The sequence below is a fragment of the Glycine soja genome, chromosome 2 (genome assembly GCF_004193775.1).
Source record: "Glycine soja cultivar W05 chromosome 2, ASM419377v2, whole genome shotgun sequence".
Taxonomy (NCBI): Eukaryota; Viridiplantae; Streptophyta; class Magnoliopsida; order Fabales; family Fabaceae; genus Glycine; species Glycine soja.
Genome location: NC_041003.1, coordinates 33905922 through 33978010, shown reverse-complemented (window position 1 = coordinate 33978010; position 72089 = coordinate 33905922). Strand labels below are relative to the sequence as shown.

General features: G+C 34.7%; 1 non-coding gene and 2 pseudogenes across 1 annotated transcript; all 3 read left to right on the top strand.

Annotated features, from left to right (window-relative positions):
• Positions 1 to 15205: 15205 nt before the first annotated feature.
• Positions 15206 to 60830, top strand: LOC114375352 (annotated as a pseudogene).
• LOC114404276 lies at positions 25291 to 25397 on the top strand. Its single transcript, XR_003664888.1, has one exon. It is a non-coding gene; the product is annotated as a small nucleolar RNA R71 (small nucleolar RNA).
• Positions 60831 to 63418: 2588 nt separating the features above from the next.
• Positions 63419 to 65623, top strand: LOC114371531 (annotated as a pseudogene).
• Positions 65624 to 72089: the final 6466 nt, after the last annotated feature.

Genomic DNA, 72089 nt, shown 5'->3' with positions numbered 1-72089 from the left:
CTCCATACACTATGGAGCCCTAAATACAAGACCCAAAAATAATGAAACCTTAATTTAATATTTCCAAAGATAAGTGGGCTCATACTGAGCCCAAAATCTACCCAAAGGCTCATGAAAATCCTAGGGCCTTCTCCTGCATCTTTGACTCAATCTTCTTAGAGACTTTTATCCAATGCCCTTGGGGGGTAGGATTGCATCAAAATGCTAGACACTGCATTAATGAGAGGTTAAGCTTTATAGTTAAACTTTATGTGGTTGTGAGAAAACTTAACAATATATATAACTTTTAATGATTTTCATATCCCTTATGGGTGGTGCATGATTTATACACTTGATGAAATCACCTATATGAGTGTCAAGTGATGCTGCTTGTGTGAGATCGTGGCAAAATATCTAAAGTACTCATGAATATAGGGCACGCGTATTGCTTATTAGCACACAACAACGATAACAACAAGGATTGTGAGAGTGTAATGTGATGGGTAGGCCTCTAACATACGCCAAACATTTTTGGTTCATATAGCTTGTTACACCAACTACGTTGTGTGTTAGTCCTATTAGTCTAGGCTCGATTCATATAGTTTGCTACACCATGTCCCAACATTACATCTTAAATGAGAACCTATGAACTTCTTTATCCTTTTCAAAAATTTTAAAGCTTTTCAAATATGTGAACTATTAGAAAACAAACTATTAACATTAGTTTTTTGGGACTTTCAACATTGATTATGAAATGATGTTCAAAATACCATCGTTAAAAATATCAATTTTAATATCAATTATAAAAACTAATGCTGAATTTCACTATACAACATCGATTTTTCACAAAATCGATGTCGTATGGTAAGAAATATACAAAAAATGCAAAAACAACATCTTTTATCAAAACCGATGTAGAAAAAAAATACTTTCTCGGTTTTGCCAAAATTGATGTTGTATAATAGTTACAACATCGGCTTTTTCTAAAACCGATGTAAAAATTGCCTTTTCCACATCAGTTTTTCCTGTAACCAATGTTGTATAGTCACATTTTATATCGTTTATTACATAATTGATGTAGAATGACATTTTTTTTTTAAAAAATGGTCTATTCTCTTTATTGCCCTCCCTGTAATTTTAAAAGACACATTAGCTTAAACAAATTTTTTAATGCACTTCTATTAACAATTTTAATGCAAAATAATTATCTTTCACACAATTCTAGGACTATAACAACAACAAATTAATAATTGCAATAGATACGTTGTTGAATAGACAAAACATTGTTATTCTTCTGGTTGAAGCATAAAGATAGTGCATGCTATAAATAATATTCTTCAGGTTGACACAAATTTTCTTCTCAAAACATCTCTCTTTTCATTTTTCACGAAACCTAACAAGTGATGCAAATCTTCGTGAAATCTTTGAACTTTGAGAATGATCATTTACTTCGTAGCATACAATAACAAGTTTTAGGACACTTAATAATATGTTAAAAAAATTTCTTAAAGAAATACTCTAATGTCTTGATAGTTTTGCTACAACAAAAAATAAGAGGTGGGGGCACTATTGTCATTTCTTTTGCTCCCAAGAGTAATAATACAACATGCACCTACATTTCAAAAGAAAAATAAAAGGATCATCAAACCGGAAAAATGTGCAACCATTCTATAGAAGTTGTGCAAAATGGGCGGCTAAGCTCATCCTGGTATGACAATATTTTGTAGGTAATATTGATTGGAGTGATAGGCAACATAGGGTTAAGGGGATCTTGCAAACTTTTCTCATCCTTTTTTCTGATAAAATCTGCTTGCTAAATCAATTAGGATTAATGAAGCATAAAGTAAATATTACTATTCGAAATGTTCTTCCACGTGTATCATGGTATTTGAAAATTTATTAATTGGAGCAAGCTAGACTAATTTTGTTTTTAAGAGATTGGTTAAAATTAACAAAAGATGGAATTGAATTTCAAGAGCTACCGCTAATGGGAACACTAAGAGCTCTCCTACTCCCCTAAAAAATTGAAAGTATTTTTCTAGGATGAAATACTCTAACTCAAATTTCAGATATTTTTTTAATAAAAATTCATATTGTTATTTAAATGTTAAAATTTTGATCAAAATTCACAATGAAATTCTCCCTCTCCCTCCCTCCCCCCCTCTCTCTATACACACACACACATGACACAGTGGGATTTCACATGTCCTTACAATCAATCATGCAATTTGGTCGCAACCCACAAGCACAATTAAACTCAAAAGACCTAGCTAGACACTTTACACGCATACACACTAAACATTTAAACATTGAGAAAAAAAGTTATTTTTAACATAAAAACCAATTAAAATTTTTTAGAGATAGGGGGAGCAACATGAAGACTTAAGTTTAAGCTTGAAGAAGCACTAATAGAAAATAGGCTTTTAATATTGGTTATTAAGGACTTTCAACATCGGTTATTAACTGATGTTGAAACTACCAACGTTAAAAGTCTCAACATTAACAAAAACCAATGTTTTTGACTGAGAACATCGATTTTCATAAAAAATAGATGTTGTTTTTAATGACAACATTAGTTTTTAGACAATCGATTTTGTCAGTCAAAAAGATCGGTTTTTTGGAAAACTGATGTTGTCATTCAAAAACAACATCGATTTCTTGGAAAAGTGGTGTTGTTTTTTACTGACAACATCGATTTTTATAAAAAAACAACATGTTTTGTATTTTTTTAATATTCTGTATGATTTTTTAATTAGCCCATTTAATCTGTAAATTCAAAAGCAATACTAGACCAGATAGTTTTTCTTAACCAATTTAAATTTTGTCCACTATATATAATTGAATATTTACAATGAATTATAAGAAAAATGAAAGTTAATACATAAAATCATTTGTAACCTAATCTAAATTAGCATAATAACTACTCTACAATTTTAAAATTACTTAAATTCATAGTGTTTGATTTTTAACTTTCAAATAATATCTTGCCCACTGAATGCAAATTGCCTTCATTCTCTTTGGTTCTAATGGTATTTGATCAGTAAAATACTACATAATATAATAAAACACATAAGTTAATAAATGAGTATAAAGAATAACAATTATAAGAAATTGAATTAGTTTTGAAGTAAACCATTATCGTTTCCTATTTATCCTTGAAACCTCCTAGGACTATTGTTGACATCCAATGCATTACGTAGTACCCATACTCGGTGCTTCCTTTTTACTTATTACACTAAATTGAATGGGATATTTAGATATGTAAAGTTAAATAAAGCATAATAAAATTTAATTTTTAAGACATGAAACATTATTTAAATGACTTACTTTAACTACAATCCATCTAGTAGCAGCCTTGGATTTACTTCCTTGGCTGTCGTTGAATCCTTTCAAAGCACTGATTCAGAGAAACATGCATATGAATTATACAATAAAAATATTGAAGTCAAATTGCAATCATAAAGTAAATGTATAACAAAATATAATTGACCTTGTTAATAATTTCTTTCAAGTAGCTGTCGTGCCTATTGTGCAAGGAACAAAACTAGATGACAACATTGTCCTTAGGCAAAATAACAACCATTTGCCAATGTGCACTGCATTAGAGAACATTAAGTTATTATAAAGCATACATGATTTAAGTTGATCTGTTTAGTTTAACTTACCCATTCAAGTAGTGATGGAAGCTTGCTTGTGGAGCTTCTATGGAGGCTGGATCTTTGAGCTTCAATGAGGTCCTTCAATGGTGATTTTTCACCATGGAGATGCAGCGGAAGACAAAGGAGAAGAGGTGAGAGGAGGCGCCATCCATTAAGGAATAAGCCATGGAAAAAAGAGCTTCACCACCAAGATGAGCCTTGGATAAGAAGCTTGGAAGGATGCTTCAATGGAGGAAAAGAAAGAGGGAGAGAAAGAGAGAGGGGGGAGCACGAAATTGAAGGAAGAAAAAGGGAGAGAAGTTGAACTTTGAGTTGTGTCTCACAAGACTCTCATTCATCAAAGTTACAACAAGTGTTACACATGCTTCTATTTATAGACTAGGTAGCTTCCTTGAGAAGCTTTCTTGAGAAAACTTCCTTGAGAAGCTTCTTTGAGAAAACTTCCTTGAGAAGCTAGAGCTTAGCTACACACACCCCTCTCATAACTAAGCTCACCTCCTTGAGAAGCTTCCTTAAGAAGATTCGTAAAGAAGCTAGAGCTTAGCTACACATACCTCTCTAATAGCTAAGCTCACCTCCTTGAGATGAGAAGCTAGAGCTTAGCTACACACCCCCTATAATAGCTAAGCTCACCCCCATGACAAAAAACATGAAAATAAAAAAAAAAAGTCCTTATTACAAAGACAACTCAAAATGCCCCGAAATACAAGGCTAAAACCCTATACTACTAGAATGGCCAAAATACAAGGCCTTGACGAAGGAAAAACCTATTCTAATATTTACAAAGATAAGCAGGCTCATACTTAGCCCATGGGCTCGAAATCTACCATAAGGCTCATGAGAACCCTAGGGTCTTTCCTTGGATCTCTAGCCCAATCTACTTGGAGTCTTCTAACCAATGCCCTTGCGGGGTAGGATTGCATCAAGTAGGCTCCTAGGTACACATTTCTTTGTGAATTCTGCATCCATTTCTTAATATAATCATTTTATTCAAATTGCGATTTCCCAGATCTTTGTATAGATCGTGGCTCAAGGAATCCATACACATCGACATTCCCTGCTCGCATAATTGTCTCAGTCATATGCCTATTGTTGTTAAAGTATAGTAAATTATGCATGAATATAAAACAATAAGTTAGGTAATATATAATAATGTAAAGTGACTTACAAAATCCATAATTATATAATAGAGATACTCAGACATTGACCACCGTGAGCTATTTTAGAAAGATCTTCATGCTTTATGTACAATGGGAAGTTATCATTATACACCCCAAACACGCTAGCATCCCATGGCACCTGCAATGGCTTCAGAAAAAGCTGTGGAATGATCAATGTCATCAGCTACAACGAATTGATGTAGGATCCGACATATCTACATGTTTCGTCGGTCCCTCAACTACCTACTTATCCTACCCAGTTAATAAACATTAAGCGAATGACAGTCACAACTTGATTTGTAACAAATCATTTATTAATAATTATTAAAAAACAAAATGAAATACCTGCTATGAAAAAGGCTTCACAAGATGTGTTGGCTAAGCAAGAAAGGTATTTAAGTGCCTACCCCACTAACTGAACCTATTGAGTGAGTACAGGAACATAAGCATGATCATCTCGAACTTCCTCAACATCGACCTTCAATTGATCATTGCCCAAAGGAACATTGTGGATGATCGTCGATCCCTCATAAACTCTTCGAAGAGCAACGAGTCGGGGAGGACTGTCATCGACATACAACCCAAATTTGTCTGAGTCTCTCATTTCTGGGTCCTGCCTCGAGGGATCGACACAACTTTCCTTTGTACTGACACAAACATTAGAAGGACCAACCCTAGCCTCAGAAGGCAGTGTGAGTTCCTTTGATTGCATCTGCAAATGCATCTGGGACTTAATTGTTGAGTCACTTTTTGTGTAATCGACTCCTTCAGTTGGTCTCTAATCTTTTGTGTTAGTTATTCTAGGTCTTTAGCAGCCATGGATGAAGAGGTGCAGAAGCCCCTTGAAGCCAATCCAAAATAGTGTTTGATTGTCACACCGACTCCAGCAGCATGGGCACAACCAGGGTGCTTTGGTCACCCAATGGAAGCAGTCAATACATCCTGATGTCCATGGGCAAAAAAGCTTCCCTGTGAGGCCTGCTCCTCCAAGGAATCTTGTAGTCAACTGGAAAAACAATATTGGTTTACTCATAAAAAAATTGTTATAAAAATTGACCACTGACAAATGAAAGTGACTTACAATCGTGTCTGCAATTTCCTTTGCAACCTCAGATGTCATTTGGCTAGTTTTCTTCGTGTGGGTCATCTTTCACTTCACATGTCGTCTGATGGGTGATGGAGGATCAATGGCTGTATCAGTGATCCCTGATTGACTTGCTTCATCCAATCATTTCTTTTGCTTATGCTCCATCAAATTATTTTCTAGAAAATCATAGCCCCCACGAGACAACACGTGAGGGGTAGTGTTTTGTTTCTGAATGGCCTGTGCCTTCTTTCGAACATCTTGTGACAATAACACATAACAGTATGTTGACAATAATACGTAAATATGATGATTTAAAAATAATGAAAATCAACTAACCTGCCATGAAGGCTCTCTACGGCTTTGACAAAATTGGGTCCACTTCTCTTTGCTTATTCTGTACTTCTCGCAGACTTTGTCATCCTCGCCCTCCAGCCATGTGTCAAGGCCCATTTGGAGGTCAGATCTGAATTAAACTGACTCCACCGCTCTCTTATGGTCTTATGTATTTTTTCTTTGTCCTCAAATCGGATGATTCAGGAATATCAAATTCAATCTGCGATACAATAAATACATTTTGTAGTTAGTTAATTACAAATTAGGATTTTTAGTACAACATATTACAACAACATTCAACATTTAATTGAAATACATGAATATCCTCCCAGATCATATCCTTTTGAGCGACAAACACTTGTTTTCTATTATCATATGTAACATCCACCTTATCACGAGCGACAATCCCCAAATATGTTCTTAAGTTCTTTTTGTGGGGACCATCGGCTTTCCGAGTGACAGGATCAATATGAAACACTGGTCTCTCCACCTCAGCTAGTCTAGTAGCCAACGATCAGAGTCATGTTTCTTTTCTAGTCTTCTTTGACACAGACGATGAAGAAGGTGTTGCTGACTTAGGAGGAGGAGTAGGTGAGCTGGGTGGTGTAGCCATGTGCCTGTCAAAAAACAACAACATTAATTAAAAAACGTATGAAAACTATATTAAGTTGCGTAACTAAAATTAACAAACCAAGTAAATATAAAATAAATTACATTATACAATGTTAATTGATTTTCCTTCATCATGATCATTATGATTTGCTAGGACATTGTGAACTTCTTCTTCTCCATTGACGTTACTCGACATTTGTGTGGAGAAAGGAGTGAGACAAGTTTCAAGGGTTGAATCATCATCTTTAATATTAAAACCAATTGTTTTTCCGTGTAAAACCACTGACCATCTTTCATCACAAGGATGTTGAACATAAAATACATGTTTAGCTTAACCATGATGAAAAGCTTATTCTGATAAGCGAGCTTCTTCAGATATACCAAAGTAAATCCAAAATCATCGGTTCACACCCCGATATTGTTATCTACCCACTTACACTTGAAAACACAAACACTAAATTTTACATAATTAACCTCCCTGATTTCTTGAATGACTCCAAAGTAAGGCATGGAAGCTACACAGGGATTGTCATCATGTACAATAGCCAAGTGTTGAGATTCAGCCCTTAGACTTACACCACTATTTTGCATTGTGCCCTTTCGGTCTTGTGATTTCGTGTAAAATGAATACCTGTGGATAATGTATCCTTTTCAAGTTATAACATTTCTTTTAGGCCCATCTGCTAACTTCCTTAATGTTTCAAATGCATTATGGTCATCTAAGATTATATCTTTAAACCAATTTAGGAAAGTCTTGTTATGCTCTTTCAACACCCTATTCTTGGTCATTTTTGGGTTACTTTCCTTGACTAAAGCTTCATTACTGTTATTCAGTATATACAAATGAGCTTGTTGCAATTCTTCTAGAGTTGGAGTGATAACATGCAGTCCTCTTGAACCCTTACCTCCCACTCTCTCGTCATGGAGAGACTCCAGAACCCCAACAAGTTTTGCCTTTTCCATGTACTTAGAACAAAACTCAATAGCTTCTTCCGCAATATGCCTTTCAAGAATAGATGCTTCAAGACAGTGTAGATTCTTTGTATACCCTTTTAATATCTTCATGTATCACTTAACCGAGTACATCCACCGCAAATAAATAGGACAACAAAATTTAATTTCCCTCACCAAATGAACAATTAAGTGAACCATGATGTTGAAAAATGAAGGAGGAAAATACATCTCCAATTAACACAAGATAATAACAGCCTCATTTTCCAGCTCATCTAACTTGAGAGGATCAATGACTTTGCCGAATATGACATTGAAGAAAAAACACAGGTGACATGCTTGACTTTCTTAGGCAAAATGTCTCATATCGTCATAGCGAACAGTTGTTGCATCAAGACATGACAATCATGAGACTTTAAGCCAACTAACCTTAGATCCTTCAACTGCACAAGACTCTTAATATTTGAAGAGTGTCCCTGTGGCACTTTGACACGGTGCAAACACTAACAAAAACTTATCTTTTCCTTTCTGGACAAAGTATGACAAGCTGGAGACAAGTATATTTTCTTACCATCAGACCTTGGATGTAACTGGTTTCGTATACCCATCTCAACTAGATCTTGACAAGTATTCAAACCATCCTTTGTCTTGCCTTGAATGTTAAGAAGCATGATGAAAACACTATCACAGACATTTTTCTCAACATGCATAACATCAATACAATATCTAACATCTAGATCAGACCAGTATGGAAGATCAAACAATATCAACCTCTTATTCCATATAGAAGTTTTACTTTTTTTTCCTTCTTTTGGGTCTTTCTAAAAATAGTATTGATGTCGTCAACCCGCTCAAGAACCTGTTGAGCAATTAACGATATTGGCACGCTATCATGCTCTTGACTTCCACTAAAAGCTTTTTTCAATCGCTAGTAAGGGTGATAAGCTTTCAGAAAGCGTCGATGCCGAGTGTATACTATTTTGCTTCCATGTTTCAGTTGTACATAGCTTTTGTCTTCTTCACAGATAGGGCATGCATGATGACCCTTAACATTGTATCCACTCAGATTCCCGTATGCTGAAAAGTTGTTAATGGCACAAAATAGAATTGCCCACAACTTGAATGTTTCATTTTGATACCCATCGAACACAATAACCCCCTTACCCCACAACTTTGTCAAGTCTTCAATCAAGGGACTGAGATAAACATCAATGTCATTTCCTGGTTGTCTTGGGCCCGATATCATCATAGACAACATCATGTATTTTTGGTTCATGCACAACCAAGGAAGCGAGTTGTGAATTACTAGCAAAACAGGCCATAAACTGTGTTGAGTGCTTAAACTTCCATACAGATTCATTCCATCACTAGCAAGTCCAAGCCTAAGATTTCTTGCCTCTTTTCCGAATTCTGGATATAGACTATTAATGTTCTTCCACTAAGAAGAATCAACCGGATGGCAAAGCATTCCATCGCAATTTCTCCTATCTGCATGCCATGTAAAGTCTTTTGCGTCATCTGCATCGTAAATTCACTGGGGTACCTTTCTTAGTGCTTTCATCGTTGCAACACCTAGGGCAGTTGTGTATTTCTTCAAACTCATTTTTGTACAATATGCAATCAGTAGGCCATGCATGAATCTTCTAGTACTCCATACCCATTGAACATAGTATCTTCTTCGCCAGATAGTAACTTTTTGGCAAAGTTTTTTCTTTTGGAAGCATATTCTACACCACCTGAAGAAGTGAGGTGAAGGTTTTGTCACTCCACCCATATCTGGCCTTGACATTAACTAGACTTAACACTGCTAACAACAACGTCAGAGACTTCTTGCACCCCATATGTAAAGCCTTCTTTGAATCTCTTTGCAATGTATCATACATAGGGACATGTGCTTGGTGAAAAGATTTTTGTCCAAGATCACAAATCCTTTTCTCTAAGCGATCTCCTATTTGTACATCAACCGGTTCAGATTGGGACTCTCTCTGCATGTCTGTCAATTCACCATGCCGTATAATTCTTCTTAATGCCATCATATAATAGATGTTCTTATATGTCGTTGAGTAGTTGTCGTCTCCCGTTCAAATAGTTTATACAAGGACAAAATTATTTTCCATCCTCATGCGGTTGACATCTTTCGGAAGCGAATTTCAAGAATTGTTCCCCGTCTTCCTCATACACAGGGCTCATGCGACTTGTGTTCATCCAACTTCGATCCATCTAATTGATAACTCTATGATACTCACAAAGTTTTTCGATGCATGAAAATCTCACTTTTTCATTAAAGGTGTGGCTCTATCCCATTCGGGAAGACATGCTTTTATAGTACATTCGTATGTCAAGGTTAAGTCTCTTTTCTTAAATTTGAAAAAATTTTGGTAGCATTTCGCACTGATCTCCACGTACACGACATGAAAGCGATGATATTAATTCCACGAAAATCAAGTATGCATCCAGAGAACAAAGAGAAATGCATTGTATCGAAATATGACTCTTCCCAAATTGTCCAAACGGATAATTCAAGATTCAATACAATGATTAATGCAAACTGTCCTCAAGAATCATTATATTTAATCTCAAACGGGAATCTAAGGTTTACTCATGATGAACAATAATTATATACATGTGATAATGACAAAATTCATTACTAACATAAAACAAGGTAAAAAAGGAGTCAAGAAAAAAAAGCCTAACAAAAGTAAGAAAGACATTTGTACCTGTGATAATGGTCACTAAAAGTCTCTAACAATGAATATCGTGATCACGATGCGAACAACAAAAGTAAAAGTGCCTACAAAATTAAATAAGTAGTTAGCCTTAAGTCTACTTGACTTTACTTTAGGCACTTTATTATCTTATGTCTAATGGGAATGATCATATTAATAGACTATATTTCATTTGATTCTATCTTAGTATTCAAGTCTCTAAATTATTGGGCATAAGCATCTAAATCTAATGATCAAATATTTTACCAAGTTCATTTGGCAAACAACATTCTGTTTTGAATCCTGACAAATATAGGCCTAGGAAGCATGCATAAGCTACGTTATGATCACAAATATTCCAGATTACACCAACAGTTATAGACAACATGTTTTTCAAAATCACAAGTCATAACAACCTTCACAAAGGTCTACAACAGTAAAAGCACAGGTCAAACATGGAGTAGCAACCCAATAGGGAAATAGTAGTAGAAACTCGACTCTCTTGTCTCCAAACAAAGATTGCTTACAATGGTTAATTCAAGGATTGTGATATTATAGGAGTTAAGATGATACACAATTATTGATGATAGTTGATGAGCCAAAGTAGACACTTAGAAGACAAACTTTATTGAAGTTGTTATAATAATTTTAAATAGAGACAATTAGCTTGCTTCATACACATTCTACTTTTAGGCTTTTATATAGGAGGTTGTCTTAGCATTACATTTCTTTTCATCATTTTTTTAAATTAAATGAATATAAAACAAACCATAAAAAACCCAGGTCAAAATGCCTTGCCTATTTTACTGACCATTATTCTTAAACACAATAACAAAAGTAACTCTAAAAACTCAACTTTTACCATGTTTAAGGTATGGCACAAATAAAATAAAGAGATAGAATGTAGTAAATAGAAGACTAACTCACAAGTCTATAAGCAAGGTCTGTAGGCCCCAATCTTTGGCAAATGCTCACACAATGCTTCATGGTCACCTGCAAATCATCATGGATAAACAACATTTACGACAATGTAGAATATATATTTCATGTTCAACTAATTTCAACAGTAATTCCAAACTATTTTTGACAATAAACTTCATTCAAACTAACTTCAATGTAAGACAATGTTTCATCAACAAAAGTAAAACACAGCAATGACGGCATCCCAACGAGTTATCAGCTAACTAAAAGAAGAACAAACATTGGAGGACAATCGTGACTGATGGAACACGACGATGAAGGCATCACAGAACAAGCATCCCAAACATGTACTAACGCTGGTGAACAATGACGACAAAATCGACAGATGGCGGTGAAAGTGATTGTGTGATAGTGGTGAGAGTCACCAGTGATGACAGTGACAATCGTGAGCCATAGTAGTGAGAGTGCTCAGATGATCTGGTGAAAGGGGGGTTTGGGAGAGTGAGCGCGGAGCGAGAAGATTTTTGGGTTTTTAATTGACTTAAAACACAACATTGGATTTTAAAAAAAAACTAGTGTTAATGACCTCATGTTACTTACGAGTATGTCGTTGTGTTTTTATTAACATCGGTGTTTTCTAAAACTGATATTAAGCTAGCGATGTTAAAAACAATATTTCTAGTAGTGAAGAGCTTGAAGAAGTTTTGTCTTTTGCATGCCCAACTCTCTTGAGTAACATTTGTATTGGTTGTTATATTGAATGTTGCATCTTAGTCCATATCATATCTTTTGTGCATCATACATCATCATGTGTGAGTGAGAAGAAAATTTCTAAAGTTAGAAATTTTCTTCAAAAGGTTAAGACTCTTTGTTTTAATCGATTACAACCTTATTGTAATTGATTACATAAGTTATCTTAAGCTTGCAAAGTTATGTCTCATATCAGTTCAATCGATTACAACCTTTTTGTAATTGATTACACAATTGTTTTCGAGACAATGACTGATTTATTCAGGAGTCTCTGGTTTAATCAATTACCATGTGATATAATCAATTATTTCTCTTTCTATAAGTGTTTCAGAAGAGAACAAGAACACTTTAATAAATTACTTTGAGTATCTAATCGATCACATCGTTCTTGAGTTGTTTCCAGTTTTTGGAAGAACACTTTAATCAATTAAAAAGATAGTTTAATTGATTACTTCATTGAGTTAATCAATTACCCTATAGATTTAATCAATTACAGGCGGTTATAATTGTTTTCTCTATAAATAACCACCTTGTGTTCTCTCATATAACACAAATTTTTTGAGCTTTTGAAAAGCTTCAATCACGTGTTCTTACTAGTTAAAGAAAGAAGAGAAGAAAAGTGCTAGTAACTCATAACTTCAAATCTTTTGATTATGAAGATCTTTTGTGATAACTGAGTTGTGTTACTTTCTTGAGTTCAAGAAGCCACCTTATTCAGTCAATCAAGGGTTTGCGTAAAGGATTGATTAGGTTATTTCTATATTTGACTCTAGTTTTTGGTGTATGGTTTTACACATCTTTTTGTTTGAGCATGAATTTTTGAAGGCATGCTATAATAGGTGTTTCTAGTTTGGGCTAAGGGTAGGTTTCTCTTAGGCTCTTATTTACAGAGGACCTTAGTGTTGGGTGCCTGAGCCTCTTTGTTTGGGGTGGGAATTGAGATTGCTTGTAAGAATTCTATATGCATAGTGAAAATCTAATTTGGGTTTTGGATTAGATAACTAGATTAGCTTCTCTAGTGATATAGAGTGAGCCAATATAAAAGGTTGTGTACTTCTTCTCTTCATCTTATCTTTCTTTCTCGTTCTGATCTTATTAAGTTTACTAAAGGTTCAAGAAAATATCTTTGAGAAAGAAAGAGCAATAACAAAGGATCTTGTGTAAAGGGTGTATTGATTTAGTATTGATTGAGTTTGGTTTATCAAAGTTTTGTGATACGATCCACGCAAAAGAAATTTTTGCAACTCTAGGCTTAAAAGTTCATTTTGTTTTGAAAACCAATTCAGCCCCTCTAGGTTTGTGAGTACCATCATCTTTTTCAAGAGTGTCATAGGAAAAAGGAGAAAAGTTCTTATATAACAAGAATGTGTACCCCCTTTTCTTTGGATAAAGCAAAATATATATTAGTTGATGGAGCCTATAGACAATCCATACAAACAAAAAGCAAATAGAAGTGGAAAATTCAATAAAAATAAAGAAAGGGAGATAAAAAAATTCAAAATGTAAAAATATAAATAAACTGACTAGTGAATAGACTTGTCGAATTTCAACAAGAGAAGAGACATTGGGGATATAATTGAGGCCAACCAATATTTGACAAGTGCTGTAACTAACAGATCAGTAGGTAAACTATCATTTATTAAGTGGTTGTATTTAGGGGCACTGACACTAAGGAAACAACAACTTTAAGGTTAGGAGTAACCTATTTGCCATTATATTTGTAGAAATTACACTTTTCTACATCATACTTTGTGGCTAGTCTCCATATAAAAATACAATATTCAAGGTAAACTATTATGTAGTTTTTGAACCAAATCAACTTACATTTCTTAGGTCCAAAAATCCCTCTAAGTGTTATAATTTATTCAGAGACTTGTGTAAGGTTCAACAAAAGAAGGTTGATTTATTCCAAATGCAGGTAGTAGCATATATAAGACCACAAGTTCTTTTATAGATTTGAAATCAAACCAAATGTTGAAAATATAAAGATCCTTCGGTTCACACTTGAAATTGTGCTTCAACTTAAAGACTGCATGTGGAAGGGCCATACGTTTGAACATAATGGTATCAGTACCAGATACATAGAAATTGTCCTTAATAGTTCCTCCTTATCTTTTGCAAAGATGACTAAATAAACAAACACTAAGAAAAAAAGTGCATATATCAGTATATGGCACCATATACTTAAGCATCTCTTTTCCATTTGAAATTTACAAATATGCATATATGGGAGTAGATGCATCAAGTGCATTCACAATGCACTATGTCTTGCACATTATTAGAAAAACAACAATCGTAACCTAAATATTAACATCACTGTCTTCATAATCTTGAACTGCAATTTGGATACGCTATAGAACATCAATTTTTTTGAAATTAAAAGCCCTCATGGCCTATTTGTAATCTTTTCCTTCCCAACAAAACAAAAAAACTAGTTGAGGTGTAGTAGTGTATGTAGGTGCACATTTAGCCTTTTTTTCTCTCTTTCTCCCTAAATGATTGTGCTTCTTCTTGTTGTGTATTATAGAGTCGTTCGGGATTGGAGTTGGACCACTTCAGATATCGGTGTGAGCAAAGTCACCCTCACGCTCACACCCTGCCAAATGCTGCTGCGAAAAATTCCACAACAATGGACCAACCTCAAATCTTTTTCAACCTTAAATTCGACCTTTCAGTCTCACATCATTACACTCACACTACTAAAAAAAATGATCTTTTACAATGTTTCTTTTATGATGGTTCTATAGAAATAGATGTTGTAAGTTAAACGGTGGTATTTTCATAAATAACTATAAATTTTTAAAGATGGTTTTAACAAAACTGTCTTTGAAAACACATTACGACATCAGTTTTTTCAAGAACTGACATAGGATGCGAGAATACAAAGAAAGTTTCAGAAAACCATCTTTGAAAGGAATGGAAGAATGCGTATTCTAGAACATTGGGCTGGGTTTTTCTCTTTTCTTTCGATTCCAACAACACTTAGGGTTTTGAAATCGACCACACCTTCTCCTCCCTCTTTCCCCAACAACTAAGGAGATTCAGGCCATGCTCGACGATAGTGGCCCCGTTCTGGCCTCCAACGGGGACGCCGTCATCTTCCTCCCTTGGTTTTCATTGATGCAAACACCTTGACTTCTCCCCCCTCACGCGCAGCCTCTGCTTCTGCCTTTGGCAAGGCATGGAATGCAACGATCCCAAAGTGGTGTGTCTTTTTATCTAAAACTTAGATCTTGTTCTCCACTTCTGTAGGCTCTTCCTCAGAAACCGAACCACCAAGGTAACACTCACCCTCATGTTTTCCTCCATCATAGTTGTTGTTATGTTTCTGTTTGTAAGGTGTACAAAGATTGATCTCACGGGCAGGACCAGCTTCCAGAACAAGAAGAAGAATCAGAAAAGGCAGAGAGCCAAATCGGATGTGATTCTGAAGCTAAATTATGGCTTCATTCTTGGCTTGGTTGTGATGAGGTTCTTCAAGAGAATGGAGAGGAAGCTGCTTAGGACCTTCATTTAGAAGAAGTACTTGGATCCATTCAAGACAAGTCCCCAAATGGAGCCTCTCTTACCATTCCTTCTCGTCATGAAGGATGTTGATGATGCCATTGCCCCCAATCTCAATAAGGATGACATCTCATTTTGTGCACTCTGTGATTTTGAGGTTCTTCTATTATGGTCATATCATAAACTTCTCCATAAGCACTTGAGGTGAAGACAATTAGAACGTAAAATGTGTTGGACAAGTGGCCTCGGTTATCTTAAGAATGGGGGGTTGAATTAAGATACAAAAATTATTCCCAATTTCAATTTAACTCTCTTTGAATTAACAATGCACCCTTAATATGAATTACTCAAAAGACAATTCAAAAATAAACTTCTTTGAAGCAAAAGATAAATAGGAATAATTAAAAGAAGTTTAAGGAAAGAGAGAATGCAAACTCAGATTTTATATTGGTTCGGCCACCACCTGTGCCTATGTCCAGTCCCCAAGCAACCCACTTGAGATTTCCACTATCTTGTAAAAAGCTTTTTACAAACTCTGAACCACACAGGGACACCCTTCCCTTGTGTTCTGATATCCTTACAACTTAAGAGACCCTCGGTCTCTTAAACAGACCTCTTTGAATAATAAGAAGAAGAATTTTCTCTCTTTAAGAGAAAGATATTACAATTGAAGATCGATTAAGATTCCTTATTGAATTTGCAAGTGTTTTGACCAAGGAATATTTTGAGAATGATAAGACAATTTGGTTTTGAGAGGATAAGAAAATGTTATTCAGAAAACCTCTAAGGAATTTCGTATCCCAAGTCTTTAAAGGCCTTTGATGGCCATTCAAAAACTTCCTGAACAGTTGTGACTCTTGGGAGTTATTTTAAAAAAATCCTTACTGTGTAATCGATTACAAGCTTTTAAATTCAAATTCGAAATTTCCAAATTGTTTTAGAAATCAATTTAGCTATTGGTAATCGATTACATCCTCTGGTAATCAATTACCAGAGAGGAAATATCATATTTTTAAAAAGATAATTGTTCTTAAAAAAAATTTGTAAAATATTTCCTTTAGCCAAACTTGTGCAACATCAATTAAGGAATTCTTTCTAAGATCCTAACTAAGTACATCGTTCTTCTTGCATTTCTGAATTCTTGACTTGAATCGCTCTCATCTTTGGCATCATCAAAACTTCATATCATATATGCTTCTGCAATCTCCCCCTTTTTGATGATGACGATAATCTATAATCAAGATAAATGATATACCATTGATAATGTGTGCTCACAACCCTTACTCCCCTTGAGATTGGAATTTATGCCTAAGTTCATCATAAATTCTACCCTTAAGTTCTCTCCCCCTTTGGCAACATCAAAAAGCCAAAAACGTCTGGAGAAAGGAACTAAGACAACAGTAAAATCATAGCAAAATATATCCATAAACTGATTCAATCCATAGAATAAACCAAACAAGTCCGAATCATCCAAATCAAAGTCTAAAATAACCAAACACAAACCAAAACATAATGGTAAACATCCAAGACAACCATAACAAAAGTACTAAGCAATAAAAGCCAAAATACAAGGTGAAGGAAATAACCATAAAGCTTAAGGAAATAAAACATAAGAAAGATAACTAAGAGTTGGTCGGGGGATCGAAGCAACGCCTGATGAAGCTCATATCATCTTCAAGCCTAGTGATACGAGTATTCATCCCATCAAAGTTAGTATCCATCTCATCAAAATGCTCCCCCACAAATGCTCGAAGATTGTGGAGCTCTGTGAGGACTTCAGTCAGTAGAGAAGAAGAAGCATCCCTTTGTGGTGGAGGAGATGGGGTACATTCATCAGGAATAGGCGGTGGCAAGTCTTGTTTGTGAACCCACTGACCATCAACATCCTTCCGATAACCAAAGGAAGTAACAACACTGACATCAATGGAGAAAGACCTTTTAACCTTGACATATGGTTCATCAACCAAAGGAACATTGAAATGATGAAGAAAAAGAGTAACAAGGTGGGGATACGGGAGAGGTGCATTGGCCCGTAATTCCTTATGCATCCGGAACCAAACTAGATGGGCCCAGTCGATCTGACGACCATTTTGAAGGGCCCACAACAGAATCAAATCCTCCTCAAAGGCTTGGGCAAGATTTGAAGACCGAGGAAGCAAAATACGAACAATGATATAGTGCATGATGCTACAATCAAAAGTAAATGACCCAACAAGTAATCTACTGGTCATGTCAGCCTAGTCATTGCAGACCATTATGTGAGCATCATGACTTGAATAATCAAATTTCCAGTCATCCACAAGAGTGCCCTCAAAAGGAACACTTTGACTGGGTAGTTTAGTCAATGAATAAAATAAGGACTGATCAACAACAATGGGAATATTATGCACCTCAGAATAAAGAGCACCATCTTGAATTTTCAAATTATTATAGAAAAATTTAACTAATTCAGGAAAGTAGGGAAGTTTGAGAGACATGAAATCAACTAAAGCAGAGTTTTGAAACACTTGGTAACAACCAAATGTTTCTCCATCAAAAAATTCAAAGTCAAGGTACTTAGGGTCTAGAATGACTCTATTATATAGAATTGAGAGTAGTAACTCTGACGCTGATTGATCGAGGCCGTACCCGAATCAAATAAACATTAAAAATGCAGTATCTAAGAAGTGATCCTAGGTCGTCTCCCAACGAGCAATGGTCAACCAAACGTTCATAACAGATAGTAATAAAAAAGTAAAGATTTGGGGGGGGGGGGGGTTGTTTGTTTTTGTTAATTAAACAACGATCAAATTTTAATTAGAAAATATCATAATTAAAACACGTTGTTTCCCCTTGATTCACAAGCAAGTCTCTTATCCTAGGTTACGAGAATTTATCCTTGATCAGTTCAACCACTTATCCAACCCTAAATTAAATTACTAAGCAAAATTTAACATAAGGAAGTCATTATGTGATTAAGCAACACATACACCAATTAATCATGAACGAAACTGATCATTAAGCGTGAACGTAAATTAAGCGCAGAGACAATTAATCAAGCACTAAGCATGCATGGATTAATAGCAACAAATACAAAGTAATTGGTGAAGAGGAAAAAACTGATCAGAATTCAATAGTAATAATAAAACCTCAAAGAGAGTTGTGCTTGATCCTCAAGAGAAAATGACATTGGAGACTTAGCCTTCCATTAATAAGTAGAAAATGAAATTGCAGATTGAAGCTGAAAATGAAATTTTATTGCTACGTGAATAGTAAAAACTGGAATTGCAAAACCTAAAATTATTCTTTCTCCCAAAAAGAAAAAGACTCCTAAAACTAAAACCTTGGTGCTGTTATATAGGTTCTCAGCCCCAAAGCTTACAAATCTGTTTTAAGTCCAAGCCCATTAATAAAATAAAATCTGGACAAGATAAGACAAGATTTGATAAAATAAAATCTAGATGAAATAAAATCTAGATAAGATAAGATAAAATAAAATCTAGATGAAATAATATCTAGATGAGGATCAAAAGGTCTTTTAAGGTTGTAATGGGGTCAAAGACAAGATAGATGAAAGTATGGGATAGTAGCTAAAACCCAAAGGAATAGAGGAGCAATGGGGAATAAGTGGGAAGTAAGAAAAAGTAGTAAACCCCCAAACCAAAATTACAAATTAAGCTTTAAAAAGTAAACCCAAAACAAAATCAACCAAGTCTTCAACCAATCCAAGTCTTAAAACCAAGACCTCATTTATTCAACTTCATTTTTTTTTATTTTTTGTGTGTATATATATATATATATTGAACGTGGACAGTAGCAATTGAAAGCATTTGAAAAATAAAGCAACAATTAGGCAATATATGTATACATCATCAAGCATGGCCAATAAAAACATATCATCCAATGAAACATACCCCCCCCCCCCCCTCACACTTATTCCCAAAACAATTCCAAAGCTCCCAAATTCCTTAAGGGTAGGGTGAAATCATGGTTTTTCACTTAAGGCTTGTAATGAGCTTCAAAACAAAGAAAGGGGAACATAGGCTCAAAGGGGCTATCAAAGGAATTAATTCAAGGTAGGCTCATGTGACTAGAGGCTTATAAGAACAAAATGCCTAAATCATCTCCCAACATGCATGTGAAGTAAGAAGTATTAACGAGAGTCAAGCCAAGGCTATTGTGCAAGCAATCAATGGGGCAAAACACCGAATAAAATAGATGATGATGGCTCAAATTCTCACCAAAGGTAAATCTATCACTTTCAATTTGAACTTTCAAAACTTACTTGACATGTAGAGAAAAACAAGGGTTTCAATTCACAAAATGCCAAGAAACTCCTATTTCAAAAACAATTACCCATTACCTGTACATAACCCAAAATTCAAAGAGGAACATGCAATGTTGTACACAAACATAAAACCAAAATAACAAAATTAACCTAGAAAAAAAACTAATAAAATTAAACTAGAATACCCAACAAAATTAAAGAACAATCTCCCCCCCCCCACCCCTCATACTTAAACAACACATTGTCTTCAATGTAGCACAATCATCAGATCAAGAACAATCAAAGCAATCAATAAATTTGGACAAGTGCAATAAAAGTAAAGAAGGAGACGGAAAAAGAAAACTCCTTAAGTCATGGCGGAAGAGAAGTAGGGTGAAGTAAGGAGGTCTCCTCCACCACTACATCCACTAAGGAGGGATTTGTGAGGAATGGTTTCAATCGGTGTCCATTGACCTTGAAGCTCTTATCTGTGGACTCACTTTTGATCTCAACAGTACCATAAGGAAAAACATTAGTCACCACAAAAGGACCAATCCACTTTGACCTCAACTTACCACTCATGAGTCCAAGCCTAGAGTTATACAATAAAACTTTCTGTCCAACCACGAAGTCCTTCTTAGCTATCAAGCTGTCATGGAACTTCTTGGTCTTCTCCTTGTAGAATTTGGAATTCTCATAGGCTTCTAACCGGATCTCATCTAGCCCACTTAGTTGCAACTTCCTTTCCTCTCCAGCCCGATCAATAGAGAAGTTGCAGGTCTTTACAGCCCAGTAGGCTTTGTGCTCTATCTCTACAGGAAGATGACATGCCTTGCCAAAGACAACCCGATAAGGAGACATTCCTATGGGTGTTTCGTAGGCAGTCCTATGCGCCCAAAGAGCATCATCTAGGCTGTTGCTCCAATCCTTTATGTTCGGCTGCACAATCTTCTCCAAGATCCTTTTTATCTCCCTATTTGAAATCTCAACCTGCCCATTAGTTTGGGGGTGGTATGGTGTGGAAATTTTGTGCACGACCCCATACTTTTTGAGCAAGGCATACATGGATCTGTTACAAAAATGGGTGCCTTGATCACTAACGATGGCTCTAGGGATTCCAAACCTGCAAAACAAATTAGATCTAACAAAATCCACAACGACCTTAGCATCATTAGTTCTGGTGGGTTTGGCTTCCACCCATTTTGAAACATAATCAATAGCAAGGAGAATATAAACAAAACCAAAGGAGACAGGGAAATGCCCCATAAAATATATACCCCAGACATCAAACACACAAAATAACATGGGTTGTTGAGGCATTTGCTATCTCCATGAAGGTGAGCTGCTTGCTCTCTGACAAGGCTCACAAGTGCTACAGATTCTCTACGCATCCTTGAAGATGGTGGGCCAATAGAAACCGCAATCAAGCACCTTGCGAGCTGTCCTCTATATGCCAAGATGACCACCTGGTGAGGAAGAATGACAGAATTGCAGGACTGAGTCAATCTCATGGTTTGAAATGCATCTCTCCTAATAACCTGGTCACTGCACAACTTCCACAAATAGGGGTCATCCCAAATATAATGCTTAGCATCGCTCTTAATTTTATCATTTTGAGCTTTAGATGCTAAGGGAGGAAAAACAGAAGCAACCAAATAATTCACAATATTAGCAAACCAGGGAGTGGGGAAGGAATCAGAAATACTCAGAATGTACAAATGGTCATCCAGAAAATCATCCCGCATGGGTAAGTCCTCAGACGCACGCTCAATCCTACTCAGGTGGTCAGCCACGAGGTTCTGTGCACCACTCTAATCACGGATCTCCAAATCAAACTCTTGAAGCCAAAGCATCCACCTGATCAATCTGGGCTTTGATTCAGCCTTCTTCAACAGGTACTTCAGAGCTGCATGGTCAGTATAAACAATAACACGAGTACCAAGCAAATATGAACGAAATTTCTCAAGAGAAAAAACTATCGCTAATAGCTCCTTCTGTGGTAGTGTAATTTGAGTGGCATGTTCAATCTAGGCAGCATCCAAAGTTCTGGAAGCGTAGTAGATCACTCTAGGCAGCCCCAATGTGTAATTGGATGCATCGCACATTAGCTCAAATGGGGCTGTTCAATCTGGTGCCTGAATGATAGGGGTGGTAGTCACCGCACGCTTGAGGCAATCAAAAGCCTCTTTGCATTGGTCATCAAAATCAAACTTCACCTTCTTTTGCAGCAGATTGGATAATGGAAGGGCCACTTTGCTAAAATCCTTGATAAAGCGCCTATAAAACCTTGCATGACCAAGAAAAGAATGAACCTCTCGCACGCAAGAGGGGTAAGGCAATTGTGAAATAACTTCTATTTTTGCAGGGTCTACCTTTATGCCCCTATTCAAAATGATATGCCCAAAAACTATACCTTGTTCTACCATGAAGTGACATTTTTCAAAATTCAGCACAAGGTTAGTTTCAATGCATCCATTAAGAACTCTATCCAGACTATCCAAACATGCATCAAAAGAGGATCCATAAACAGTAAAATTATCCATAAACACCTCTATGAAACTCTCTAAAAAATCACTGAAAATGCTAAGCATACACCGCTGGAAGGTACCAGGGGCATTGCATAGGCCAAAGGGCATCCTCCTATAGGCAAAAGTGCCAAAGGGACAGGTGAATGTGGTCTTTTCTTGATCCTCAAGAGCAATATGAATTTGTAAATAACCAGAAAAACCATCAAGAAAACAGTAATGAGACCTACCTGGCAAGCGCTCAAGCATTTGATCAATGAAAGGCAGGGGAAAATGATCTTTTCTGGTTACCTAATTCAGCCTTTTATAATCAATGCAGACTTGCCAGCTGTTCTGTACTCTTGTGGGGATAAGCTCATCCTTTTCATTCTTGATCACTGTGAGGCCCGTCTTCTTTGGAACCACTTGGACTGGACTCACCCACTGGCTGTCAGAAATGGGGTAGATGATTCCAGCTTGCAAGAGCTTGGTCACTTCCTTTTTCACCACATCTAGAATGACAGGGTTGAGTCGTCGCTGTGGCTGCCTCACTGGCTTAGCTCCATCCTCTAAAAGTATCCTATGCATGCAGGTAGATGGGCTAATACCAGGAATGTCTACTAAAGTCCATCCAATGGCTTTCTTGTGCTTCTTGAGAACTAGCAACAACTTCTCCTCTTGCTGAGCAGCAAGGGTGGCAGAGATGATCACTGGAAATTTTTCCTTGTCCTCCAAGTAAGCATATTTGAGGGTTGCTGGTAAGGGCTTCAACTCTAGTGTGGGTGGTGGCTAAATAGTGGGAGGAACCAGGGTAGGAGAAGAGGAAGGTTCCTCATCCTATACCTTATAAAGCAAGTCAGAAGTATATGTACTTCCTACAACATGGTTAGGGCATTCTGAATCTAAAAATCAATATCAAGAGGTACAACACCCAGAAAATCAGAACCAGACTCAAATTGAAATTCACCCTCATCATAAAAATCAGATACATGATCAAATTCAAACTCAGATTCAGATTCAATACATAAGGAGTGACGAGTATGTAGATCAGATAAAAATGGATGTTTCCTACCATGAAGAACAAAATCAAAATCAAACATATAATCATCAACAATCTGATCAACTATCTTAGCACGAAAAACAGAATGATCCTCAGATGGTTGTTTCATGGCATCAAGAATATTAAAATGAACAATAATATCACCAAATTCCATAGACAATGTGCTAGCATAAACATCTATCTTGGTTCGGGCTGTTTTCATAATGGCCTGCCTATAATAATTGGAACTGAACCATGGGAAAATCCTTCTTCCATATTAAGAACATAAAAATCAACAGGAAAAATAAGTTCACCAACTCGAACTAGCACATCCTCTATGAAACTTGCGGGGTAAGCAACACTTCTATTTGCCAAATGAATCACCACATTTGTAGATTGTAAAGGTCCAAGAGATAAAGAATTGAAAATGGACAGAGGCATGACACTAACCGATGCTCCTAGATCTAGCATGGCATTCTCAAATTTATTGTTCCCAATAATGCAAGGCATACAAAAAGTACCTGGGTCCTTACATTTCTCAGGAATGTGAGGAACAAATTTACCTATCAATGTTGACACATTTCTACCCATGCTAATCCTTTCATTGCCTTTGAGCTTCCTTTTGTGGGTGCACAACTCCTTTAGAAACTTGGCATATCTTGGAATCTGCTTGATGACATCTAGCAAAGGTATGTTCACCTCTACTTTCTTGAAGGTCTCCAAGATCTCCCTTTCCACTTCTTCCATCTTTTTGTTTGGAATTGCTCTAGGTGGGAATGGAAGAGGGATAGGAGGCTGCTGCAAGTCAGAATTACTAGAAGAAGGTCCACCTGCATGAAAATTTTTGTTAGCTCTCTGATCAGGAAGCTTCCACTTTTGTGCAACTATCTCATCTTCTTTTTCAGGTGTAGAATGAAGCTTGACAGGTTCAGGTGCAAGTGTTGCTACTGGTGGAGGCACTTGAATTTGGTTGCCAGACCTCAAGGTGATGGCACTCACATTTTTTGGATTCTGCACAGTCTGTGAAGGCAATTTGTCAGAATTTTGGGACTGATCTTGATTCAACTGAGTAGCCATCTGCCCCATCTAATTTGTCAGACTTTGAATGAAGGCTCTTGTCTCTTGCTAAAATTGCATATTCTGGATGGTCATTTGCCTTACTAACTCTTCTAAGGAAGGTTGAGGAGGGGCCTTAGTTGGTTGTTGCCTTTATTGTTGTTATTGTTGCTGCTGCTGCATTGAAGGAGGAACATATGGCTTGCTTGGACCAGCAACATTCTGGAAAGGAGGGACAGGCTGCTATTGTTGTGGAGGACTTGTCCATCTCAGATTTGGATGATTCCTCCAACCTGGATTGTATCTATTGTTCGAAAGGTCATAATTATTTTGTTGTTGTTAGTTTTGCTGCTGAGGAGGTCTATTATAAATGTTTGCAGCATAAGCTTTAGGTTGCTCATTGACTCCAGATTGCTGCAAAGAAGGACAGAGATTTGTATGGTGATCTGCACAAGAACATAGACCACAGACTCTTGCAACAGGTGTAGATTTCTGATTCATGGCAAGCTGAGTTACCAGGTTGACCAAGGCATCAAGTTTTCCTTCAAGCTTTTTATTTTCAGTAGATGAAGATGAATCTGTGGCCACCTCATGGACTTCTCTAAGAACAATAACATCATTTCTTGCACTGAATTGTTGGGAGTTGGAAGCCATACTCTCAATCAAATTCCTAGCCTCAGTAGGGGTCATATCACTAAGAGCTCCACCACTGGCAGCATCAATCATACTCCTCTCCATGTTGCTAAGTCCCTCATAGAAATATTGAAGAAGGAGTTGCTCAGAAATTTGGTGGTGAGGGCAGCTTGCACACAATTTCTTGAATCTTTCCTAATACTCATACAAGCTTTCTCCACTAAGTTGCCTGATGCCTGAAATGTCTTTTCTGATGGCAGTGGTCCTAGATGCAAGGAAGAATTTCTCCAAGAACACTCTCTTAAGGTCATCCTAGCTGAAAATAGACCAAAGAGCAAGGTAGTATAGCCAATCTTTTGGCACTCCATCTAGAGAATGAGGAAAAGCCTTTAGAAAGATATGATCTTCTTGGAAATTAGGGGGCTTCATGGTGGAACAAGCAATATGGAACTCCTTAAGATGCTTATGAGAATCTTCACCTATAGGACCATGAAACTTGGGCAACAAATGTATTAGTCCAGTCTTGAGAACGTATGGAACACCCTCATAAGGATATTGAATGCACAAGCTTTTATAAGTGAAATCAGGTGCAACCATCTCCCTAAGAGTCCTCTCACGAGGTGGAGGTTGAACCATGTTCTCAGTATAAAAATTAGTAGTGGAATGCTCAAAATCAGAATATTCAGAATCACCAGCAACAGAATGCTCAAAATGCTCAGGATGCTCAAAATACTCAAAATGCACAGAATGACCAGGATGCACACTTTGCCTAACTAATCTATGAAAGGTTCTATCTATTTCAAGATCAAAGGGTTGTAAATCACCTAGATTTCCCCTAGTCATACACTATATGCAGCAAATAATGGGTTCTCAAACAAGCACCTAACAAGGGGGTAAACCTACAGCTATACTCAAATGATATCAAAATGAGCTTAAATTTTGTGAGGAACACCCTAAAATCATGAAAAGATAGCACAAAAATTTTCAAACAAAAATTCAAAGTCTAACTATGAAAACTACCTTAGCAAAGTTTAGAAAAATAGGACAATAATACTTGAAAATAAAAAAACTTAGTAAACGGCTGATTTTTGGAGTTTGGGAGACCCCACCCAGCATTAGCAGGTTGTCACTATATGGAAAAAAAATTTCTACCCCAAATGCATATATAGTAATAGTTATTCGGATACACGGAGCAAAAGTTATGGTTTTTTTAAGTTTTGCTAAAAACAAGTTCCCAAAATTTTTGTCTCTCTCAAATACTGTCACACCAAGTGCTCCTGGTATTTTTCACACAAAATATGGATCAAAAGAAGCTTTCACACAAAAAATCAACCAAAAATAACAACTCTAACTATCAAAACAAAAATCGCTAATTAAATTGCAAAATCAGTCGTTAATCACTGTTCAACACTGTTCACAACAAAACACAAAGCTGAATCAGTCGCTAAAATGGAGATGCAACTGAAATGCAAAACAGAATGCTACACAAAATAAGATAACTAAACACTATTATGAACCTTTGGCCCATTGCTCCCCGGCAACGACGCCAAATTTGATCGAGGCCGTACCCGAATCAAATAAACATTAAAAATGCAGTATCTAGGAAGTGGTCCTAGGTCGTCTCCCACCGAGAAATGGTCAACCAAATGTTCATAATAGGTAGTAATAAAAAAGTAACGAATTGGGGGGTGTTTGTTTTTGTAAATTAAACAGCGAGCAAATTTTAATTAGAAAACATCAAAATTAAAACACGTTGTTTCCCCTTGATTCACAAACAAGTTTCTTATCCTAGGTTACGAGAATTTATCATTTATCAGTTCAACCACTTAATCCAACCCTAAATTAAATTACTAAGCGAAATTTAACATAAGGAAGTCATTATGTGATTAAGCAACACATACACCAATTAATCATGAACGAAACTGATCATTAAGCATGAACGTAAATTAAGCGTAGAGACAATTAATTAAGCACTAAGCATGCATGGATTAATAGCAACAAATACAGAGTAATTGGTGAAGAGGAAAAAATTGATCAGAATTCAATAGTAATAATAAAACCTCAAAGAGAGCTGTGCTTGATCCTCAAGAGAAAACAACGCTGGAGACTTAGCCTTCCATTAATCAGTAGAAAATGAAATTGCAGATTGAAGCAGAAAATGAAATTTTATTTCTACGTGAATAGTAAAAACCGGAATTGCAAAACCTAAAATTATTCTTTCTCCCAAAAAGAAAAAGATTCCTAAAACTAAAACCTTGGTGTTGTTATATAGGTTCTCAGCCCCAAAGCTTACAAATCTGTTTTAAATCCAAGCCCATTAATAAAATAAAATCTGGACAAGATAAGATAAGATTTGATAAAATAAAATCTAGATGAAATAAAATCTAGATAAGATAAGATAAAATAAAATCTAGATGAAATAATATCTAGATGAGATAAAATCTGGACAAGATAAGATAAGATTTGATAAAATAAAATCTAGATGAAATAAAATCTAGATAAGATAAGATAAAATAAAATCTAGATGAAATAATATCTAGATGAGATAAAATCTGGATAAGATAAGATTTGGTAGAATAAAATTGTCTGCTCTCTTGAAGTCCAAGCCCAATTCTGGATTCAAGCCCAATTGCTTATAATTCTCCTGAAATTAAATTAAAAACACAAAATTAATCTAGTAGGCTCAAATGATAAAATTACATAATTAATTTGACAATTAAGGCTAATTAGTAATTAAAATGGTGGCAAAAAGGGTTAAGAAATAGGAGAAAATGATGACACATCACTAATCATCGGAGGAAATTAATGTGGATGACTGAGGAGATAAAAGAGAGGGAGGAACTGGTGCTAGTGGGTCTTTGGAGGTTCCATGGCGGCGGTGGTCAGCAGCGGTGGTGGTGGAGGAAGATCCCTTTCGTTTCTTTGATGATTCAGCCATTTGAAGGTGTTTTAGCTGATTTTAATTGGTGGATTTTGAAGAGAACTGAAAAAGATGAAGATTTGGCTTTGTTTAAAGCGATTTGGTTAAGAAATGAGAAATATATGAGGCTTTGAGGATTTGGGGAGGGTTTGCACCATCACACGAAAGGGGAGAGTGAGGGTTATGTGAAAATGTAGATATTTATAGACATGGATGCCTTGTAGTTGATTACAGACCATTGTAATCGATTACAGGAGTAACCTGTAACTATTAGAGCCTACTGGTAATCGATTACAACCTTGTTGTTCTAAGGTAATTGATTATAGAGAATGGTAATCAATTACCAAACCCTTAAACAAGACTTTTTCAACTAAAGACTAACTATTCTTAGGTCATATACATACTTAAACTATAATAATCAAGCACAAGCAAATATAGTCAATCAACAAGCACAATCAAACACATTCAATCAACAATCATCAAACACAAACAAATCAAAACAATCTAACAATCAATTAACTACACACAATAAATTATATTACTATTAAAAATTCAACCAAAGATAATTAAGTACAATTATTAAAAGACAAACAACAATTAATATGACTATTAATAGCTCAAACAACTATAATCAAAGACAATCATTTGAACATAAGGAAGATAAAACTCAATTTGAATTACCTATTTGTCTAGATCATTGATATCTAAAAGACCTAATTCTCTCCTAATTGCAAAGAATGTTTCTTTAGGGAGAGGTTTTGTAAAGATATTAGCTAACTGATTCTTTGTATCAATGAATTCTAGTACATAATCTCCCTTTTGAACATGATCTCTCAAGAAATGATGTCTTATCTCTATATGTTTGGTTCTTGAGTGCTGAACAAGATTCTTAGATAGATTTATAGCACGCGTATTATCACATCTTATAGGAATATGATCAAGAAATATTCCATAATCATAAATTTGTTATTTCATCCAAAGTATTTGAGCACAACAACTGCCAGCAGAAATATATTTTGCCTCAACAGTGGATAAAACAACACTATTTTGTTTCTTACTATGCCAAGAAACTAGAGTAGATCCAATGAAATGACAAGTTCCACTTGTGCTCTTTCTATCAGTTTTAGAACCGGCAAAATCAGAATCAGAATATCCTATTAAATTGCATGTGCAATTTTTAGGATACCATAATCATAATATCTTATAATTCTCTTAACTGCACTAAGATATGATTCACTGCTACAAAAGTGAGTTTCTACGACAGCTATTCGAAGACGGTTCTGTAGAACCGCCTTAGAAAACAACGTGGTGGAAATTTTGTAATTATTGCCATTATAATTGTTATTTACCTCGCGAGTTCTAAGACGGTCATAAGGAACCATCTTAGAAAGTCACATGATGACAATTTTGTAAGTACATTGAATGAATACAACGACGGTCCTGGTCTATGACTGTCTTTGTTCATTGTGTAAAAAATTAAAAGCGACTAGGTCACGCACATGTTGTCCACCTCCCTGAAGAGCTTACTTCTCTTGCCCTCCTGTCGTGCCTCTGCATTCTTGTTGTCGTCTGCCATCCCGCTCGCCATCCGCCGTACCTCTATCATCCCTCTGTCATCACCGTGGTCAGCTGCCTGGGTTTTTTGGTGGTTCGAGTTTGCTTGGTTTATCTGTCGCACATCTGGGTTTTTTAGTTAGTTTCGAAACGAACACGTTGCAAAGCCAAAGCGTATTTTCGACTTCAGTCAAGTCTTGGCGGAATCACTTTCAGGTCCGATTCCTCGTCCCAAACAATACAATAACCTAACCCAAGCGATTCGATTCAATAACACAACACACACATTGGATTCCTCGTCCCAAATCCTAATCCCCAATTTCGATTCCAATTCCAACGAGATCCTAAGTAACACAGCAAAGCCCTAAAATTAAAATTCCATTTCAGAGAGATCTATGTCTCTCATGGCGCCTCGAGGAGCGACAATGTTGTTCCTTCTATGCACTCTCTGCTATTCTCTAATCGCCATTGTTGGGTATCCTCTCCCTCTCTTTCTCTCTCTTGTTTTAACACCAATGCAAACTTGATTTGTTCTACGTTGCACTTTTCTTATATATGTGTATTTTCGTTTGAACGTGTTGTAGAAAGAGCTATTACGATATACTTCAACATTCTAAGGGTGCGTCGGACGAGCAGATAAAGAGAGCATATAGGAAGCTAGCAATGAAGTACCATCCTGATAAGAACCCAGGCAATGAAGTGCCTACTAAGATCTTGCAGCCTCATTTAGCCACTCCTACTTTGGCCAAATTCTTGTTCAACTCCCCTAGCCTTTCTCTTGCACTTGTGAGATTCATTCATACCCTTTTTACCTTTTCCTTCTTATAAGTACTTTTTTTGGTTGGTTCTATTTACCTACTTTTCTTTTTCTTGTTTTGTTTTGGGAAAACGCAGCAAAGTGATATAGATGGAAAAAGGGATGTGAACATATTAATGCCCAAGAATTTCGAGCAGAATGGATTGAGAAGGAACCGGGAAGAGGTGCATGAAAGCAAATCTGGCAGGGACAACATGGATGGTGGTTCTAGTGATGATTTTGATGTTGCCGATAACCCACCAAGGAAAATCGCTATCACCAAAACACTCATCAGCAAATTTAAGAGCTTGAATCGTAGGATGATGTTTTCATTTAAGAAAAAAATCATCTTTTTAAAGATTTAATTTTTTTTTTGCGTGTGGAATTTTATTTTATGACTTTCTTTTGGAGGGGTTTTTTGATTCTGTGTTTTTGTGTTTTCTGGTGTTTTTTTAGGCTTTTCAAGGAGTGTCCTTACCCGGATGAGAAACAAAGGCTTGAACTCAGCAGAAGACTTAATTTGGAAATGAGACGAGTAAAGTTTTGGTTCCAAAATCGAACTCAAATGAAGGTAACAAATACACAGCACCAACACCCTTGTCCTATCACTTTTCAATTTTTTCAAGTCATTTTCTGTTACAATTTCATGCTTTTGGGACTCTGAAGAATAACCATGGATCGTTTTTATGTCATTTAGACACAATTGGAACGGCACGAGAACTCACTCTTAAGGCAAGAGAATGACAAGCTTAGAGCAGAAAACATGTCTATGAGGGAAGCCATGAGGAATCCAATATGCACAAACTGCAATTGTGATTGTAGCATCAAGGGTTTTAGGGTCTCACAACTGAAATTGTTGCTGCATTGGCTGCAATTGTTCACAGGGAGGGGTTGTGCACTTAGCTTGAACTAGTTGGGATTTTTTCAAAGCAGAATTAGGCTAGTAATGTCATTGCATCATTTCCTTGTCAGCTATCCCCTGATTCATTAAGTAATTTGAGGTATATTCTGGATTTTAAGTTTACTTATGGAGACTGTGTTTGGATAATGGCTCTGAATGAACATCCATCAGTGTTTGTTGGAAATATTATGCACTCAAGAGAATCACTTGCAAAATATTGCATCTGACTCTGAACTGTGAAAAATATAGGTTCCATAAATGGAAGGCAAGAATGAAAGTCATATGACATCAGCAACAACCTTTGTGGAAGGGGGGTTCAAGAAGCTTGTGATGATGCTTGCAGCATATGCCTTGAGGATTTTTGCAAAAGTGATTCTGCCACTGTAATATGCAGCTTTTTCGCTTCCCTCTTTCCTTTTGACAAATAGAATTATAGGCAAGGATGGCTTCATTTGAAAAACATTTGTTTACTCTTTTTCCTTGTATTTGTTTTCAGGTCACTAATTGCTAGCATGAGTTCCACCTGCAGTGCATTCTTGAATGGTACGTTTTAATATTTTTCATGTGTGTCTTTCACAAAACAAAGATATTTAGTGTTATTTTTACCTCTAAGTTTTCATAGGGTAATATATTTTTGGTTCAATTGGTTCCTATATATTAAAATGGCTTCTAGCTTTCGGCATTCTCATGAAAAGTTAGAACATGAAGTCTAATAAATGCATTGTTTTGGACAAGGTGCTATGCTAACCACCTACAAAATTGGTAGCAGCTCTAAACGAAAGCAAAATAGAAATAAGAACTTTTGAAATAGTTTGATGGATATGGTTTTGTCCCTATTCATCTGTGTATGTGTTGTCTGGATTTTGTATATGGCTAGGGGCCATGTTCACTATTGAAAATGTTTTTATTTCCATATATATTAATATATTGGAAGTTTCTAATCATGGCTGTCCACACTTCTTAGTATACTTAACTCAGCCTAGTGCACCACCATCAACAGTAGGAGGGGGAAGTGAACCAACTGCAATTGCTGTAGGAAGTCCATCTACCCCACTTACAATTGATGGAAATGAGCAATCATCACTACAGCAGATCCCCTATGTTCAAACTTGGAGTTCTTTAACTTCTGCCTCTACTGTCGCAACAACAAATCTTCAAGGAGTTCACTCTAATGATAGGTAGTTAGACTCTAATATTTTTTTTTTCTTGTTATCATTATTAGTGTGCATGTGAAGTTATATGTTGTTTATTTACTTCCTTGTAGAAGTTTTGCCTCTCATTTTTGTTGGATTGAGTGGCCTCAGAATAATTAAGAAGGGGGGGGGGGGGTTGAATTAATTATTCCTAAATCTTTACTAATTGAAATTTACTCTTCTAAGGCTTTTACTAAGTTGTTAAGAGAATAAGGAGTAGAAGAGAAACTTAATAGAAAGTAAAAGTGGAAATTAAAATGCACAGCGGAAAGTAAAAAAGTAGGGAAGAAGGAGACAAACACACAAGAGTTTTTATACTGGTTCGGCAACAACCCGTGCCTACATCCAGTCCCCAAGCGATCTGCGGTCCTTGAGATTTCTTTCAACCTTGTAAAAATACTTTTACAAGCAAAGATCCACAAGGGATGTACCCTCCCTTGTTCTCTTTGAACCTAGTGGATGTACCCTCCACTAGAACTGATCCACAAGAGATGTACCCTCTCTTGTTCTCAGTCAAACCCAAGTAGATGTACCCTCTACTTGTACCACAAAGGATTTACCCTCCAATGTGTTAAGACAAAGATCTCAGGCGGTTAAACCTTTGATACTTTGTGAATGGGGATACAAAAGAATTCTCAGGCGGTTAGTCCTTTGAACACTTTTGTATAAGTGAATGGGAATAATCAAAAGAATTCTCAGACTGTGTCGTTTTGAATTCTTTGACAAGGGAGAAGGGAGACACAAAAGAATTCAAGCGGTTAGTCCTTCGTTCTTTTGGAAAAGGGAGAAGAGAGACACAAAAAGAATTCAGGCGGTTAGTCCTTGGCGAATTCTTTTTGGCAAAGGGAGAAGAGATGAAAAGAATGAATAGCACAAGTTTTCAAGGTTTAGAAAACCAGAAAACTTTGGAAAGCTTTTGGCACAAAGAAGAAGAAGAAGTTCAAATAGATTCAAGGCTTGTAAAGGATTGTATTGGATTGTTAAAAAGATTGATTGAAAATGCAAAACAAAGCCTTGCTTTTATAGATTCTTCATGTTTGGTCAAGAGAACCATTTAGAAGAGTTATGACTATTAGAAAAACTTAAAACCAATTTGAAAAGGTCAAAACCCATTTGAAGAGTTACATCTTTTGATTTATTCATAAACAAGCACTCGTAATCGATTACCAAATTAGTATAATCGATTACACAAAGCTTTTATGTGAAAGGATGCGACTCTTCTCATTTGAATTTGAATTTCAACGTTCAAAGGCACTGGTAATTGATTACCAAAACATTGTAATTGATTACAGCTTTTTGAAATCAATTGGAACGTTGTACATTCATTTGAAAACTTTTTCAAATCCATTTTGCTACTGGTAATCGATTACAACAATCTGGTAATCGATTACAACAATCTGGTAATCGATTACCAGAGAGTAAAAACTCTTTGGTAAACATGTTTTGAGAAAAAATCATGTGCTACTCAGTTTTTGAAAAAACCTTTTCATACTTATCTTGATTAAGTCTTCTCTTGATTCTTGAATCTTGAGTCTTGAATCTTGATCTTGATTCTTGAAATCTTGAAATCAACTTTCCTCTTGAATCTTGAAGTATTCTTGATTCTATCTTGAATATCTTGAACTCATTCTTTGATTGACCTTTGAGCTTTTTGTCATCACCTTTGTCATCATCTTTTGTTATCATCTTTGTTATCATCAAAACATATTTGAATCAAATCAATCTTGATTCATCATGAAGCTTTGCTTCTACAGTCTCCCCCTTTTTGATGATGATAACTTCTGAAATCAAGAAACACACACACACTTTTTCCTAGTCGATCACTCACATAAATTCTCCCCATTTGTTTTTGAATTTATGCTTCTCTTAAAATTAAGTTGATTACTCATGTGAGTTCTTGATTTATTCCCTATTTCTCTCCCCCTTTGGCATCAATAAAAAGCCAAAGTGCGTAACAAATTAAAAATTTACAAATATAACTAAGCACCCATACAACATTCATGGAAAAATATCAACCAAATCATGAAGCAAGAACCATGAAGCAACAATCATGAATAGATTAATTATAAAATCCACGTAGTCAAATAACATACTAAATCTTTGTTCAAACATACCATGCAAATAAGGAAATAATAAATTGTTCAAATATCATAATAATATAGATTAGTTGGATAAGTCACTGACATCTATTAGTCCTAATTCTCTTCTAATGTTGTAGAAGGTATCTTTACTTAGTGGCTTTGTAAAGATGTCTGCAAGTTGATTTTTACTATCTACAAATTCTAACACAACATCACCATTTAGAACATGATCTCTAATAAAATGATGCCTAATTTCTATATGTTTGGTTCTAGAGTGAAGAACTGGATTTTTAGATATGTTTATGGCACTTGTGTTATCACATTTTATGGGAATGTGATCTAATACTATTCCATAGTCAGATAGTTATTGCTTCATCCACAGAATCTGTGCACAACAACTACCAGCAGAAATATATTCTGCTTTTGTTGTGGATAAAGCTACACTATTTTGTTTCTTGCTATTCCAAGAAACAAGTGCAGACCCTATGAATTGACATGTACCACTAGTACTTTTCCTATCTGTTTTTAATCAAGCAAAATCCGAATCTGAGTATCCTACTAGATTGCATAAAGAATTCTTAGGGTACCATAATCCTAAACTAACTGTTCCTAATAGATATCTTATGATTCTTTTTACTGCCATTAAATGTGAAAACTTTGGATCTGATTGAAATCTTGCACACATGCATACACTAAACATAATATCTGGCCTACTTGCAGATAAGTAAAGTAGAGATCCAATCATACCTCTGTATTGCTTTGGATCAACCGGTTGACTGGATTCATCTTTGTCAAGATAACAACTTGTATTCATAGGAGTAGCCAAGTGTTTTGAGTTTTCCATTCCAAATCTCTTAATGAGTTATTTGCAATACTTTGCTTGATTGACAAAGATCCCATCATTTGTTTGTTTGATTTGTAGTCCAAGAAAATAATTTAACTCACCCATCATGGACATCTCAAACTCACTTTGCATATCAATAGAAAACTCCTTGCACAAAGATTCATTAGTAGATCCAAAAATTATATCATCAACATAAATTTGTACCAACAGGATATCATTATCTTTCTTTTTTATGAATAAGGTGGTATCTACTTTCCCTCTAGTAAAATTCTTCTCTAAAAGGAATTTACTTAATCTTTCATACCAAGCCCTAGGTGCTTGTTTTAAACCATAAAGTGCCTTCTTTAATCTATAAACATGGTCTAGTTTTTGTGAGTCTTCAAACCCAGGAGGTTGTTCCACATATACCTCCTCCTGAATTAGACCATTTAAGAAAGCACTCTTGACATCCATTTGATATAATTTAAAATTCATAACAGATGCATATGCTAATAACATCCTAATGGCTTCTAATCTAGCTATAGGTGCAAAAGTTTCTTCATAGTCTATACCTTCTTCTTGGTTATATCATTTTGCTACAAGTCTAGCTTTATTCCTAATTACTATACCATTTTCATCCAATTTATTTCTAAATACCCATTCAGTTTTTGAAAAAACCTTTTCATACTTATCTTGATTAAGTCTTCTCTTGATTCTTGAATCTTGAGTCTTGAATCTTGATCTTGATTCTTGAAATCTTGAAATTAACTTTCCTCTTTAATCTTGAAGTGTTCTTGATTCTATCTTGAACTCATTCTTTGATTGACCTTTGAGCTTTTTGTCATCACCTTTGTCATCATCTTTTGTTATCATCTTTGTTATCATCAAAACATCTTTGAATCAAATCAATCTTGATTCATTATGAAGCTTAGCTTCTACAATTCTTTTCCTACAAGCCAAGACAGAGCACAACCATCAGAACAATCTCTCTCTGATTCTCTACGCCCCAAATTTAATGCAGTATCCATGATGTATGATTTCTTGGAAACCTTGTGTCTGTAAACTCTATGTTTTTGTTAAGTCAACTTATCTAGTATTAAATTGTGTTGTGACAAATATACAAAGAATCAATTTCGAAGGGCACAAGGGGATGGAAGGAGAGGCTAATATACTCTTATCTCACAGTATTTTAATAATTTACATTTTTAAAAATATAAATATTAAATTATCATATTTTTCAAAGTAAATATTTATTATCATATAAGAAATAATTGATTTTTTTTAAAATAATTTGATATAAATTACGATTATGATTTTGACTACGTAAATGACATGTGTACTGATCAGATTTCTCCCCTAATACAGTTACGGGTCAGATTTAATGTACTAATTAGGCAACTATAATATTTTCAAGAGACATCCTTTTTAAAGCAGCCCGCTACAAAAAAAACATGAATAATTAAGCATGTAACTTTTTGTGTGGTTCCTTTTAGTATTTAATTTTATGCATTCTGAACATGCATACACGTATGTTTAATTAATTAGTTTCTTCATGCTTATACATTGTATGCCACTATATTAAATAAGTTACAAAACTCACAATATTTTTGACAAATAAAAAATAGATGCTAAATAACTGATACGCATTATTTTTTTAAAAAAACTAATAGGGATTATTAGAATTTAGAACTCCATGTGCAAATTTTGGTTAAAAAAATGCTAAAAGTAAGTAATTCATCATTTTGAATGACTTTTAATTTTTTTTATTTGAAAATGATTTTTATCTACAAATATATTATTTTAGATTTTTTAAGGCATTAATAATTTAGATTTACGTCTCTCTTATTCTATTACTTATGTCATTTTATCTACTTTTAACTCATTAATGAGACATATTTTCACTCTTCCTTCATATTTAAATGACCTAATATAATTGTGACTAACTTATTTTTTAATCCTCAATCTATATTTATTCTTTAAAATTACTACAAAATTTTTACATTTATTTATTGTTGAATTTGCATTTTTTTTTATGTTTAAAAGTTCACAACTGCCCTTAAAAGAAAAGTTCACTATTGACAACTTAGTCTTATTGAATATATATATATATATATATATATATATATATATATATATATATATATATATATATATATATATATATATATATATATATATATATATATATATATATATTTACTTTGCCTCTCACTTCATTAAAGAAAAGTTTATTTTGCCTCTTTCTGAATCTGGTTGTGTTCATCAATATACTTATAAGTTTATTAATTTTATCAATATATTACAAAAACATTTTCAACAAATTATATCTCTTGAAAACCAAGGCTTAGACCTCTTGGCTTTTGTAAAAGCTATAATGCAAAGTAAGCCTTTTAGGTTAGGCCAAGCAGAAAACGAATAGCCTATTTCTTATAATAGACTGGACTCAAACTTTGTGTTTGAAAAACAAACTTAATCTGTTTAAGGCAAATCTGGTGTTGCTTATTTCCATGTCTAATTGTGAATGTAAAGTTATTTTCATTTATTTTTCTTGAGAAGTTGAATGATTGGCAGGTGTCTTACAGGTAAAAGAAAACTAAAGGATTTATTGCTTCAAAAAGATAATCGCTTTTGTGCTGATTGCAATGCTCCAGATCCTAAATGGGTGTAAGTGTATTCACCATTGTACATTTTTTTCCCGTGTGTGTGTGGTTTATGGTCATTGCCACTGATTATAATACTCAAAACTGGAGTCTGTGTGCTGAATATTTTCTGGGAAGAATTTATAAAGCATCCTTGTGATTAAGTTTCAGGAAACTAGCTACATGAATTTTCCAAAATTGATAATGTGGAATGCATATTACCTCTTAGTTGTGAATCCATTTTTCTAACTGCTTCTTCAGGTCAACCAATATTGGAGTTTTTGTATGCTTAAAATGTTGTGGTGTGCACAGAAGTATTGGTTTTCAGATATCAAAGGTAACTATTCCTCATCCACTTTACTTAAGAGTTTAGAAAGAAAATTTTCACTTTACTAATAACGAATTTAAACTGAGATCTTTCTTCATTTTTCTACAACAAATTAAGAGACTAATATACCTATAGATGTGGCTAATTGTTTTTTGAATTGGGTTCAACTTGATTTGATGAGAAAAGAATCAACCACTCTTATATGTCTATACTCATGAAATATTCCGGTGAACTTTACTTTGTCAGGGGTGCATTATTTTGTTTCATTTTTACTGTATTATGTTGTGGGAGTTTGCAAGGCAACCTTATTCTTAGATTCCATCCCACAACATGTTGTGATATGATATATTGTGAAATTTAGACAAAAGAAACACTAATATAGCTGTAATCACTAATCTTTCTGTAATTTTCATTGTTAAATGAATAACACTGGTAGGAGTGGAAAATAATGTCTTATAGATAAATTTTGGCAAGGTATCTATTCTCATGTCTAATTATGAAATTTGAACACTAAAATTAGTGTTGCCTCTCACTTGATCGTGCTATTTGAGTTTCTGTTGGTCTTTATTGTCAAATATGCATATTATTCTTTACGTGGTTTAAAATAAAAATTTTGAATTTGTCAACTTTTATATTAGATATAGGGTGTTGAAAGGCGTGCCTAAGCCACTGAGGCATGGTGCATGAAGCTTTTTTTGCTTTTTTTTTAATCATTTTATGCTTGCTATCTTTTCAATGAGTTGTGTCTATCAAGTTAATAGTGTGTTGAACTTATTTATTTATGCTTGGTATTGTCGTGCATTACAGCCTTCAGACATTATTTTCTTAGTTTCAGGTTTTGTTTGTGACATTGGATGAAGGGTCAAGTGATGAAATAGATGAAATGATTGAAGTTGGAGAAAATTCTTCTGTTAATTCAATTTACGAGGCTTATTTTCCCAAAGGATATACAAAACCTGGACCAAATGCCAGCCATGAGCAGCGTGTGAAATTCATCCGGTTAGATATGTTTTCATCCAATAACTTTACGCTGTACATCTACCATTCTTAGCATCATTTTGCTTTTTTTATAAATCTATTATATATTATATTTATGGTCACCATAAAATGGGTAAAAAATGTAGTCAACTTTATATGATATAGATACGAACTTCTGTGTCCTTATTGCAATTTTTTTCTTCTCATGTTTTTCTTTTCTCTTTTTTTCCATTTGGCTTTGCTAAGTCATTTATGTTCAAGTTTCAGTTTTTTTCTGGTACTCTTTTTAATTGCAGTCCACTTGTCCTAGGTTGATAATGGGCTAACCGGCATTGCATTGGGATATTGCTCATGGTAGCATCATCTATGATAGAAATCTGACCAGGTTAAAGTATGAGCGTCAAGAAAAAAAAATTATATTTGAATACATTGTTATTGTCATTCATGAACAAAAAGCATAAAAATTAAAAAAATTATCCTACATCGGTTATATAGCAAACCGATGTAGAATGCTTTAGCATGGGGTAAAATTCTACAACGTTTGATAGCCACACCCGATTTAGAAAGTAGATGATTCTACATCGGTTATTAGGAATCCCGATGTAGAAAGCTGAACATTTTACATCGGTTATCAAGAAAGCTGATGTAGAATCATCAACTTTCTACATCGGGTTTACCTAATAACCGATGTAGAATTGTCAACACTCTACATCAGGTTTGGGTCGACACCCGTAGTGGAACCCAAGCCATTCTACATCGGTCGTTGAACCGTCATAGTAGGATGACGATGTTTCAACGACACCAGCTACAACATCGCATCAAAACCAATGTAAAAAGCCACTTTTAATCGATGTAAAAAGCCTACTTTGTAGTAGTGATTCTTTGGGATTTGATTGAAATCTAGCACACATACACTCACTAAACATTATATCAGGTCTGCTAGCAGATAAATAAAGAAATGATCCGATCATACCTCAATATTTCTTAATTTATATTGACTGACTGGTTTCATCTTTATCCACATAGCAAGCAGTACTCATTGGTGTAGTCATATGCTTAACATTCTCCATCCCAAATCTATGAATCAAGTATTTGCAATATTTTGATTGATTGACAAATATTTCATTCTTGGTTTGCTTGATTTGCAACCCAAGAAAGAAATTTAATTCTCTCATCATTGACATTTCAAATTCACTTTGCATGTCTTGAGAGAATTCTCTTTTGATATATCACCAATGATGTTGTCAAGAGGATGATATCTAGAAGCTCTCCATTCTCTTGGAAGATCAACATTTGTTTTAATTTCATCAATGTGAAAATCTTCATTATTTCCATCTCCTTTGCCTTTGTGATCTTCTCCGTGAATATGCATTTCTTCTAATGATTCTGAAATATCATCTAATATATCTTTTCTTGGCAAAATTGCATTAGATTCATCAAAAGAAACATGAATGGATTCTTAAATAATCATAGTTCTTTTGTTATATATTCTAAATGTTTTACTTTGCAATGAATAGGCAAGAAAAATACCTTCATCAGATTTAGCATCAAACTTTCCTAAATTATCTTTACCATTATTTAACATAAAACATTTACATCCAAACACATGAATATGTGAAATGTTTGGTTTTCTTCCATTATATATCTCATATGGGGTTTTCTTCAAGATTGGTCTTATTAAAGCTCTATTCATGATGTAACATGCAGTATTTATGGCTTCGGCCCAAAAATATTTTGGAAGACATGTATCATTTAGTAAAGTTCTAGCAATTTCTTCTAAGGATCTATTTTTCCTCTCAACAACTCCATTTTGTTGAGGAGTTCTAGGTGCAGAAAAATTGTGCTCAATGCCATGTTCATCACAAAAGGATTTAAAATCTTTATTTTCAAATTCTCCTCCATGATCACTCCTGATAGATGCAATTTTAAGATTTTTCTTATTTTGAATAACTTTAGCAAGTTTCTTGAATGCTTGAAATGCATCACTTTTATGAGTAAGAAATAATGTCCATGTATATCTAGAGTAATCATCAATAATAACAAGAGCATAATAGTTTCCTCCAAAACTCATAGTTCTAGAGGGACCAAAAAGATCCATATGCAAAAGTTATAAGGGTTGAGTTGTTGACACAATATTTTTTGATTTAAAATAAATCCTTACTTGTTTTCCTTTCTGACATGCATCACATAATCTATCTTTTTCAAATTTAAGTTTTGGTAAACCAATAACTAAATCTTTTGAAATCAATTTATTTAAATGTTCCATGTTTATATGGGTAATTCTTCTATGCCATAACCAAGGATCATCATCTTTACTAAGAAAACATTGATCATGGTTTTGTTTTTGATCTAAATTTATCATGTAAACATTATTTGTTCTGTAGCCTATATGCTTTCTATTCCTATCATGCTTGTTTTCAATAACACAGTTATGAGAGTCAAATGATACTAGATAACTTTTATGACTGACACTTAGCAAACTGTACTTAAGACCTTCAACAAGTAGAACATTTTCAATGGAGGTAGATGAATCCGTACCTATTTTTCCAACTCCAAGAATTCTACTTTTATTGTTGTCGCCATAAGTCACATGTTCGCTTTTCTTTGGAGAAATATGAGTGAATTTTGGTACATCCCTGTCATGTGTTTAGAGCATCAGCTATCTATGTACCAACTCTTCTTCAAGGAAACCTATATGAACATGTTTATGACTTAGGTACCCAAACTTTCTTGGGTCCTTGTGTGTTAGTTTTAATTAAAGATCCTTTTGGGACCCATATCATTTAAATATTATTTCTATTTTTCTTAAAATAACATGTAGATGTACCATGTCCTTTCTTTCCACAATAAAAATAGGTTAAGAAAGGAGAACTATATTTTTGTGTGAATGCAAAGAAATTTTTATAAAATTTTTGCTATTTATCAGGTTTATATCCTAATCTTGCTTTATCAAAAACACATCTTTGCTTTCCTAATATAATATCTAGATTATTTTTGCCAATAGAAAATTTGGCAAGAAAAATTTTTAAATCTTTGATTTCTTCTATATATTTCTTACAACAATTACACGAATTAGATACTTCTATATTATCATGCATGGTAGAAGAATGAATTGTATCATTTGATCTTAAAGTTATAACTTCAGTCTTAATATTTTCTAATTCTTCATTTAATTTTAAAACTTCTTTTTCTAAATTTGAAATTGTTTTCTTAGAAGATGAAACCAGTTTTGCAAGTTTAACTGATTCTTTATGTAAATTAGCAAATGCATCTTGTAATTTATCAAATGAGATCGATAAGTTGTTATCAGAAGATATTACCTCTTCATCGCTTTCATAATTCTTGGTCATCAGACTTAGGTTTTCAACTTCGTTTTCTGAATCTTTAGATGAGTCCATATCATTGTCATCCCATGTAATGTAGGTCTTCTTAGCCTTCTTTTCATTAAAGACTTTCTTTTAAGATTTCTCTATTATTTTCTTGAAAATTGGGCAATCAACCCTCAGATATCCAGGTTGATTGCATTCATAACATTTTGGAGTAGAGGATGAATCGTATGCCATTTTCTTTGATTTAAAATTTGATCTTCTTTGATTTCCTCTGACTCTTAGAAATTTGTTGAATCATTTTACAAATAGACTAAGATCATCATCTTCGTCTATTTCAATCGAATCTTCCTTATCACTTCCTTCTTGGGTTGAAGATGAAGCTTTAAGAGCAATTCCTTTCTTTTTCTTATCATTCTCCTCATGTTGATTCAATCTCATCAATTCCATTTCATGTTCCTATAACTTTTCAAACAAAGTAGCAAGAGACATGTTAGTAGATCTCGTGATTCAGTAATGGCTGTTACCTTGGGTTGCCATTCCCTACTTAAGCATCTCAAAACTTTATTGATAAGATCTTCATTTGGAAATGTTTTTCCTAAAGATGCAAGATGATTAATTATGTGTGTAAACCTCTTTTGCATGTCTTGTATGGTTTCATTTGGATTCATTTTAAATAATTCATATTCATGAGTCAAAGTATTAATCCTAGATCTTTTCACATTTGTTGTTCCTTCATGGGTTACCTGTAAGGTGTCCCACATATCTTTTGCATTTTTACAATTTGATACCCTAAAGTATTCATCCATCCCTAAAGCAGATGTAATTATATTTTTGGCTTTTAAATTGTATTAAACTAATTTTCTTTCATCCTCACTCCACTGTTCCCTAGGTTTTTCTACGGTTGTATTTCCTGCCACCATAGTGGGAATGTAAGGTCCAATTTCTATGGCTTCCCAGATATTTAGATCTATAGCCTCTATAAAAATTTGCATGTGGGTTTTCCAATAATGGTAACCCACACCATTAAAAATAGGAGGCTTATTTATAGAATTCCCTTCGGGAAATAGATAGTTAGATGAGGCAATATTCTTGAAGTTTCTAAACTTTATACAAGAATGAGCCTCTGATACCCCTTGTTGTTGTGGCCTTGTGGATGGTCCACCTTGATCTCTGTTGACTATATTGCTGGCCATGTTGGAATCCAGAAAATCCTCCTACATTGAAATTGTTTCTAGGCTGATTTTCCATGTAATTGACTTCACTAGTGGGATGTTCTTCAATAGGAATACAACATCCAGATTCATGAGCTCTCCCACAGATGGTACATCCTGCAACCTGCAAAACAGAAGCATGTGAAGTATGTGCAGAATGAATTTGAGTTGGAAACTTACTTAATGTTTCAGTCAAGGTTTCCAGTTACTTAGACAGCAATTTGTTTTGTGGCAACAATGCATCATGGGAGGTTAACTCTAATAAACTCTTTTTGGTAGGAATGTGAGCTCTATCTCTCAAAATAGCAATGTCACTTGCAGCCATATTTTCAATGAGATCCATGGCTTCTTCAGGGGTCTTCAATTTGATTTTCCCACCTGCATAAGCGTCTAATAGCTTTTTGGACTACGGTCTTAACCCATCTATTAATATATTGATTTGTATCGGTTTTGAGAATCCATGAGTGGGAGTCTTTCTCAATAAACCACAAAATCTTTCCAAAGCCTCACTCAAAGATTCATCGGGAAATTGGTGAAAAGAAGAGATGGCAGCCTTGCCTTCTACAGTCTTAGACTCAGGGAAATATTTCTTCAGAAATTTCTCCACAACTTCATCCCATGTCTTAAGACTATTACCTTTGAATGAAAGAAGCCACCTCTTGGCTTCTCCCAATAAAGAAAATGAAAACAAACTCAGACGAATTGCATCTTCAGGCACTCTAGCCAACCTAATAGTATTGCATATTTCTATGTAAGCTGCTAAGTGTGCATATGGGTCTTCATTTGGTAATCCATGAAACAACTTATTCTGAATCAACGGAATCAGTGATGGTGGATAAGTGATGGTTTTTGCTTGAACTTCTGGTTGTGCAATGCTGGTGAAAAATTGTGGCACATTAGAACTTGAATAATCTTTCAAAGTAACTCTTCTTGGCTCTTCAGCCATGATGTAGTCTACAATAGGATCTAAATGAGAATGTTCTACAATAGGAAAACTATAAGATGCCTCAGAAGATTGAGGTTCTTCCTCTAGAATTGTTGCTGCCTCTAAGCCCTGCAAAAAATTTCTAATTCTCTCTTGATTACGCCTTTTACAAGTGGCATTAATCTCCAAATCAATGAGAATCAAATCACCTGCAAAAGATCTTCTTTGCATACAAGAATAGTACAGCAGTTATCCAGTTCAAAAGAACAATGATTGTACTAAAACTACTATGTTAGTCAAAAGAATAAAAAAAAATTGAAAAAGTAAAAATTAAAGCAATGCTACAACTTGAACTAAACTCTACTAATAGTTTCTATCCCCAGCAACGACGCCATAAATACTTTGCTCACTCCCCATTATAGTTACTTTTTGTGCATTTATGTCTCAAGGAAATTTCAATGGAGAGGTTTTACCAGAAAGCGCATCGGATCGTCAAGTATTTAAAATTAAAACGGATGAATTCGAGTATCGAACACAGGGAACTAATGTTAGCTTGAATTAAGTTCAGAATCGAAGCATTATTGAGAGAACATGTATAAGTGATAATTTCAAACAGAATTTAAACTAAACTATTATGCTAAAAACTATAAAATGCAAGGTAAATAAAATGACACTAGTAGGTAGATATGTTGGGTCTTTCTAACAAACAAGCTGATGCATAGAAATATATTTCTCTAATCAATCATGCTCTTGTGTTCTATGTTGTAGCCTAAACTACTAAACCTTGCTGGATCAAGTGGCCTCAGAATAATTAAGAAGGGGGGGTTGAATTAATTATGAACGTGTCTTGACTAATAAAAAATCTGTCCTTCTTAATGTTACTAGATTTAATTAGGTTTTTACTACAAAGTTAAGAAAGTAAAGAACAAAAATAGAAACTTAACCAAAAGTAAAAGCGATAATTAAAAGTACACAGTGGAAATTAAAGAGTGTAGTGAAGAAGAAGACAAACACAATATTTATACTGGTTCAGCCACAAACCATGCCTACATCCAGTCCCTAAGCAACCTGTGGTTCTTGAGATTTCTTTCAACCTTGTAAAATCCTTTACAAGCAAAGATCCACAAGGGATGTACCCTCCCTTGTTCTCTTTGAAAAACCAAGTGGACTTACCCTCCACTTGAACTGATTCACAAGAGATGTACCCTCTCTTGTTCTCAGTATAACAATCCCTAAGTAGATGTACCCTCTACTTGTACCACAAAGGATGTACCCTCCAATTTGTTGGGACAAAGAATTCTCAGGCGGTTAGTCCTTTGAATCTTTGTAAGGGGAAACAAAAGATATCTCAGGCGATTAGTCCTTTGAAATCTTTTGCTTAAGGGGAAGGGAAGAATCAAAAGAATTCTTAGGCGGTTAGTCCTTTGAATCTTTTGTAAGGGAGAAGAGAGACACAAAAGAATTCAGACGGTTAGTCCTTCTATTCTTTTGGAAAAGGGATAATAGAATGAAAAAGATGAATAGCACAAGTTTTTGAACAAAGAACTTTTCTTGGAAAAGAAAGTGTTGAACAAAAACTTTTAGAAAGATGAAGAGAAATGAATCAGAAAATTTTGTAGAAAGAGTTGAAAGATATTGAATGATGTTGAGAGAAGATTGAAAGATAGATTGTTAGATCATTTTTAAATTCATGTCATGGTCACATATTTATAATCTCTTGATGAATCAAGTCAAAGCTTGTGACTCTTGGCAATTTCTTTAAAACTAGTCACTTAAAAAGTTGCGACTTTTGAAAAAATCTTCAGAAACAAGTCACTTGAAGAATTGTGACTTTTGGAAATTTATTTTTTGAAATCAGTCACTGGTAATCAATTACCATTAAGGTGTAATCGATTACACATCAACAAATGTGACTCTTCATGTTTAAATTTTGAAAATCAAAACGTTTAGAACTCTGGTAATCGATTACGAGTATTGTGTAATCGATTACACAAGTTTAAATGATTTGAAACTGTTTAAACATAAGTTGTGACTCTTGAAATTTAAAATCTTAACATTTTAAAACACTGGTAATCGATTACTACCTTCTGGTAATTGATTACCAGAGAGTAAAACTCTTTGGTAATGATTTTGAGAAAACTTCTTGTGCTACTCAATATTTTGGAAAACTTTTTTAGTACTTATCTTGATTGAGTCTTCTATTGATTCTTGAATCTTGAATCTTGAAACTTGATTCTTGAATCTTGATTCTTTGGCATCATCAAAATAACCTAGGAAGGCATTGCTTCCACAAACCTTCGATCCCTTGTCAGGCTGAATATCCAAGCTTCGTCCACAAATCCCTCATGTAAGACTAAACCCGATTTAGACAACCCTCTTAGGTTTAGACTAACTTAAACTGAGTTTCATCCGCAGATCCCTCATGTAAGACTAGACTCAGCTCAAGTAGCTTATGGAAGTTTAGCCTAATTTAGCCTAAGCTTCATCCGTAGATCCCTCATGTAAGACTAGGCCTAAACTAAACAACATTATTGTAATAGCATAATTAAAACCAAAACTTAACCCACAGATCCCTCATGTAAGATTAAGTTTTGATCCTGCTTCAATCAAGTTCTAAGGCAATAGTACATTTTCCAATGCTAAAGTCACCTAATTGTGCACACAAATTGGTGATCAGACCAAAAGCATACAAACATTAAGCATTGAAGGAAGCATTGAACACAACAAACATAATCAATTAGATATTAGGTTTTACATCAGTTGTTCATTAGAAATCCCCAACTAGGGTGTTTAGCCAGCCATTACAAAGAAACCCTGGGTACTAACAGTAAATGAGATTAAAAACAGAGAATGATAGTTTCTTACTCAAGAAGGGGGATTCCTCCTCCTCTTCTCTGCATCTCACACCCACTCTCTACTCAATAATCTCTCTCAAATGACAAAACCTAGGCTTCAATGCACAGGCTGCTCCTCTCTTTGCTACTAGGGCTCTTTTCCCAAAATAAGCACTATGGCTGCTGCAGAATTCTGTGCCCTGGGCATTCTGTAGAAGCTTTCATAAAAGGTGTCAAAAGTTTCTAAAGGGTGTACCCTAATTCTGCATAAGACAGGCTTTAAATAGGCACTGAAATCACGACGCTGCACTTAGCACCACCCTCGAGCTTAGCGTGGGTAAGTGGATTCGGGCTTAATGCCAGTCTCGAGCTTAGCTTGACAGAAGGCACCTGCTGCGCTTAGCGCACTGATCTCATGCTTAGCGCGCGACTTTGATGCTGATGCTCTGCCAGATTCTCCTTTGCGCTAAGCGCGCTGAAGCTGTGCTTAGCGATGGATATGCGCTTAGCCCAACTGCGGAGCTTAGCCTAATTGCTACTTTTTGCAATTCAAAACTTAGCCTCTTTTTCACCTGAAAATGCACAGATTTCATCATTAAATCCAATGGAAATGTTCTAGAGACAACATTAGCCATAAAACAAGATTTATTTACACAATTTACTCCAAAATAACCATAAATTGGGGAACTATACAAGCTTTGGAAAAAGATTTCTATACAAAAGTTAGTCGTATAAAGCGACTAACAATTAACAATGCACCATTAATATGAATTACTCAAAAGGCAATTCAAAAATAAACTTCTTTAAAGCAAAAGATAAATAGCAATAAATAAAAGAAGTTTAAGACAAGAGAGAATGCAAACTCAGATTTTATACTGGTTCGGCCACCCCCTATGCCTACGTCCAGTCCCCAAGCATCTCGCTTGAGATTTCCACTATCTTGTAAAAAGCTTTTAACAAACTCTGAACCACACAGGGACACCCTTCCCTTGTGTTCAGATATCCTTACAACTTAAGAGACCCTCGGTCTCTTAAACAAATATCTTTGAATAAGAAGAAGAATTTTCTCTTTTTAAGAGAAGGATATTAAAATTGAAGGTCAATCAAGATTCCTTATTGAATTTGCAAGTGTTTTGGCCAAGGAATATTTTTGAGAGTGATAAGACAATTTGGTTTTGAGAGGATAAGACAATTTTGTTCAGAAAAACTCTAAGGAATTTCGTATCCCAAGTGATCGAGGCCGTACCCGAATCAAATAAACATTAAAAATGCAGTATCTAGGAAGTGATCCTAGGTCGTCTCCCAACGAGCAATGGTCAACCAAACATTCATAACAGATAGTAATAAAATAGTAACGAATTAGGGGGGTTGTTTGTTTTTGTAAATTAAACAACGAGCAAATTTTAATTAGAAAATATTAGAATTAAAACACGTTGTTTCCCCTTGATTCACAAGCAAGTCTCTTATCCTAGGTTACGAGAATTTATCCTTTATCAGTTCAACCACCTAATCCAACCCTAAATTAAATTACTAAGCAAAATTTAACATAAGGCTATCATTATGTGATTAAGCAACACATATACCAATTAATCATGAATGAAACTGATCATTAAGCATGAACATAAATTAAGCGCAGAGACAATTAATCAAGCACTAAGCATGCATGGATTAATAGCAACAAATATAGAGTAATTGGTGAAGAGGAGAAACTGATCAAAATTTAATAGTAATAATAAAACCTCAAAGAGAGCTGTGCTTGATCCTTTAGAGAAAACAACGTTGGAGACTTAGCATTCCATTAATCAGTAGAAACGAAAATTGTAGATTGAAGCAGAAAACGAATTTTTATTGCTACGTGAATAGTAAAAATTGGAATTGCAAAACCTAAAATTATTCTTTGTCCCTAAAACGAAAAGTGACTAAAACCAAAAGGAGAGAGAGCCTAAAACTACAACCTTGGTGTTGTTATATAGTTCTCAGCCCCAAAGCTTACAAATCTGTTTTAAGTCCAAGCCCGTAAATAAAATAAAATCTAGATAAGATAAGATAAGACAAAATCTAGATGAAATAAAATCGAGATAAGATAAGATCTAGATGGAATAATATCTAGATGAGATAAAATCTAGACAAGATAAGATTTGGTAGAATAAAATAGTCTGTTCTCTTCAAGTCCAAGCCCAATTCTGGATTCAAGCTCAATTGCTTATAGTTCTTCTGAAATTAAATTAAAAACACAAAATTAGTCCAGTAGGCCCAATTGATAAAACTGCATAATTAAATTGACAATCAAGGCTAATCAGTAATTAAAATGGTAATAAAAAGGGTTAAGAAATAGGAGAAAATGATGACACATCACCAAGTCACCTATTTATAGGCCTTTGATGGCCATTCAAAAACATCTTGAACAGTTGTGACTCTTGGGAGTTATTTTCAAAAATTCCTTACTGGTAATCGATTACATAAATTTGGTAATCGATTACACAATTAGTTTCTGAAGAGTTGTGACTCTTTAGACTTGAAATTTGAATTTTTGTGTCTAGTAATCGATTACAAAAATGTTGTAATCGATTACAGACTTTTAAAATTTAAATTCAAATTTCTAAAAGCTGATACAAACAGTTTTAAATTCTGGTAATCGATTACATACTATGTGTAATCGATGAGATTTTAAATTCAAATTCAAAATTTTCAAATTGTTTTAGAAATCAATTTAGCCACTGGTAATCGATTACATCCTCTGGTAATCGATTACCAGAGAGGAAATATCATATTTTTGAAAAGATAATTGTTCTTAAAAAACTTTTGTAAAATATTTCCTTTAGCCAAACCTGTGCAGCATCAATTAAGGAATTCTTTCTAAGATCCTAACTAAGTACATCGTTCTTCTTGCATTTCTGAATTCTTGACTTGAATCGCGCTCATCTTTGGCATCATTAAAACTTCATATCATATATGCTTCTACAAAATGAATTCAGTTTCTTACACAAGTTTAAATTAGTTTATGTATGAGTTAATTTATAGAAACAACCCTCATTTAATTTAACTTCTTTGAAAGCTTATTTTATCTTATACATAAGTTAATTTTAACATGAGGAAAAAACTTAATTCATTTTACCTTCTTATTTTCTTCTTTTACAAGTGTTTATTGAGAATATTATCCAAACAAATTTGTATCTTTACCCATTAAATCTAACTCTCATATGAATCAGGTTAAAAAAACACAATAAGCACTACAAGACTAGCAATCACTGTGTTGAAGGGTTTGATCACCATTGCAGGGTAGGTAGTATTATGTGCTATTGCTTGTTTGTTTCCAGTGGTTGAATAACTATGTTAGGAAAAGGAACTACACTACCTTCTTTGTTCTCATGATTTTCGTCTTGTTAATGGTCAGTACTCACAAGTGTATAGACTCTTCCAATTTTAGAAACAACAATAACAAGTGCTTTGGTTAGGTTAGTTGGGTTGTTTCCAACATTGTTTCTTATGTGTATAACTTTTGATTGAAGGAGGGACTGCAATTGCTATATTTATTAGGTGCTTTTTTTATAAGAGGGGAATAGAAAAAGAGTTTTAGAAGAAGCTTTATGTAGATTTTCCAAAAGGAGTTCTTGCCACCATATGTGTAAGAGGTAGTTTTCTTCTTTCACGTGGTTCTCATACGAAAGGCAATTTTCTTTCCTGTTTTTGAAACTATAAAAAATCATATACTAATACTACTATGCTTTGATATTTAAGACAAGTACGCATGCTATCAAATCAGTTTGCCAAAGTTTATACAAAAAAGTACTTGCTTGAATAACCAGTTTGCCAATGTGCTTGTCCATCAATTTCTAGCTATGTCCTTTATATTGGAATGTTCGTTGCTATTGAATCCTATTGTGTTTGTTGTTAATGAAGGGAATGAGAACCTATGACTATATTCTAGACATGAGGGAAGAGAACGAAGCCATGGGATTGGAATCATTGGATGATTCTGAATTATCTTCACATGAGAGCATTGATTTTTACTTGAAAAGCCAACACTAATGTCAAGGTTTCTATGCAAAGGAAACCAGGTAAGAATCAGATGTTGGGAATTTTTTCAATAAACCTTATAAAATACCAAATGAGCACCATAACACATTATGTTGGATTATCAAGAGGTTTTAAGGAATACCTGGATCCATAGAGAGCTTGATCAACACGCAGCAAAATCTGATAGTGGTCACGAACAATTGGTTTAATGACCTTCCTCAACCAAATCACCTTTTTTCCTTATGGAACCTTCGTTTTCTCTTCAGATGGGGAGAGGAGAAACCGTTTATTGATTTGGTGTGTTGGGGACCATAACCATGCCTTATATTTTAAACCTATTAGAGTTCTCATTATTCCCTAATGGACCAAACTAGTTTCCGCTCATTAAGCCCATATTAATTTTTCTGACAGTCTAATGGGCTCACTTAGATAGATCACTTTATATTGAACCCATTTAAATGTAAATAACTAATATAAATGTTATAATATAATATGTAGCCCATATTAATTAATTAGGAATTATAAAATTCCTAACAATCTCCCACTTGGACTTCATATTAACCTTAGACATTTATATCACAAAATTCTTTAGGCGCGCAACCATATGCTATTTACTTTTAGACTCCTTTTATACAATCTGGTCCATCTCATATAGCAACAGGAAACCACTACAGTTCTCATCACAATTTAGCTTGACTAAGCCACAATAATCACCGTTGTTACTCATACTCGATGACATAGATCAAATATGGTTAAGCGGCATGGAAATTATATACAATATGATCTTAATCATGTCTATTTCCAACTAGTCCAAACTTTATTCTTTATAGAGATCAATCCAAAATGTAATACAAATATTGGACAAAACAAACTTATAATGAAATGATAAACTTCAACTTTATTTCTGCAGGAAATTTAAATAACAAAATGTTTGCAAACCGTAAGATATAGAACATGAGTAAGACTCCCACTAAACTAAGGTACTGTCAGGAATTATACCCATATGAGCAGTGTGCTCGTGAAAAAACTTTAGTGTCATACCTTTAGTAAGTGGATCAACTAGCATGGAATGAGTTCCTATGTGTTCTATACAAATATGTATTTTCTAAATTCTTTATTTAATAACCAAATACTTTATGTCAACCAAAAAAACTACTTTTACTTAGTTGAATCCTTAACATGACTGCTAAGATATTGTCTCAATAAACACCTGATGGCTACTTAATGTTGGCGACAACAGGCAAGCCAGTTACAATAATTTAGCAATCATAAATTCTAGTATAATGTCTCATAGCAAAATATTAACTCCACCAACATGGTCAAATGTGAATCCTTATGTGAAGTGATTGCTATTAAGACATTTTGAAATAATCGAAGTCATAATACCCAATGATCTCTAAACTTTTAAACTTTCGATATGAAAACATGTAGTTCCTTGTTCTCTTCAATTAATGCATAATGCAGTTTACTACTTTCTAGTGTTGCATATCAAGATTACTCATATATCACCTTAGGACTCCCACAAAAAAAAATCAAACTCTAAATTTTATACATGCAAATTTGGGATTCACATAATATGAGTAATTTAAACCATAGTAGTAACAACAATTAAAGAAGAGAACAATAAACATGTAATGCATAAATAATCTTCATGGTAAATTTCAAGATCCAAACAAGATACCTAGTGCACCATGAATCCTCAATCTTTGGATTGAAAAAGACTAACTACAAGTGGTACTCTCAACGCATTAATCAAACATTGGTGATAAGTCCTATCAAACAAAGGTTGTCTTTGGACACTTAATTGCTCACATAAAAAACTTATATGATGATTATTTCGGTCAAATAATAATTATCTTTGAACATTTCATTATTCACATGGAAAATCACACTATTTATAATCACCACACGTTTACCATTACAAGCATGTAATTATTTTGTCAAAATGTGTCTTCCTTTGGGCCGAGCACGCTTCACATGAATAATTTCATGCAACATCCATGTAAATTCAATCAAATTAACTTACACAACAAAGGTTACTTTGACAACATGTTTCAATCAATTTAATTAAAAAATACAAGACAATTTAATATAACAAATGAGAGGTCTTAAAATTACACACATTTTCTTAAAATTACACAATTTAACCAAAAGAATCCTTTGAAGATACTGGAGAAAAGGATTCTTTATAGTCAATGCCTTCCTTCTGAGTAAAGTCTTTAGCAACTAGACAAGCCTTATATCTCTCGATATTACCCTTTGAATCCTTCTTGGTTTTAAATATTCATTTACAACCAATAGGTTTCACTCCTTCAGGCAACTCGACTAGATCCCAAACTTCATTATCATTCATAGACTTCATCCCATCCTTCATGGTGTCAATCCAATTTTAAGAGTTAGAACTATGCATAGCTTGACAGAAGTTGATTGGATCATCCTTTGTTAAACCAACACCATCCTCATGTTCTTGGAGAAATATAATATAATCATTTGAGATTGCACTTCTCCTCTCTCTAATGGACCTCCTTAATGCCATTTCTTGATGTTGTTGAGGTTGTTCTAAAGGTATTTGAGGGAGAACCTCATTGTTGTCTTGTTCTGGAACAATGTCAATAGTTTGAACATTGTCTTCTATTACTGGAGTTGTGTCTTGAACAGTAATAGGTACGAGGACTTGATCACTATAAATAACAGGTTCTTCCTCAAAGATAACATTTCTTATGTTCTCTTCCTTCCCAACTCAACTTCCTCAAGAAATCTCGCATTTCCCGTCTCGAAAAAGGATTTTAAGGTGGGATTGTAAAATTTATAGCCCTAAAAGCGTTCAGCATAGCCAACAAAATACAACTAATTTTTCTTGAGTCCAGCTTTCTTTCATGTGGCCTATATGGACGTGCCTCAGCTGGACAACCCCAAATGTGCAAATGTTTAATGCTTGGCCTTTTACCAGTCCAAAGTTCATAAGGGGTTTTGTTAACTGCTTTACTTGGCACCCTATTAAGGACGTAAAGTGCGGTCTTTAAGGCTTCTCCCCACAGTGACTCTGGCAAAGAAGAATGATTAATCATACTTCTCACTATATCCTTAAGAGTTCGGTTTCTTCATTCTGCTACACCATTCATGCTGGGTTTGCCCGGCATAGTGTATTGTGGAACAATTCCACACTCTTTTAGGAAAAGCGCAAAAGGTCCTGGACATTGTTCTCCCGATCCATCATATCTACCATAGTACTCACCACCACTGTCAGATTTGACAGCCTTAATTTTATTTCCAAGTTGAAGTTCAACCTCAGCCTTGAAAGTCTTGAAAACGTCTAGGGATTGGAATTTCTCATGTATCAAATACAGGTAACCGTATCTAGAGTAGTCATCTATGAACGTAATGAAATATTGTTGTCCATTCTAAGAAGTTGTAGGAAAAGGACCACAAATGTTTGTATGCACTAGTTCTAAGACGTCTTTAGCTCTTTTGGTACCTAATTTCCTTATGTTTGTTTATTTTCCCTTTATGCATTCAATACAGACCTCAAAGTCTGATAAATCCAAAGGGTCAAAAATTTCATCCAACACAAGTCTCTGAATTCTTTGTTTAGAGATATGGCCTAAACGCTTATGCCATAAGGTGGCTGAATTCTCATTGAATTTTCGTTGTGTACCATGTGAACTTATTTGCAGTATTTCATTATAGGAGCTAACAACATCAAGCATGTAAAGATTATCAATTAAAGAACCAGAACCAACCATATTTGAATTTTGGTAGAGACTAACTTTATTATTTCCAAATGAACAAGAAAATATAAATTTGTCCAAACTAGAAATAGAAATCAAATTGCGTCTAAAAGATGGTACAACAAAAGTCTCAAATAAATCCAAATAAAATCCAGTCTCAAATAAGATGAACAAGAAAATCTAAATTTCTCCTCCTCTTGCACACAGTGGGATATAAGCTCATTGAGGGACCATTTGTCCTTCTGAGTGTTATAGCTCACTTTGAATTTCCCAAAGTGTGCAAGAAGCGAGATCAAAACCAAGTGCACGAGCAGGTCTTCACCAAGCTCTAACTTAAGTGACTTGAGTTTTGATGTGAGATTGGACTTCTCCATAATGTACTCCCTTATGCTCCCTTTGCCTTTATACTTAATGGAGATGAGTTTAGCCAAAAGGTTATTTGTCTCCACCTTTTCATTTTTGGCAAAGTATTGCTCATTTTCCTCAAGCAATTTCTTTGCACTTTGACCCTCAGAATAGAGCACTTCATGATCATAAGGCACATTCGGTTGGACCGATCTCACTTCTCAATTTTTACCTCATTAGAGGTTTCCAGAGTGGAAATGGATCGTTCCGTCCTCAGTGCCAAGTCCAAATCCATACAGTCAAGAACAATTACTATGGCTTCCTTCCAGACCTTAAAATTTGTCCCATTCAGCATTGGGATAGAATTCGCTTGGACAATAACATTTGCAACATTGGTAATATTAACTAAACAGAGAACAAAAATAATAACATGTTCACAAATAATCAAGCAAGTCATATAAAGTATATATATAACAAGACATGCAAATATTTCCCATAACAGATCCATTACAAGATATCCAACACAACATTAATTCTAGTCTTTGGGCAGAGAAACTAATTTGTAATTGGTACTCTCAATGCAATGACCAAATATTGACAATTAGTTCTATCAAATAATAGCCTCTCTTGGTACCAACTATTATTCACAAAAAAAACTTTATAATTGTCACATATTTATCATCGCAGGTATGTTATTATTTGGCCAAATTTTGTCTTCCTTTGGGCCAATCACAATTTGCATAAATAATTTCATACTAACATCCATGCAATTTAATTAAATTAATTTACGCAATAGAGGTTACTTTGACAACATAATGGTTCAATCAATTTAATTAAAATCAAGGACACGTAAATAAATGAAAATGATCCGTAATGGTTAAATTTGCACCCAATTATGATAGCAGTAAATGTTTGAAAACAACATCATGGTAAACTAATTACGCATCCGAAACAAACATACCACGGTACTATCACAAATTTATACTAACCACATGAATAACATAAATTATTTGCCTATCACCGATTCATTAAGAAAACAGTTGGCAAATAAACAATAAATTATTCATATAAGAATTGACTTATTACTGATTCATATAAACAAAAAAATATATATTTATGAAATTGTGTCTCGTACTAAATTCCAACACTAGATACGTAGAACATTTATCCCAAATAGAATAATATGCCAGCAAACGTGACACAAACAAAAAAAATTATACAACCATGTAAATCAAATGCAGAAGCCTTTTATTAATTCTAAAGAGGAGAAAAACTTTATGGTCATAACACATAAATTTAGGGGTTTTACAATTTTATTGATCAAAAATAGTTTCTCCCCAAAATATAATTAGGGTTCATATAATTAAAAGGATCGAGATATAATACATATCAAACGGAGCTTTAAATCTCAATAATCTAATAGCAATGGTGGCTCTGATACCACTTGTTGGGAATTTTTTCAATAAATCTTATAAAATACCAAATGAGCATCATAACACATTACGTCAGATTATCAAGAGGTTTTAAGGAATATCTAGATCCATAAAGAGTTTTATCAACACGCAGCGGAATCTGACAGTGGTCACGAACAATTGGTTTAATGACCTTCCTCAACCAAATCATCTTCTTCCTTATGGGACCTTCGTTTTCTCTTCAGATGGGGAGAGAAGAAACTGTTTATTGATTTGGTGTGTTGGGGACCATAATCATGCCTCATGTTTTAAACCTATTAGGGTTCTCATTATCCCCTAATGGGCCAAACTGATTTATGCTCATTAACTCCATGTCAATTTTTCTGGCAGTCTAATGGGCTCACTTAAATAGATCACTTTATATAGAACTCATTTAAATGTAAATAACTAATATAAATGTTATAATATAATATGCAGCCCATATTAATTAATTAAGAATTATAAAATTCCTAACATCAAATAAATTGCTTGCCTCATTTTATGTTGTGCTTCTGATTCAAAACTAACAGGGCAGTTTGTTTTGAGCTTCAAAGCTCACCTAGGTTGTCTATCAGGATTGAAGGAGAAATTGAACCTTCACCCTTGATCAAGACAAAGAAGTTCCATGTAAGCATTATCCCATGGAAACTCATAAAGTTGACCATAGAGCAGGCCCTACTAGCAGCTCAGAAGGCCAAGGAAAAGATTGAGAGAAAAGCCAATGGGGGAGCATAATTCATTAAAACCTCTTCCATTGGAAACAAAATGCGGACCATTGATGAGTCCAAATAAAAATATGGACACTAAGGATTTTGGCTCAACATCTTTTATAGCAAAAGACAAAGATCTTTCTGTAGACTCTTTTAGTCTCATGTCGAATGAGATGCAAGAGAACATTTTCCTTGTATCATTTTCTAGTCGACTGGCCTCATAGGTTTGTCCCTTTGAGCTCTAAAGATGTACTTTAATTTTGATGTCTCGCTGTTATTTTTTTAATCTTGAATCCTCATATTGAAAGTTTGAAACCACTATTTATGAGGCTTGTCCCTTTGAGCTCTAAAGATGTACTTTAATTTTGATGTCTCGCTGTTATTTTTTTAATCTTGAATCCTCATATTGAATGTTTGAAGCCACTATTTGAATGGTAATTAATAATTTCATGACTTGATCTGTTTCCTGCAATTTCATTCATCTTTATTTTGTTACTTATTTACTTTGGTTCATTCTTTTTGCTTCTCTTGTCTACGAAATTGTTTTAAAATATGTGTCAACAATGGAGACAAATCATAACCATAATACTGAAGCTTTGGAAATCACAAGTAGGTGGCCCGACAAAGACAAGGTGGTCCGAAACAATGAAAGTGTCTTCCGAAATTGGCCTTTAATGCCATATATCATTGTTTATTGTCTTTTTTCACTTCATGACAATGCTTATTAAGAGGTATTATTCCTACTTAAAGATGTTGCTATTTAAAGGTCGTTTATTTTGAGAAAATATTTTGTTTTTATTTTTATTTTTCTTGTTAATTATGAATTTTTCACTTTTTTAATTTATTTTTATTTGCAAAGATCTTTACAAAAAATAGAGAATATAAAAAAATTTTATAGTGTTTACAGGATAAATTAATCTTTAAAACAGGGAATAGATTTAATGTGAAAATCAAAATAGAAAATAAAAACAAAAAAATATTTTTCAAAGTAAATATTTCATAACTTTCTCTCTTTCTTTTTGCTAAACGTCCAAATGTGCTTCCATATTATCTTATCCTACAAGGATTAAGAGTGTTTGGTATTCTTTTGTATTATTCCATTTACGCTTTAGGTTGGGGACTTATATATTGACAATCTTATATTACAAGAATTATATAATTTTGTTAGTTTACATAAATCTTGGCCTTATTTCATCTATGCAGGAGTTGAAACGTTAGGCACAGGCACATAAGATTTAATTGTTATTTCAAGTGCTTCTTGGATTCAATTTTTAAATTCTTCACCTTTTTGTTACTAAGGTTTAAATGGTTCATTGCAGTGTCACAAAGCAAAAACTTTGGTCCCTGAATCTAGTAGTCAGCCGACACAAACTGGAGAAGCAGTGGTTGGTATCAAGGTTTGTTCTTCATTCCCATTTTTTGAAATGATGACCAAAAGTTTCTATATTGTTTGTGTTGTTTTCTTAGTGAATTTACGTTGAAGTGGGTCTTCATTCATCGGAAAGATATATTTCTATTGTATTTTAAATATACTTTTGGTTATACTTATAATCTCCATTTATTTTTATAAGTAGTATTTTTAGTAATATTTTTAATATGGTGAATCTGAATAAACATTCTATAAGATATGTGATATCTAAGCTGAAATAAAGATAACAAAGAAAACAGTGGTATGATTTAATATGCCTAGCAAATGCAACTTGTGATACATGATATTGTAGTATGTTTTTGTTTAATAGTTTTATTATTATTATTTTAACATTTACAAAATTTGTGATGTGAAATGAATGATTATAAGAATATATGAAATTAGAATAACACTGTATTATACTTAAATTTATTGTTTTAATTTTTTTTAAAAGACATTTTAAGATGGTCTCTCAAAATACTCAATTTTTAAAATTTTTTTTATTAAAAAAGATATTATAAGACGGTTCTGTGAAAAATCATCTTAGAATGTCTAATTTCTAAGACGGTTTTTGAAGAAACAATCATAGAATCATCAATTTTTTTTTAAAAAAATACATTTTAAGATGATTTTTCCATTTTAGAAAGTAAATTTTCTAAAATGGTTTTTGGGTAAGCCATTTAAATTTTTTTAATTTTTTTAATTTTTTTCAAAAAAAATTCTAAGACGGATTTTGGACAAAATCCTCTTAAAAATTGTATCATTCTAAGACACTTTGAAAATGATCATGAAAAGTCTTAACTTTTTATGATGATGACTTTAACGACGGTTAAAAACCGTCATAAAAAATCCCTCAGAATTATCGTAAAAAACACTTTTTTTAGTAATGTAAAAAAACTAACCTCATTATTCCTAAATAGTGCACCAACAGTAAGTAATCCTACTTCATTCTATCACCATTATTATTATGCACACCACCACCGCACTCCACACAAAACAAACTAAATAATTTCCACTTATCACTTAGTGTTTGTAAAAGAATAGTATATTTGTACAGTAGATAGTAGAGTACTAACAAGTGAAATTTCAGAGACGAGAGAGTCTTGGTCGTGTGAATCAAATGCAAAGGAGCATCAATCAACGCTCACGGGCACAGAGGAGAAGAGGCTCAAGTTTGATTCAAGAGTGACAACCACAAAGTTGGAGTTGCTATCGCATGCTCTTAGCCCCACTCCCCATGAGCTTCGTTCATAAAACCTAAATCTGCCATTGTTGAACTACTAACTTACACATTGTCGAACTACTTCGTCCTATGAGATCTTGATGAGGTTGGGGTTGGAGGACAAGTTGGCGTCCGTGAAGGAGAGGGAGGAGGAGGTTTTGCGGTGGCGGTCAAAGCGGGTTTAGATCTGGGAGGGGCAGGTTTGGGTCTTGGTGGAGTTGCGGTGGTGCTGGCAGAGGAGGATGGCAGCAACAAGAAAGAGGATGACCATGAAGAAGCTGTTAATAGTAGCAACTGAACGAGTAGGGATTGAGGGTTGAGTGAGAGAGTGACTGAGTGAGCATAAGAATGAGGTTCTAAAAAACCGATGTTGTATTTTGAGGTTAACATCAATTTTTATTACAATTGATGTAAATCTTTAAATACAATATCAGTTTTTAGAAAATTGATGTTAACTATCTTTATTTATTTATGAGTATATCAGTGTGTTTTTTTAATATCGGTTTTAATAAAATTGATGTTAAAATGATGATGTTTAAAACACCTTTTTTCTAATAGTCAATTACACTCAATTATATATTTTTTTAAAAAAATCTTAATAATTCTCTAACAAATACTCAATTACAAAAATTTTAACACAACCAAATAAATTTTCGACATAAATGAAAAGAAATTTTGGAGCAGGCTTTTAGGATTAATTTGGTTTGGGTTGGCCTTGGTTAGTAGTTGTGGGTCAACCCATGAACCCCGTCATCCAAACCCACACAGCTTGTGAATTATGTTGGACGAACCCAAAATCTTGCATAGTCATGGATTTTATAAAAAAAATGGTTTGTCGCTTGCGCGAACCACAGGTCCTGTAATCCGATCCATGGACCCAAACCTGTTTACCCACCCCTATTTAAAATTACCGACTAAAATAGTGAATTAAAAAAATAGGAGAACTAATTTGGTGAAATTATAGGTAAAATAGGGGGACATATTTTGCAATTAAGCCTTAAATTAAAGTAAATTTGGGATTTTAGTGAATGCATATATTACGCATTGCAGCTTATTGGGCCTTGTTCAATGCACATGTTGTACTAAAATCAAATTGGGTCTTCATCAATGTATAAGTTTTACTTATGTCATATATTTAAACTTATTGAATAATTGGTGTTACACTTATACCTTATATTTAATTTTGAATTACTTAATTTTATAAATTTTGATAATCATATATTTTCAAAATATAAAGGGTATTTATTATCATTTTTAAATATTTATTTTGTAAAAAACACAAATTAAAAGACTAATGATAAGTATGACTTATTTATCTTAATCAAATAATGTAAATATTATATTCTTAATTGAAAAATATTACTAATATACTAATTTCAATATTTTCTAGTACAAAATATATTTAAGTGCATTATATATTTATTACAATTTATCATAAATAAAAATTTTGTTACTTCACTTATAAAGAAAAAAAGTTATTTCAGTCGATAATTCGGTCGCTAATCTAAAAACTTTAATATCATCAGCGACCGAATTATTTTCAGTCGCTATAATCTTCATATAGCTACCGAAATTGCTTCGGTTACTATCTTCAACTACATATCGGTCGCTATTTCGGTGGCTAAAGTACTCTTGGTTTTTTACATATGCAGCCACCGAAGTATTTAACAACCATTCATTTCGGTCGCTAATTCAGTTGTTGACATAGGTTACACATCATGATCAATTTTGGTCGCTAATTTCGGTTGCTAAATTGTATTTTTCTAGTAGTGGGGGATTGTTGTAATTTTGTGTTTTTCAAAACATCTATTTATTGTTTATTGACTTGGAGTATTTTTCAATATAATGACATTTTTGTCATACATTTTTACTATTTTAATTAGTCATAAATTGGTTTTAATATCTCATTTAAACATAATAATTACTCATTATTTTAATTAATTACTTTTATTACACAGTATTATTATATGACCATTTTCTAACTTAAATGGAATGCTCTCCATATTGGTTTTATATCCTTAAAAAAAAATACCATCTCAATTATTCTTTATTTGGGTTTTTAGTTCTGATAACTCAATTAATTCAGAATGAGTATGTGAAATTTTGGGAGATTTATACTTTAAGCGGATAAATCCTTAGAGACAATGTCTCTAATACAAGTCTCGGACTATGGTGTGGAATCCTATGAGTCAGAAATTAGGTTGAGATTCATGTTCAACAAAATTTATGTGATCGTGAGTTCGAAATTTGTGATTTAACCTGCCTATAACAACGTAACGTATAAGCAATTATTGGACACTTCAAGAGTTACGCGCATCTGTGTGTCCAACACGTGTTAAAAACATGTTATATTATTACTTTGAGATTAAGGAAAACAACTGCTCCTTAAATTATATGCCAAAACGAATTAATTAACTTGTACTGTGTACTTTTAGTTTTCTCTTTCATTTCGTCACTTCTTTTGTTCTGTTATTCTTTTCCATTTTTGCTTATGTATATTCACAATGCAATTTCCTTTACAATACAGAATGTTGTACTGTTGCCTCTCTTAAATCAACCTCATAATGCAATTTTGTTACATATGTTAGAACTTAGAAAAAGAATCTATTTATATAATTGATTTATATTTTAATTATATTATATATGTATATAAATAAAGATTAATGTGTTAAAAAGAAATATTATAAAGTGTTATAAAATATAATATATAAATAATCCGTTAGAAAATCGTTACCCTCTATGATAACTACAGTTACGTTAGAAAATAATATACACCGAGTAAAGTTTCGTACAGCATTCATTCGTTCATCACATCACCGCTTATTTCTCGTGAAGCCAAACACTTTCAAGTTTCTCTCTCTGCAAACGAGACATAGTAAACCACCGGCACCGGGTCCGAAAATCCTGTACTAAAGCCAACGTTGTATGTACTATGCTTTAGTTTCCTCTTCCAATCGTCACTTCTTCGCTTCTATTGCTTTCTTCACCTCTGCTACAAAACATGCATATTTCGTGTTCATAATATAACCACCTTTTGTTTGTTTCACGCTTCTTGTTTTGCCATTCCTTCGAGTGTGCGTTTGACTTTTTACCCCAAAAGCGTTTCGGGCACATTGTGTCACATGCACTTGAGGTCATCTCAAAAGGGTGCTTCTTTATCCCTGAAAATGTTGATCGGTGATGTGGCGTTACTCAGTTATATGGTGAAAGCTTTCAAAATCAAAGGTTTTCCCTTGAAGCACTAAATCTTCATTTGAGGGTGTGTTGCAAACAGTACCTTTCTTGGTTCCATAAACTTCATTCTTCCCAGAAGAGCTTTTGATAGTGTGTTCAGTGATGAGAATTTTGTGCTTGTTGCATTTTCTTTTAACTTGGTATCTGCCAAATTCTCTGCTTGTGGGTTCTGAGTTGCAGGAACATACTATACTGCTTGCCATCAACAAGGAGCTTAGAGTCCCTGGATGGAATGCAAACAACTCAGCTTACTGCTACTGGAAAGGTGTCACCTGTGGCCATCATCACTCACTGGTGGAGAAGCTCATTCTTTCTCATCAGAATCTTGGAGGTAATGTAAGTTCAATTTCCATACTCAAATCTTTGAAGTGGCTTGACCTTTCAAATAATGATTTTCATGGGGTGATTCCACCTGCTTTTGGGAATTTATTTTATCTTGAATATCTAGACTTGTCTTTAAACAAGTTTGAAGGTTCAATTCCTCCAGAATTGGGTGCTCTCAGGAGCCTCAAAACAGTGAACCTTTCCAATAACTTGCTAGTGGGAGAGATACCAAACGAACTTCAGGGAATTGAGAGTTTACAGGATTTTCAAATTTTCAACAATCACTTGAGTGGTCTGATACCATCTTGGGTGGGGAATTGGACCAATCTGAGAGTTTTTGCTGCTTATGAGAATAATTTCAATGGAAGGATTCCAGGTACACTTGGATTCATTTCTGAGCTTAAAATACTTAATCTGCATTCAAACAACCTTGAAGGCCCTATACCAGGAAGCATTTTTACTTCAGGGAAGCTAGAAGTTCTGATCCTCACTCAGAACAATTTAAGTGGTAACCTTCCTGTTGAAATTGGGAATTGTCAAACCCTTTCCAGTGTTAGAATTGGCAACAATAATGTAGAAGGTAATATTCCTAAGAGTGTTGGAAATCTTTCAAGCCTTGTCTACTTTGAAGCTAACCACAATTATCTTTATGGTGAGCTGGTATCAGAGTTTTCTTTGTGTTCAAATCTCCTGTTTTTGAACTTGGCTTCAAATGGATTCACTGGAAAAATTCCGCCAGAATTTGGACAGCTTATGAATCTGCAGGTGTTAATGCTCTCTGGAAATCACCTTTTTGGTGATATTCCAGAATCAATTCTGCAGTGCAAGAATCTTAGCATGCTTGACTTAAGCAATAACAGGTTCAATGGAACAATACCAAATGAAATCTGCAACATCTCTCAATTGCAGAACTTGCTGTTGGGTCAGAATTCCATAAGAGGAGTGATGCCTCATGAATTTGGAAGGTGTAGAAAGCTTCGTGAATTGCAATTGGGAAGTAACCATTTGAATGGAACTATTCCTTCTGAGATTGGTTACTTGTATAACTTGGAGATAGCTTTAAATTTGAGCTATAACCATCTTCATGGACCATTGCCCCTCAATTAGCAAGACTAATCAAACTTGGTTCTCTGGATGTTTCCAACAATCATCTCTCGGGTAATATCCCAGATGCACTTAACAGGATGTCAAGCTTGATTCACGTTAATTTGTCAAATAATCAGCTCTGTGGTCCATTGCCACAGTTTGGATCATTCCAGAAGAATCCTTCAAGTTATTTAGGCAACCAAGGGCTTTGTGGGGAGCCATTGAACACTACATTGTAAGATCATCCTGGTGATTATGAGCCTACAAAAGATCAATACCACCATGATATTGTTTATGAAACCATAGTAACTATATTTGTAGCTTGTTTTGCAGGTTTTATAGCACTAATTGTTTTTCTCGTTATCAAGGGGCCAACCACCTTAAGAACTATTGGACTAAGAAGCACTCCAAATTGAGTGAATCACCAAAGAGAGAACAACCACCAAAATTGAGGACCTTTTTGTAATTTTGTAATTGACAATTTACTTACTTTCATTGCTTTCAAATTTTGTAACAAAAAGACCTTTCGTTGGAAGTAAGTTGGGAGCCTCCAATAGGTCACCCTACTTCCATTTGTGTGTAATAATTTTAGGCAATTTTTTCTTAGGATAGTGGGTGTTTTGTTGGAAACCTTAAATGTGGTCATCCAAACACTCTTAAGGATTCGCCTAGTTTACATTTCTTGCTTACTTTCATAGCTTATTTCCTTTACCTTCCATTATCAAACCGCCTAGATAGCTTGCCTTTTACCAATTAGTTTTTTACCTTATCTTTCACACCTCTTTTAGTGTTTATTTTGGCTAGTTTCAACCATAGTTTCTTTTACCTTTTGTTTTCAAACCTCCAACAAGAAAGTACCACAACATAGGAACCAACATGAGTCACCATTCATCTAGCGTTAATGGCGAGGGTACTAGTCATAAAAACCCTTTCTCTAGAATCTTAGATGAGTTGAGTTCCCTCAAGTTATGGAAAGAAAAATAAGAGATAAAAGAAAAAGGAAAAAAAAAGAGTGGAAGAAATAAGTCAAGATGAAAGAAAGAAAATAAGAGAGGAAGAAAGAAGAAAAATAATGAAAGAAATGAAAAGAGAAAAACATGTCTCCTATAGTAGTCATAACTTTTGCAAGAGCCTAAGTGAAGAACTTCGTGACTATTACGAAGGAATGCATAGGTCACATCTTAGACCTCACTCCCATAGAAGAGAAAAGGAAAGAAAGCCTCCAGAGGCTAACATTAACCTCCCATACTTCAATGGGAAGGACAATGAAGAGGCTAACTTAGTTTTGGAAATAAGGGTAGAGCAAAAACTTAAAAAGAAGTCTACGTCAAAATCTTATGGCTCTCACTCTTATCCAAAGAAATACCAAGGTCAAGGCATCTTAGGGGAGACACCTTCTAAGCCCAAAGATGGTAAGGGGAATACAATAGAAAAGCAAGCCCTTAAGGCTAGTATGCAAGAGAAGACTAGCTCTATAAAGTGCTTTAAATGTCTTGGAAGAGGACACATTATTTCTCAATGCCCCGCCACAAAAATCATGATTATGAGGGGCCAAGACATTTATAGTAGTCAAGATGAGGCTACTACTTCACCTTCCTAGTGCGAAAGTGAAGAGGTAAAAGGGGAAGAATCTAGTGAAGAAATCTACCCCCAAGAAGAAGGAAAACCATTAGTGGTTAAAGAGAAGTGTAAGGAGGTAAGTGACTCCTCCAAGAGGTTAGCTAAGAAGGAAACTCATTTTACAATAAAGACAAACATTAAAGAAACTTCCCCTCTTAGACAACCTCCACATTTTCTCTTTTGTAAAAAGAAACTTGCTAGCATTTCCACACCTCTTGGGCTTGAGGTTATTCCTCAAGTAAAGAAGTTGTTGGATGAGGGTTTGGTTCGTAAGAGCTTAAATCCTTGTGCTTTGTTTGTGCCCAAAATGGGTATTATTAGGCACCAAATCCCTAAAATAAGTGATATGATGAATGTGTCGAGTGTTGCAATCCTCTTTTGTAAAATCACTCATGCACCCAACATCGTCATAATTCGTGTACATAGGGACTCATTAGGTAGGTTTGTTCTTATTTTTGGTTTTAATACAAACCTAGGTGCTCATATAGGATACCTTAGGTTTGTCGAACTTTTTTGTAGGAATAATCAACACCAAAATACAGAAAAAAGGTACATTTTCTTGCATTACTTTTTTTATTTTTTTAAATAGTGATCAAGGGGTTCCCACGGACCATAAGAGAATAAAGGTGATTCCTGAGTGGCCCACTCCACCAAGTATAAGAAAAATTTGGGGCTTCCATGTCTTAACAAACCTTTACAAAAGATTTGACCCATATTTTTCTATACTTGTAGCACCAATCATTGACTTGGTGAGGAACCATGTTCCTTCATGGCAAGATGCCCAGGAAATGGGTTTTCAGACCTTACCTTACTTCAACATACCAAATACCACTAATACATATGTTTTTGTTTTTCTTACAGGTGTCGAGGGAAGGAGCCTAGAGTATGAAGAACCTCGGGATTTGAGGTCAAATCCTTTCCAAGGTGGAGGGAAAACCAGATGCTGCGAACCTGACTAGGAGCGGATTGTTTGATACAGGCTACGGAGATTTGGATGACGCCACTTCCAGTGACGGAAGATAAGTCAAGGTAGACACCACTTCCAGTGAAGGAAGATAAGTCAGGGTAGAAGCCACTTTCGGTGAAGGAAGATAAGTCCGGGTAGACGCCATAAGGATTACCTTGATAAGTCTGATAATTGGTTCAACAAGGAACCCGGAGAGAAACTTTCACCAAATTTTATCAAAATGCCAAAAGTTTTTTTATATTCAAAACAAAAACCAATACTTATAGTGTAGCTGAACAAAAAGATAAAAATAGACATGGGCCTTCTAAACAGTTTGGGCCAAAATTACAATAAATAAAAATTATAACTAAAAAACATATTTAACTTGGGCTTTCAAATTAATCTGGGCCTTCATCCTTCTCTACTTGGGCCTTCATCCTTCTCCACTCGGGGGCTTTGTCCTTCTCCACTTGGGCCTTCGCCCTTCTCCACTTGGGCCTTTAGCCTGTATTTTGCCAGTTTCAGGATTCTCATCATTCCTTCCTTCTTGGAAAACATTTGCCCTCAGATGTCCAAGATCATCACCGGGTTCAAGTACCACTTCCTTCCTTTTCTTGTTAGCTTGCTTGGCATAACTTTCATTCTTCTTTGCAATTTGCACCTTCACTTGGTCATACAATCTTTTCACATACTCAACTTTGGCCTGTGCATCCTTATGTTGAGTCTCTTGGGGCTTGCTGTTGTAAGTTGGCCTGTTAGGCAATGAAGCTTCTGGAAGGTGATCAACTTGATATTCTATGCCTCTTGAAGGTGGCAGTCCATGAGGAATCTCCTTAGGAAAGACATTTTTAAATTCCTGCAATAAGGGTTAAACACTAGGAGAAACATAAATAGTTAACTGATTAGAATTATCACTCTTTCTCTCTTGTGTATCACTCCATCTCTCAAGTGTATCACTCTTCCTTTTTCTATTCCTCTGTGATGCCTCACTATTGTCTCTCTCTTGTTCTCTCTTTTCTCTCCTTCTGATTTGGTTATCACACACTTCTCTAAGGGATAGAGGTTTATGAATAATTTTCTAGTCATGGTGCTGGAAAGAAATCTTGTTGGTGAAGCCATCATGCACTGCTTTGGTGTCCTCTTCAATGTTGGCCCTCACTAGTGCCATCTTCATCTCCTTGTCCTCAACAGTCAAACTTCCTTGGGATAACCTCTGGAGTTTCTGTCACATGGTTCTACTGTAGCTAGTTAGAACATACCTCTTTCGCATAACCCTTCTCATCTCAGTCCATGTATCTATCTCCCACCCTTCTTCTCTCTTCATCTCTCTTTGATTTGTCTTCCACCAAACAAGGGCATTGTATGAGAATGCATGCTGAATCTTCATCTCCTAGTCAATGTAGGCGTCTGGGTCACTCCTGCCTTTAAAAGAGGATACATTGAGTTTTACTCCCTCAATTCTGTTTTTCCCCTCTATTCGGTTCGATTCATCATTGACCCTTCTGTTGCCACGATAAGGTCTCCCAGCATTTGGATTCATTTGGTGCTCTAGTCGTTCTATTCACCTGTAGAGAACTTCATTATTACGGTTCAACAAACGTTGCATTTGTGTAGTCATCGCGTCCAGTAACAAGCGCTGAAATCTGTCCAGTTGATGATATACACCACCATTGTCACCAGCTCCTGCCATGATTAAGGAACAAATAATTTTTCAGTAATTTTAAAAAAAAAATCTGAACCTCACCACACTCTACTCACATGTTTCTCTCTTTGATGGTAGTTCACTCGTGTTTGATGTTCTCAATATAGGCTTTTGTGTGATATTTTCACTCTTGCCTTTTACCACTCGTGTTTACTCTTAAGTTCCTAGATGGACCAAATTAGACACACAAGGTAATATAAAATAAAAGGAAAGACAATATAATGATCACAGACAGATTTGATTTGGGATAACAACTTGGACTTGATTTGGATAATAATATATTAGATTGGATTTGGATAACAGACTAGCTTTAATTTGGGTAACAAATATGATAACGAATAAGATATTAGATAGGATAACAAATAAGATATTAGATTGGATATTAGCTAGGATAACAAATAAGATATTAGATAGGATAACAGATAAGATATTAGGTAGGATAACAGATAAGATATTAGATAGGATAACAGATAAGATATTAGGTAGGATAACAGATAATATATTAGGTAGGATAACAGATATGACCAGTAAACTTCAAATGCTCATAACTTTTGCTACGGTTGTCCGTTTGAGGCCCACAATATATCAAAACGCTCAGAATTCAAAGGAGAATCTAGATAAGGGGATTTGGTACACGACTTTCTGCCAAAAAAAATCCTCTAACTTCCTCAATTTCGTGTTCAAAGATCAAACACCCCACTTTCTTTTTTTTTCTTTTTTTTTCTTGTATTCTTCTCTTTTTTTTTTCAAATTTCTACAACTTTTTTTTTAACTTGAAATAAAACTCAAACAGATTTTTTTTTGACACAAAGTCTGAAAGACACAAGAAACAAGAACAAGAACAAAAACGTGACAAGAACAAGAACAAGAACGAAACAAAGACACAAACAAGAACGCAACAGGACGCAAACAAGAAAACAAATAACAGAACAAGGACAAAACACGAACCTAGAAAAATTACAAAGAAAAAAAATAGGATAGGATAGGATAGGAATGACCTTTATTCTCTTAGGGTTCATGGGAAGATGCCCAGGAAATGGTTTTTCAGACCTTACCTTCAACATACCAAACACCACTAATACATATGTTTTTGTTCTTTTTACAGGTGTTGAGGGAAGGAGCCCAGAGTATGAAGAACCTTGGGATTTGAGGTCAAATCCTTTCAAAGGTGGAGGGAATGATGCAATCCTACCCCGCAAGGGCATTGGGTAGAAGACTCCAAGTAGATTGGGCCAGAGATCCAAGGGAAGGACCTAGGGTTCTCATGAGCCTTAGGGTAGATTTTGAGACCATGGGCTAAGTATGAGCCCTCTTATCTTTATAAATATTAGAATAGGTTTTTTTTCCTTCGTTTAGGCCTTGTATTATGGCCATTCTAGTAGTATAGGGTTTTAGCCTTGTATTTCGAGGCATTTTGAGTAGTCTTTGTAGTAGGGACTTTGTTTGTATTTTCATGTATTTTGTCATAGGGGTGAGCTTAGCTATTATAGGGGGTGTGTAGCTAAGTTCTAGCTTCTCAAGGAAGTTTTCTCAAAGAAGCTTCTCAAGGAAGTTTTCTCAAGAAAGCTTCCCAAGGAAGCTACCTAGTCTATAAATAGAAACATGTGTAAAACTTGTTGCAACTTTGATGAATGAGAGTCTTGTGAGACATAACTCAAAGTTCAACTTCTCTCCCTTTTTCTTCCTTCAATTTCGTGCTCCCCCCTCTCTCTTTCTTTTCCTCCATTGAAGCATCCTCTCCAAGCTTCTTATCCAAGGCTCATCTTGGTGGTGAAACTCCTTCTTCCATAGCTTATTCCCTAGTGGATGGCGCCTCCTCTCACCTCTTCTCCTTTGTCTTCCACTGCATCTCCATGGTGGAAAACCACCATTAAAGGATCTCATTGAAGCTCAAAGATCCAGCCTCCATTGAAGCCCCACAAGCAAGCTTCCATCATGACGGTCGGTCTGCCAATTGTTTTGCCAATTGTCCCACCTAGACTTCTAGAATCTTGATGGCTGACTCTGTGCTCTTTTGATTGGACATGGATACTTGCATGAACTGAGCAAGAGTCTCTTCCAGCTTCGTTGTTCTGTCATAGAGACTAGGCCCTTGTTGTTGTGGCCTGCTAGATCGTCCACCCTGGTCTTTATTGAACTGATTGCCAGGGTGAGTTCTCCACTGTCCCTGTTGCTGATTATATTACTGGCCATGTTGAAATCTGGAATACCCACCTGCATTAAAGTTTGGTCTTGGTTGGTTCCCCATATAGTTCACTTCATGTGTTGTATCTTCTGTGGGAATGCAGCAGCCATAATCATATGCTCCACCATATATAACACAACCTGCAACTTGCAAAACAAAAGAGGGTGAAGGTTGTCCAACATGCAATTGAGTTGGCAACTTACTTAGTGTTTCAGTTAAAGCTTCAAGTTGCTTGGATAGCAACTTGTTTTGGGCCAACAAAGCGTCCTGTGATGAAAGCTCTAGCAGGCTTCTTTTGGTTGGGATGTGATCCAATCCTACCTCGTAAGGGCATTGGATAGAAGACTCCAAGTAAATTAGGCCAGAGATTCAAGGGAAGGCCCTAGGGTTCTCATGAGCCTTAGGGTAGATTTTGGGCCCATGGGCTAAGTATGAGCCCCCTTATCTATGTAAATATTAG